The sequence below is a fragment of the Gouania willdenowi genome, chromosome 22, assembly GCF_900634775.1.
Source record: "Gouania willdenowi chromosome 22, fGouWil2.1, whole genome shotgun sequence".
NCBI lineage: Eukaryota > Metazoa > Chordata > Actinopteri > Blenniiformes > Gobiesocidae > Gouania > Gouania willdenowi.
In genome coordinates, this window is record NC_041065.1 from 34,364,635 (window position 1) to 34,430,334 (window position 65,700).

Below are 65,700 nucleotides of genomic sequence, written 5' to 3' on the forward strand. Positions count from 1 at the left end.
ATTTTTTCAAATTTTGTTATTATTCATTTTTTATTATTAAAACAACACAATCTTAAACAACTGTATTAATCAATTAGTGAAATATCAATTTTCCCAAAATCTGGTAAATTTTCCCCAAAATATTCTATGAAATTTCACCAAATTTCAAAAATCAGGGAAATGTAAGTGAAAGAGACTGATTTACTAACATATATATATATACACATATATCATTTTTAGTTGGAAGTACAAACCAGGGCACATTAATGTTTCTCCCACAGCTCAAACTAACCTGCGTTTGGCCCTGAGCTAACATTAGTTTAAGACCCCTGATCTAGTAGAACATTTGATCCATAAATGACATCATGTTTGTTATGGTTATACATCCATCATGTGTAACTGCTTGTGTTGTCGCTTTACATAAAAGTGTTGGTTAAATGAATGAAAATGTAATTAATTACACACAGTAAGTGTTTAATGAAGCTAAATAATAATAAATCAGTTGAATTAACATCTGAAGAATAAATCAGTCCCTTTTGTTGCTTCTGATCCATATTTAAATAGTGAAAGTAATAAATAACTTGTGTTCATATCAAATACTCTGACATTTTAAAAACACAACGCAGACGTTTGTTTCTCAGGAAAACGAGTCACTTGAATATTAACAGGTTGTAATATTTATATTAATGATGTTTTTATGAAGCTCAGTGACGTATCAAAAGAAACGGTTATAAATGAATGTTTTAGCTGTGGTGAAATGACATGATCCAGTACTATATTATTATTATTTATTCTGATTGTACGGTGTGATTTCACTTTATTACTACTTTGCTAATGGATCATCTTTAAGGCCAGCGTGTTGTGGAGGATTTTAGGAGAACCTAAAATAATACATTTGTATGGACTGATAATTAAACCATGTGCTCTCTAAATAAATTCTGCTCTCACTGCATGTGGACAAACCCTCGTTTTCTCTGAATATATTCCTTTAAAATCAGCCACAATAAGTCAAATACACACTTTTCATTATTTTTGTTACTAAATGATTTTATTTTACCAACATTTCAACATGTTAATCCTAATTTAAACACTTAATCTAATGCACATTAGAAAACAAAATAATAACTTTTATATGTCTGACCGACATTAAAATATAAAGTCTGGGCATTACGATTTTAAAGTTGTTGTAATTTGAGAATGTTTTATCTTAATAAAATCTTAATTTCATGAGATTAAAATCTTTTGATAAAGTGATTTCATGAGAATAAAGTGTGTGTGTTACGGAGAATGTGTAGCATTTAGTGAGATTATAGCACTACTATTACGACTTTAATGTCTAAATATTACTACTGTAATCTAATACACCTAGATATGAAACATTTAAAGGACATAAGGGAATTCTTACATATGATTGTTTTTTTACCTTAAAACCAGATTATAAAATCTCTTCATTCTAAAATATGGTTGAATGTTAAGTTTATTTCATAAATGATCAAACATTGATATTTAAAGGAATGATTGAGAAATGTGTGAAAAGAAAGATTTGGTTCTTTGTGATCAAAGATAGAACGTGTTTTCTTAATAATCTGTTTGAAAAATGTAAATTTGAGACAATATTGTCCAGATCAAGAACAAAATGAGCACAAATAAACAATCAATAACTTCTACTTTCACCCTCTGATGTTCATTCATCACATGATCAGATCTGATGAACCTGGTGTTTGTGTGACATCATCTCTGATCTTTAAACACATGAATGAGTCCAGATCATTTTCACAAACCTGTTAAATTAATATTTGTCGACCACGTTTTCATTTAAATGGTTTATAGTGCTGTGAAATAATAAAACTTATTCAAGTTGATCCTGACTCATTGTTTCACTTTACCAACACACACGTGATTGTATCTGTTCAAAGGGTCACATGATCATTTTGTGATTTATTTTTTAATGTTATATCATATTGTGCTTTTTTTGTATTTTTTTAATATATATATATTTCTTTAATTTTATATTTGCATCTTTTTCTGTCACTATTTTGTTTCTACAGTAATTTGATGTATTTTTGCTACTGTTTTATTTTTTTGTGGTTATTTTGTGTTTACGAGGGCTGTACTACATTGAAGAAAAAACTGATGGTTTGTTTATTTAACTGTAAATAAATACATATATGAAATAATGTAGTTTATTGATCACATTCTTCAGATAATACACTTTTTATTCATCTATAAAAACTGTCAGTTTTAAGGCATGAAAATGGAAATAAAATAGATATTTTAGGTCAGGCTATCATAAAGCATAAAAATGTTCTGATTGGTGGAGTCGTCTGAAGGCCACCCTCATCAGCCAATAGGAGGCAGCCTTTGTATGGATTTTTCTTGGAAAATATTGCGGCCAATACAGTGATGCACTTTGTAGTCCAGAAATGATGGTAAGTTTTTTTAATATTGACATTTGGGATTCTGGGAAATGCATTGCGTTGCCATGGTTACAGTAAACAAAAACAGAACAAGTAACATTGTCTAATCTATTTAAAATGAAACCAATTACAGTGACTCACTAATATGATTACATAACACTGTTACATATAATCGACTGATCTTGTTTTTAAACTAAATGAAATGAAGCAATATTGTGCTTTAAATGTTTAATAAAGGATCATAAGCTCATATTTGTTAGAGAAGTCATATCTTTATGACTTGTTTTCCAATGTTTCCACCTTTCATCATGGAGCAAAAAGCAGCTGCATGAAGATGAAAGGAATGTAATTACTACCACACAAATATTAAAATAACAACACGTGTTGGTTCTCACATACCTCCCATGTTTTCTATTCCATTCATCACTGATTCCAGCACCTGCAGAGAAAAACACTTTAACACTCATTAACGTCACATCTTTATTCTCACTTCCTGTTACCTTTATTCGTCCTGATGTCACTTCCTGGCTGAGCTCATAAAGCGCAGCGTCAGCTTTGTTCATGTAGTTCATCACTGTGAATCGTTCCCTGGTGATGTTCTTACGACGTAGGTTCTCCTGCGTCTCCTCGCTCAGAGGAGGAGGATACGGAACGTCCTTGTTGTACTCAGAGATCTGACCACAGAGGATCACATGACCATCCTGGTTCATCTGGAGGAGGGGGCGGAGACGGACTTCTCTGTGACACGTTCACGTTCAGTGGAAAAAGCACTTGTTACCTGTGATATAACCACGTCACTGATGGGACCGCCCACGTTGTCAAAGTAAACGTCGACGCCGTGTGGACAGTTTGTTTTAGAGCAGAACAAACGTCCTCACGCTGATAATTAATAGCTGCAGAAAAGCCCACGTCCTCCACCACACGCTTCACTTTCTCATCAGATCCACAGATACCAACCACACGCACACAGCCGTCCAACCGCCCGATCTGACAGAAGACAGAAAAAACAGCTTTAACATTTACATTTCATAAGCTCAGAGATGTTATACAGCATATTATATTTATTATATAGTTTATAAAAAACCAGTGCTTTTCAACCTTAAATCATTCATTTCTGACGACTTTTTTTTTCTCTAAAATTCATTTTTTGATCATGTTTGTTACAAATACTAATTTATTTTAACTACATTTATATTTGAGAAAATGAAAGTGTTATAAAGTAGTGTGTGGTGTTTTCATTTGAAAAAGAAGAATAACTAATAAAATTGTTAAATAAATAAAAAAAAGTCGCATTTTTCTTTAAAATGTTAAACATTACATTTCAATGTGTAATTTTTCTGTTTTTGTGTTACTAGAGATTTGAGACAACACCAAGGTTGAAAAACTCTGCTCTAAGGACACTGTTGATAATAAAAAATAAAAATGTAGTATTTTTTTCATTTTATTATTATTGGACATTTCAGGCGACCCCACATGGGGCCACAATCCCAAGGTTTGAAAACCCCTGCTCTGACAACACTGTTGCAATTAAAAGTAAATCTTTTTTTCAAAAAGAAAAATATAATTTATTTTATTATTACTAGACATTTCAGGTGACCAGATGAGGGGTCACGACCCCAAGGTTAACAAACCCTGCTAGAAGGGCACTGCTGCAATTAAAATATAAATATATACTGTATATAATAGTAGTATTTTTTTATTCTACAATTACTAGACATTTCAAGGGACCCCATTTTATTTCCAGGTAACCCCACAAGGGGTCACGACCCAAGGTTGAAAACCCCTGATCTACACTCTGTGGTTCTGTGGTTGTACCTGTCCAGCTATGGAGCCACAGGCACCGGCTGCACCGCTCACCACCATCGTCTGATTGGCTCCTTTGGTCACGTGACCCTTCTCCCTGACACCCAGCAGTGCAGTGAGCCCCGTCAGACCAACTGCGCCCAGAAAATAAGACACGTGTCCGTCCACCAACTGTGGATCCACCTGCAAACCACCTGGTTCACTTCTTCACATTACATCACAATAAACATATTTACTTTTACTGCAACTAATAAATAAATGTATGTTTTTATAATTCAGCTTAGATTAAGATGATGATGTAATGGAGGACAGGGTTCTCACAGGCATAGTTGGACATAGGGAACCCCCACACTGTGATGATGGTGAACCCCCACACTGTGATGATGGTGAACCCCCACACTGTGATGATGGTGAACCCCCACACTGTGATGATGGTGAACCCCCACAATGTGATGATGAAGTCCCAACATTACACATAACACCACATTTAAATTAGAAAAAATATACTTTGTCTTTTTTAGTTTTAATAAATTAATTTAAAAAATACTTCAGCTTTATTTCACAAACTTTGAACCTCAAAATGCAGGAAATAAGATCATTTCATAAATGGCCCATTTTTTATTTTTTACCAGTTGTTCAGTGATTATTCAATTCTGAACATTTGATTTTCTAACATTCACACATACAGTTATGAACCAATAATAATAATAAATAAAGTATATGTTCATATTTCCAGAGCGTGTGAGTCTAGAACCAAAGTAATCTGTGACTAATCATTAGTGATGTGAACAGTCTATGTTCATAGCTCTAAGCTGATCACATTACAGGGAGCTGAGACATATGCTAAATAGTTTACTGAACATGTTCCAGACCCAAACACACACTGACTATTTAGAGGAGCTGACATGTCCACCAGATATGATGTATAGCAGATCTATTTCTGTAGGAGGAGCTTATTACTATACCATATTTACCTTTATATGTGATGGAGTTACTGATATATTGGAAGAACAATGACACACACCCTCACTATATAATCCATATCTATAAAAGTATTGATCAGATCAAACTAAACATATACAGTGAGAATATTGAATATTTATGGAATAATTGGTGAAAATTGTGTGGGATGTGTTTAAAATGTGTTGAAATGAAGGACAACCCTGTGGTGAGAACCTGGAGGATAATGTTACTTTTTAAAGATTTTGCCTGGTTAAAAACACCTTGTACAGTAGTAGTTATTGTGTCTGTAATATAAATATACATGATAAACTCACCTTCTTTAAGTCTCCTCCTCCTCTCAGAACGACCTTGGTCTGCCAGGGCCAATGAAAGGAAGTCACCACGTCCCCCTCCACATAATGAGTGCAGCGGCTGCTCTCCACCACACCCACCCCTCCTCCATCCACACTCTCACACAGCCTCCATGGAGTCAGGTACTCTGCACCGGTGTCCTCATTCATTCTGCATCTCTGAGGTAAAAACAACAGCTCTGAACTGTGTTACATCTACACTCACGTTTCTGCATCACATCTTTAAATTCTACACAGATGGACAACTTTCAGCCACTACTACATTACCCATAAACCACTACTACATTACCCATAAACCACTACTACATTACCCATAAACCACTACTACGTTACCCATAAACCACTACTACGTTACCCATAAACCACTACTACATTACCCATAAACCACTAGTACATTACCCATAAACCACTACTACGTTACCCATAAACCACTACTACATTACCCATAAACCACTACTACGTTACCCATAAACCACTACTACATTACCCATAAACCACTAGTACATTACCCATAAACCACTACTACGTTACCCATAAACCACTAGTACATTACCCATAAACCACTACTACGTTACCCATAAACCACTACTACATTACCCATAAACCACTACTACATTACCCATAAACCACTACTACATTACCCATAAACCACCACTACATTACCCATAAACCACTACTACATTACCCATAAACCACAACTACATTACCCATAAACCACTACTTACATTACCCATAACCACTACTACGTTACCCATAAACCACTACTTACGTTACCCATAACCACTACTACGTTACCCATAAACCACTACTACATTACCCATAAACCACTACTTACGTTAACCCATAACCACTACTACGTTACCCATAAACCACTACTACGTTACCCATAAACCACAACTACATTACCCATAAACCACTACTACATTACCCATAAACCACAACTACATTACCCATAAACCACTACTACATTACCCATAAACCACTACTACGTTACCCATAAACCACAACTACATTACCCATAAACCACTACTACATTACCCATAAACCACTACTACATTACCCATAAACCACTACTACATTACCCATAAACCACCACTACATTACCCATAAACCACTACTACATTACCCATAAAACCACTACTTACGTTACCCTAAACCACTACTACATTACCCATAAACCACTACTACAGTACCCATAAACCACTACTACATTACCCATAAACCACTACTACATTACCCATAACCACTACTACCTTACCCATAACCACTACTACATTACCCATAAACCACTACTACGTTACCCATAAAACCACTACTACGTACCCATAAACCACTACTAGTTAACCCATAAACCACTACTACGTTACCCATAAACCACTACTACGTTACCCATAAACCAACGACTACCCATAACCACTACTACATTACCCATAAACCACTACTACATTACCCATAAACCACTACTACATTACCCATAAACCACTACTACATTACCCATAAACCACTACTACATTACCCATAAACCACAACTACATTACCCATAAACCACTACTACATTACCCATAAACCACTACTACGTTACCCATAAACCACTACTACGTTACCCATAAACCACTACTACGTTACCCATAAACCACTACTACATTACCCATAAACCACTACTACATTACCCATAAACCACTACTACATTACCCATAAACCACTACTACATTACCCATAAACCACCTACTAACATTACCCATAAAACCACCACTACATTACCCATAAACCACTAACTACATTACCCATAACCAACTACGACTACGTTACCCATAAACCACTACTACGTTACCCATAAACCACTACTACGTTACCCATAAAGCACTACTACAATTACCCATAAACCACTACTACATTACCCATAAACACTACTACGTTACCCATAACCACTACTACAGTTACCCATAAACCACTACTACATTCCCAAAACCACTACTACATTACCCATAAACCACTACTACATTACCCATAAACCACCACTACATTACCCATAAACCACTACTACATTACCCATAAACCACTACTACGTTACCCATAAACCACTACTACGTTACCCATAAACCACTACTACATTACCCATAAACCACTACTACGTTACCCATAAACCACTACTACGTTACCCATAAAGCACTACTACATTACCCATAAACCACTACTACATTACCCATAAACCACTACTACGTTACCCATAAACCACTACTACGTTACCCATAAACCACTACTACATTACCCATAAACCACTACTACATTACCCATAAACCACTACTACATTACCCATAAACCACCACTACATTACCCATAAACCACTACTACATTACCCATAACCACTACTACGTACCATACCTACTACGTTACCCATAAACCACTACTACATTACCCATAAACCACTACTACTACATTACCCATAAACCACTACTACATTACCCATAAACCACTACTACGTTACCCATAAACCACTGCACTTAAAGCAGCAGGCTCAGGCACAGCTCATATCCAGCCATATTGTGATTTCCATGAGTGGTATTTTCTCATTGTTGGTAATCCAGAACATGACCAAAAGCTGACTCAGCATAAAGTGCCCATGTATTGCCTGACGTTTTTGTTTTCTTTGTATGATTGGTTTTGGGCATGTTAACATTTACAGGCTTAAAACATTTCTAATATACCAGTGTCGTCACTGTATCAGTAGGACTGATGACAATCATCAACAGTGATGATGTCAGAATTTTACAGAGTTCCACAGTGTGGATGGGAAAATATATTATTTTGATAGTCAGAACATCATCAAGATTTCATCACCTGTTCCTTGTCCCATTTATCAAATTTCCTGAAATTTCATCCATTCATAAATGATCAAGTAATCTAGCTAACAAACAGATAAACAGAGAATAAAACACTACATTCTGCTTCTACGCTTCACACTTAACAGATGTAATAACGACAAATCTGAGAATAAAGGGGTTTGTGTGTTTTACATGTCATTTTGTGTATTTTTGGAGTCATGTCATGTGTTTGTGTATGTTTTTTATTTTGTGTGGGTTTGTTTTGGTTTTTTGGAGTCATTTTGTGTGTTTTTATTGCCGTTTCACCGTTATTGTCATTTTGTGTATTTCTGTTCTCATTTTCTCTATTTTTCTTGTCACTGTGTGGTTTTCATAATTATTTTAAGTACTTTTAATATTGTTTGTGCGTTTTTCAATAAAGGACCACACAAAGTAGTCAGATAGGATCATCAGGCAAGGTTTGCATGAATATTATGATGGAAATAAAAATAGAAATACTTGCAAATCTTATACAGGACAATATTAGAACTAAAATAAGGCAGAAAATACATTTGAATAGATTTTGAGTAGTTTTAAAGATTTTTTTAAAACACCAGTCATGGTCAGACAGTCACATGTCATTTTGACACTTTGAATAACAGAATAAAATACAAAAGTTATTTAATAAGTAACATTTGAAAGGAAAAAAAGGATAATGAAGTTATGTTTGTGTAGAGTACTGTGTTTATTGTTTTCTAAGTCTTTGGTGTATGTATGTAATGTAATCATAGATATCTGAGGTGTATTTCTACCATGTAAGGGTCCACAGAGAGATAAAGGGTCTGAACCAGAACTTCTCCATCCTTTACATCAGGTACATTTGTCTCTTCCAGGAGGAAATTCTCTGGCACTGGTTCCCCGGTTTTACCTGCTCGTTAACGTTAACGTTAGTCACGTTTATGTTGTAACATAAACTATAACTGTGTTTAAAACACTGTAAAGAGTCAAATAAATTACCTGGTCTTGAGTTGAGAACCACTCTCTGCATCTTTTTGGAGAAACAGCGACCAACGTTATTCACTTTCACAATAAAGTTCCGGAAACTACAAGTCACGTGCAATAAAAAAAGAATGACTTCCGGGAGAGTCGGGTCAAGTTTTTTTGTTTAATATTTTACTGAAATTCAAAATAACAAACAGTGCATGTTTTCAAATTACACAGTGTGTTGTAATCTGATTTGTACTGACTTATCGATTGGTGATTTATTATTTTATTTTGTGTGTGCACTTTCTTTTTCTTTTTTTTTTTTTTTACATGTGAGCACACAAAGAGTTTTGGTTTTCATAACAGGATCTGGATTCTGGTTTTACAAAAATACATAATAAAAGTAGAATTTCTTTGTACAACTCAGTTAAAAATGTTTGCATAATTGTTCATTCATTAATCATTCCTAAATGTAGATATTTTTTAACTAAACCTGCTGTTAAGATTTTCAAAAATTATTGAAAATGTGTGTTTTTTAGTGACATGGGATTTATTTTGGTTTTAGGTTTTATTTTCTGTTTAGTTCTTGTTGTGTTTTCATTAGAATATTTTGTTTATGTTGTTTGTTAATAAACATATATACATAAATTGTTTTATGTACAAAAGGTAGTAATTAATGAGGAATGTTTCAAATGTATTTACAAAAATCATGTAACAAATGTAATATTCTGAAAAGGTTAATTACGACCGTCACTTCCGGTCGTGCCCCCAGAATAAGATGACCTCACAAACATGGCGTAGATGAATTTAACCGAAAACGCAAACAACTGATAAGGTAAGACACAGGTGTGTCCACACGTCACAAACATCGTTTTTATTGTTTTTATTAGATCATTAAAGTGCTGAAGTTAACTTTTGTTTACACATTTTTCGGCATGAAGTTTTTAAGAGCTAATGTTTTGCTAACTGCGACAGCTAGGACATGTTTACGAGATAACCAAGAAATTCAGATGTTTTTATGAAGAAATAAATGCTACTAAAGGTCTCATAGTTATATTTTCTTGTTGATAGTTGGTATGCTACGCTAACACTTCTCAGACTAAACTAAATAGTTTAACATTAACAAAGTGTCTGAACGGACAACTAGACTGACCAACACGTATGGATAGAAGGAGATCTATTGATACGGTACGGTTAGCCACTAGCTTAAGAAGGCTAAGTGGGTCAACATTAATGCAGACGTTCACATCCCGTCCTTAAAGTTTAGAACCTGCTGATGTTTGTGTTATTAAGTCATAATAATAATAATGACTTCCATCTGCTACTGTATATTAGACGTGTGCGCCACTTTCTGTTCGTTGTTTTAGCGAAAAAGCCATTTACGTAATCAATTAATCGCCTCATAATATGAAGTGTAGAATGTAAAAAATCAGTTTTTCATAGCCGACATATTGTTAACATTTAGCTAATTTTTGTTTTATTTCAGACATAAATGAATATAAAACAGCATGTCTGTCTAAATATAAATGTTAAATCTAATTATACCGGTAAATGTTAAATGTAAATCGGTAACACTTTACTTGAAGTTTTATACATCAGAATCAGAATCAACTTTATTGACCAAGAGTGTATGAATACACACGAGGAATTTGTTTTGGTGACCTGTGCTCTCTCTGATAGTGTAATATTAAATAATAACACTCAACTAGAATAAATAAAAATAAATAAAAAAGTACAACATAAATATAAAAGTAGTTAGACTAATATGTGTAAACTAAATAAAATAATAATAATAATAATAATAATAACGAAATAAAATAAAAATACAATAATAATAAGATAATAGTGCAGTAGTGCATTGATGAGTAGTGAAGGTGAACATTTAATTATTATGTACATGAACATTCACAGTGACAGGTTGATCCAGGGTTGTTATGTTAGTTCCAGGTTATTTCACAGAAACAGAACCAGGTCTGACTCTCTCTGACTGTTTAGTGTTGATCACAGTGACAGCCTGGGGGAACAAACTGTTTTTATGGCGTACAGTGATCTGTAGCGTCTGCCAGAGGGGAGGAGTTTAAACAGATTGTGTGCAGGGTGGGAGGGGTCTGCAGTGATGCTACCTGCCCGTTTCCTGACCCTGGACAGGTATAAGTCTTGGATGGAGGGCAGATCAACACCAATGATCTTTTCTACAGTCCTGATTATCCTTTGTAGTCTGTGTTTGTCTAGTTTGGTTGTAGATCCAAACCAGACAGTGATGGAGGTGCACAGAACAGACTGAATGATGGAGGTGTAGAACATGATCAGCAGCTCCTGGGGCAGGTTGAACTTCCTCAGCTGTTACAGGAAGTACTTCCTCTGCTGTGCCTTTTTCCTGGTTGTGTCTATGTGGGAGGTCCACTTCAGGTCCTGTGAGATTGTAGATCCCAGGAACCTGAAGGAGTCCATGGTAGACACTTTGCTATTCAGAATGGTAAGGGGGGGGTGAGTGGGGGGGATTTCTCCTGAAGTCCACTGTCATCTCCACAGTCTTGAGTGGGGTCAGTTCCAGATGGTTCTGACTGCACCAGAGATCCAGCTGTTCCACCTCCCGTCTGAAGGCAGACTCGTCCCCATCCCTGATGAGACGATGACGGTGGTGTCGTCTGCAAACTTCAGGAGTTTCACAGAGGGGTCCCCTGAGGTGCAGTCATTGGTGTAGAGGGAGAATAGCAGTGGGGAGAGAACACACCCCTGAGGGGCGCCAGTGCTGAGTGACGGGGTGTTGGATGTGATGCTTCCCAGCCTTACTTGCTGCTTCCTGTCAGACAGGAAGTTGGTGATCCACTGACAGGTGGAGGCCGGCACTGTGAGCTGGGTGAGTTTCTGGTGAAGGATGTCCAGGATGATGGTGTTGAACGCAGAGCTGAAATCCACAAACAGGATCCTAGCGTAGGTCCTGACATTAGTATGAATAAGGTGTCAGAACTTAAGGCTGTCATTAAGTGTTGTTTATTATCCTAACGCAGTCATAATTTAGCTCACAACACTTAACGAGGCCTCGTGATTGACAGGCGCTTATATCACATGCTAGTAATTATTTTTAATCTAAAATTGTTGAAGGAAATTCCATATTTCTGCAAAATATCTATAAAATGTGAGGACAGTGACTCAGATGATGTGTTAGTTTTCAGCAGCACATGGCAGACAGGATGGAGGAGAGGATGGAAGGAATGGGGGAGGAAATGGGAGAACTGCCCCCTGAAGAAGAGGACCATGACTCAGACAGAGAAGAAGACGAGCCGTTGTTTGTGTGGATGGTAAATGACATCATGGATGATGATGATGATGAGGATGAGGAGGAGGAGGACGACGACGTAGAGGATGAGCAGCCGCTCAACACTGAAGCCTCTGAGTCGTATGAGTTGGACAGTCCAGCTGAACGCAGCGGACACATCGCAGTGGTTGATAGAAACTTCATGTACGTGTGGGGGGGCTACAAGGTACGTACACATTTAAAATCACACCAACACATTTACGTGGTTTCCTTATTTTCATACTTTTCTTTTTGTTGAAGAATCCTCAAAATCACGGCTTCTTTGATTTGTATCTGCCACGTAATGAGATCTGGGCGTACAACATGGAGTCAGGCGTGTGGTGAGAACTTCAACCCTATAACCACTCTTTAGTTACTGAAGATTAAAACACACACACATTGTTTCAGGACACGACACACAGCTGGAGGGAACCTCCACACGTCCATGTCGGGCAGCTGTGGCGCGTGTGTGGACGGCGTGCTCTATCTGTTTGGAGGACATCACGCCAGAGGAAATACAACAGGGTATGACGTGAAATGTTGTCATCATGACTCAGGCCTTTTCATATTCTCTGCTTTCTTTGTTTCTCTGTAGATCTATCGTCTGTGTCTGAGGGCTTCCATCCTAACGTGGGAGGAAATGCGAGACCTGAAAGGACTCGCTCCGACGTGCAAAGACAAACTGGGATGTTGGCTTCAAAAGAACAAGTGAGGGACATATTTACATATTCTTCATGTTACAAAACACAGCTTTTTCTGAACAATGGATGTTTTTCACTTAAAATGATCATTGAAAAATTTAGTTTTTATCAATTTAAATGAAATTCTTGACTCTATGGTTGTGTTGGAAATCACATACTAGGGCTAGTATATATATATATATATATATACTATAGTATATAGTACTATAGTCTATAATAGAAAGTATATACTATAGATATGATTCAGATAACATCAATGCAGGCAATGGGAACCCAGAGTTTTTGGGGTTATTCAGTCTTAAAATATGATGTGTAATCAATGAATCATTGGAGTTTGTCAGAATTAATACAACATAAATTAAGGTTGTGCATGCTATTTTACATAGTTAGTGGCACAAATATGTAGATAAGTTGTTTAAAATTCAACACTTGTTGGTCCACAGACTGATATTTTTCGGGGGTTACGGTTACGCTGCTCAGGGATCTCATCGAGGGACCTTTGAATACGACGAGTCTTCTTCACTTGTGGTTTGTAAAAGCGTCATTTTATCACAATCATCACGTTGTGTCACAGAAAATCTCTTCTTTTATATTTGTAATTAATGTCAGATGTTGACATTGTTGGGTTCCTTTATGGTTCCAGTGGGACAGCCCTGGGCGAGGGTGGAACAACCACATCCACATCCTGGACTTGGACACACTGACATGGAGCCAGCCAATCACCACGGTAACAAACTGAAGAAAATATCATTTTGTTGTCAGATGAACTTTTCCATTATCTCAGTTTGTAAAACCAAGGTCTGCGTCCGTAGGGCGACGCCCCGTCACCCAGAGCTGCTCACGCCTGTGCCACGCTGGGAAACAGAGGATACGTGTTTGGAGGACGATTCAAGGTCAGAGAGGACTCAGAGGGATCTGAACCCTCTCTGTGATTTCCACTAATTCTAACACTTTCACAGAACCTTCGCTTAAACGACCTGTTCTACATCGATCTGGATTCTTGGGAGTGGCATGAAATGTGAGGAACTTTGTGTTTGAAATCATAAACTTCTTTATTTTCCCCTGAGAATAAATCTGAATGATTCAGGGTGCAAAAAAAGATTCCTGTAAATTTCCACAGGAATATTTAAAAATACAAACTTTTCTTGTAAATAATTTAGTGGAATTTGGGAGTGATTTTAAATAACTATTATATCCAAATATAAATATTAGCTTCCATGCAAAATAACACCATTAAAAAAACACATTTCAACAAAATTCCAGAAATCTTCAACACTTTCCAAACTGAAAGTCAAAAATAGTTGGAGAAAATGTATTTTAGCATCATCTAAAACAAACGTGTGAAACTCAAGGCCCGGGGGCCAAATGTGGCCCTTCGGAGCATCTGATTTGGCCCGCAGCAGAAACCATGAATAAATGACCAACTATCCCCAAATTTATACAGAGTTTCAATGAAACGCCACAATATTAGGACTCACATTCCCCACACTTATGACTTTGCAGTTATTTTTTTAACTAAATTGTTCAAATAATTCCAAATCGTGCAAATTTCTTAGTTTTTCTACAAATTACATACAAATTGGTCCCAAAATCAAATAAATTGAAAGTGAAGGCACTGGGTCTGATATCTGTCACTTAGTGCTTTGATATGATTTATTTTTTATTAATTCGTTATCAGTGTCATACATATGTATTTTTATGTGGAAGTGTAAACTAGAGCACAATGATTAAATGACCTCACCTTTGATTTAAAATATCAGTTGTTTATTATTTACAATGACTCCAAACATCTGCTTAATTTCAATAAATAATCATTCAAATGAAAAGTTTCAATTTTTGAGTATTCACAGGATTGAGTTTTTTGTAATGTGTGTGTGTGTAGGAGCGTCCCCCAACAGGCCCCCGTGGGGCGGTCCTGGCACTCCTTCACTCCTGTATCAACAGAACATATTTTCCTGTTTGGAGGCTTCACCACAGAACGAGAGACGTTGAGTGAGTGCGACTCCTAAACTTCTCCAAACAAAGATCTTCTCTCACTGATGTTCCTCTTGTTCTCCAGGTGATGCCTGGTTGTACTGCGTCAGCACAAACCAATGGAAACCTTTCAAACACGGCCACTCGACCAGCCCCAGGTGTCCTTTCACTCCTACAGAATTAACGTCGCTTAAAAAACTCCAGACATAGAACTGTGTTTGGAGACGTTTAGAAACTACATCAAACATGTGAAGTCGTACAACGCGTAGCGACATATAATATTTTAGCTTCAGAAACATGTCAGCAGTTTTCTTTCTTTTTTTACATTATTTACTCATCAGATTGTAATGTTTAGAGAATGTGTCAAATGTTCACAATGTTACAGGAGAATTTCTACTTTACAAATGACTGACATGGACGATTCACACGGTATTAACGTCACAGACGTTCTCCACAATTATTACAAATGTCATGTGGTCCTTCCTTCAGTAACACTAAAGATACTTTATATTTTATTAACACGAGGAAGAACAAACTAAGACACATTCATGTTAAACTGTTTCATATTTATCCTCTGAGCTGAAACCATGACAACTTCCTGTTTTCCAGGTTGTGGCACACGGCGTGTTCTGGACTCGATGGGGAGGTGTTTGTGTTCGGCGGCTGTGCCAACAACCTTCTGTCTCACCACAGAGCGGTAAAAACTCTAGACGTTAATATCCTAAACCTAGACGCTAACAGAGCTTTACCTCCACAGGCTCACAGCAACGAGCTCCTGGTTTTCAACGTTCAGCCCAAATCTTTAGTCGGGTGAGTTTGTAAAACGCCGTCGTTAGAGGAAATGTTTTCACGTCTCACGTGGTTTTGGTGTCTCCAGCTTCTGCATGGAGGCCGTGCTGCAGCACAGGGAGCGTTTGTCTGCATACTGGGACTGTTTACCCAAACACCTGCTGCACAGCCTCAAGCAGAGAATCAGTCTCATCAACACACTGGGGTCATAGAGCAAGAAACGGACAACAATCCTCGTTCACTGCGCTGCTGCTTTGGACATGTGTAGAAAACACACGCACTGTTCTGCTGTAAAAACATAATCTACTTTTCTCTGGGATTATACACAAGTTTTCAGATACTTTAACTATTTTTCAAAAATCCATCTTTTTTGTTCTGTTTAGTTTGACGGTGAGTTTATAGTCCAAACAATTTGAATGCATTCATCAAAGCCAAACATCTATCCTGTTAAATAAATAAATATATATATCAAATTAAACATTACTAAATTATCCAGGTTCTGAGTTGTTGGATTAGAAAAAAATCTGAGTCACTTTGATGAAAGTAATGAATAAAAATTGAACATTTAACGGGCGATAACATAGACATACAATACAAGAATGAAACAAGCCTTGAAAATGTGGTGGTTTAAAACAAAGTAGTTTTAAGTAGAAGCTCTCTGATTGGTTCCTGTGATTTAAAGTTTATTTCATGCTAATGTTACGCCTTTTGTGTTTCTAATAACAAATGTTTAAATCATAACTACAGGCGTTTATGTGTAACGTACATTTTGTGGATCTCAATAGTTAAGTTTCCATAACGATCTTAGTCAGAAACCTTCATGTTTGTACATATTTTATTTATAAGTGTGTTTATGAATCTATGGAGGCTTTTAAAGCGACTAATGTTTAAGATGATACTGTACGAGTACGTCTGAGCCTCGTTGCACTGAAATGCCAGTGCGTGTTTTTCTTTTTGTAATTGTAGGATATGATGTCATCACCCTGTACAGTTTGTACAAAATAAAACAATCCCATACAAACGTTGTGTTGGCATAATCAGTGTTTGTTATTTTACGGGTTGTACGTTACAATCTCAAAAATAAACATCTTTTGTGTTTAGTTTGGAAACGATGACTCAACATTTTCGTCTCATTTCTTCTTGGCAGCGAGCAGATTAGGAGCAGAAACTTTCACTTTTCCCGGCATGTTTCGGGATAAATCAGAATCCTACAAAAAAAAAGATGAATGCAGCGTGTTGGGAAAGTAAACTTAGTGTTTTTAACCAATCAGCTGCCAGCGTTTTACCTTTACACTGCGAAACAGGTCTTTTTCCCTGGATGAGGCGTCTTTAGCTTTCATGAAGCTGAGCACTGCAGTCCTCGCAGCTGATTGGATAAAACAAGCCCTTCAGATGTTATGATCACTAGCAATAGATCAGGTCACCATAGTTACCTTTTCCTTTCTTCTGAGATCCTGGAGTCAGCTTTACTTTGTGCCTGTGAAACCAAAAATGATTTGATTTTATTACTTTTAACGTGATGAACTTATTCACAACTTAGACTTCATCAGTTTTCACATCTTGGTCTAATATTGTGCAGCGAACAAACTGACTCAAATATAAAAATACAGAATTATACACAAGGGCAACAACAATATATATAGAAAACAATGACAAAATCACAACAACAAATACAAAATAACAGAGAAATAAAATGACTAAAAAAATACAAAAAGGAAATCAAAAATATATGAAATGTACAAAAGAAATACATCAAATTAACCAAAAAACAGACTAAAGATAAAACAGAAGGTCACAAAAGTTGCACAAGATGACTAAAAATAGACAAAATGACTTTAAAATGATGAAAAACAACTAAAATATAGGATGAGTCATACATACTTGTAGTGTGAGAGTGCTGTGTAAGGAGCGCACACAGGCACCGCAAACAGCAGAACATCCTCAACATGAGGTTCACCCGTCAGTGACGTCAGCAGATTCTCTGCTTCCTGCACAAACACAAAGTAAAAGTTCTGTCTGTTCATCCATCCATCCATCCATCCATCCATCCATCCATCCAATGTTTAAATGTGCGTCCTACCTCAGCTCCAGGGTTGTCCTGATCCACGTCGTCCTCCTGAACAGAGACGACCACAGGAAGTCACTAAACGGTGCGTAGCTCAAAGCTAAGCTAATGTAATTATTAGTGATTCCTGATGAACTGGATCAAATGTTACTGATCAAAGTTTGTCTAACCTCAAATATTTACACACGGATACACGACATATACAAAATATACAGAATAACAAAAATTACAACGATATACAAAATGACAACAGAAACTCTAAAAAAAAAAAAAAAAAAGAGATTTAAAAAATGACTCTTAAAACAACAAAAATATTAGATCTGTGTGGTAACAACTGTTTATCTCTTTTATTATCACTAAATCAGTGAAAATGTAGGAAGATGTTCCAGTCTTCCTACCTTCTCCTCCACCTCCTCCTGCTTCACTCCTCCACTCTGAGATGATTCCTTCTCCATCGTCTCCAGGTGTAGTCCAGCTTTCTGCTGAGGTTTCTGAACCACGACTTTTCTCAACGTCTCTTCTTTGGCTTTTCCTTTCTTCCTCTTCTCCTCCTTTGTTGAACCTGCAGACTGGGGGGCGGAGCAACCGTCACACACACACACACACAGACTGAACTACACACAATGTGTAACAGTAAATGACTGAATAAAGGTTATTATGAATAATTGCTGGTGTTCACCCCCAGAAGCTGCATCCTCAGCTCTCTGTCCTCCTCATCCTGGTCTTTGTATTTGTCTTTGATCTTCTTCAGTTTCTTCTGTTAAGACACACGAGCAGCGATGATCAAATAACATAAATATATTCCTTTATATCATGAAATGTCTGATAATAATAAAATAAAAAATGACTCATTAACATTATTATTATTTTTGCACAATTAAAAAAGCAATACATAACAGAAATAGATTTACAGTAGCAGGAAGAGGAAGTTAAAACACTACACAACCTTATAATACTTTACTATATAAAGTTAAATACAGTATAAAATGACTAATAGTGGCTCCTCTGTATGTGTAACACACCGTATGATAAATAGTTTCGAGCGGTTGCCAGATATTTGTGATATAAAAATGAGGTCATGAGTTAAACTGTGTTAGCATTGTTAGCGCTCAGCTAGCAGGACGTGGGTGGTTTTCCACAAACCTTTTGACCTCTCTTCAGCGGCTGCTGGGACGGCCCTCCTCCACCTGTACCTGTACCTCCAGCTCCTCCCTTGGAGCCCTGATCTGCTGCTGCTCCACTGGATGAAACCTCCACCTTCTCCTCGACCTCCTGCTTCTGCTTCTTCTTTTTTTCTTCCCTGAGAAGCAACAGAAAAATGGTTTAGCAGCAGGTTTGTTTCCTACAGACGTGAACTCATCACCTTCTCTGCTTGGCCGTGACGTGTTTGTGCGTCTTTGAATCCACCTCAGCCTGAAGACGAAGGTCAAACATTGATGAGTCATGTTTCATCACCTTATCTTAGTCATGTTTGTTACCTGAGTGTTTGTTTCCTTTTGGAATCCAGGGTTATGAGAACTCCTGGGAACGTTAGATATAAACAGTTTCTGATAAACAACAGTTTGATGACATCACTATATTATTAGAATGATTCATCACCTGCTGGGCTGTAAATGTGAAAGAGAGATGTTGGTATCTGGAAAGCTAACGTCTTCATTCTCTTCCTCTTCTTCTTCTTCCTCCTCCTCAGTGACACGTGGCTCAGACACCATCTCTCCATCCTCTTTCATTTCTCCGTCTCCTGGTTTCTCCTCACCTTGGTCTTCGTTGGCGCTCTCCTCTCCTACGTCACAATATTTTACATTAACACAGTCTCGTAGTGACAGTAAAACTCTTTTTCTTACCCATCAGTTCCTCTCCGTCCTCTAACAGCTCGGCCGCTCTGGACGTCACTTCCTCCATGTCCTCCTCCACAGTCTTCACCTTACGCTCACCACGGTGTCGAAACACGCTCTGCTCGTCCACCTGAGAGAGGGAGAGAGAGAGAGGCTGTTGGCGTCTGAGAACAACATTAAACCGTTCTCTGCTCACTTTAAAGAGGAATCCAAAACCCATGATCACGTAGGACGGAGGCAGGAAGTTTTTCTTTCCTGAGGGGAAAAAAAAATACTTTAAGGACTTTTATTTTGAAAGAACAGCACACAAGCTCAATAGAAACAGTGATGTAATGCATCTGTGTGTGTGTGTGTGTGTGTGTTACCTCTGATCATGAAGCTTCCAGTGGTCAGATACTCGCCCGTTGGAGCCGTCTTTGACACCTGCACAAACATACGTTACATACACTACTGTCACATTCAGCATTAGAATATTTATAAACGTGCTCTCCGTCAGGACGTCACATGTACTTTAGTAAACGTTATTAAATCCTGAGAGAATATTTCTACACGTATAAATATTTCTCACAAAATGTGTTGCAAATGTCAAGCAGTAAAAATTCATATGAGAAAATGATAAATGTATGAATCACTTTACATTATCAACTCATTCACACACAGTGGGACTGAGCTAACATGCTAGGTGCTGGTTAACCTCTGGGAGACACTTAGGGTTCAGTGCCTTGCCCAAGGACACTTCAACACATAAACAGGTATAGACTGGGATTGAACCCTCAACCTCTCCATCAGAAGATCTTTTCTGTGATTTCAGAATATTTTCTTTGAGTTTAAATTTCAACTCTACATTTTTTCCATAATTTGTGACATGAAAGTTTATCTTAAAGTTCTGACATCATATTCTATCTTCATAAAGCTGAATCACCTGATGATGATGGACCCACCAGGCACTGGTCACTATCTTGGCGTCCCAAGCAGCGCTGTAGCACACGGCCATAGTCCCCGCCTCCGTCAGGGTGCGGGGAGGGATGGGGTTACCTGGATGAACATGAACATGTGTGGAACAAATACAGTAAAAAAAACATCATTATGTAAACGATCTGTCAGTCACTCATTCTTTACTGCTCATAGTTATGATTTCTGTCATTTTAAATCAGAAACTGTGTCAGAACTTTATTATTTATTTACATTTTTAAACCCTTTCTCACAAATATTTCCTCAAATTACATTTAAACTTTGAGTTACTAATATCTATGACTTCCATCAGGACATTTTTAAACTAAACAAAGTTTAGCACAAAAATGATTAAATTGCCATTTCATCTCCCCCAAAAAAATCATGAAATCATTAAAATAGTTTTACGTGATACGATGAAATGAGTTGAACATCCTGAGTTATAGTTGATACAAAAAGAAACATAAAGAATCAGAAGGTCTTCTGCTTTAGAGGATCCAACCATGGATAAAGTCAATATTTATGTAAAATACAATATTATTGATAATTGATCCTGTCTGTGCACTACTTCCTGTTCCACACGAGCTGATCTTTGCTGAGTTTATGCACCGTCGCTCCAGCGTCTGCGTATCAGTTGCGAAGGAACTGATGGACTTGTGACTCAGCAAATACGCTGGCGGTGGAACCTGACTCATAGATTAACTCACTCAGTGCCATTGACGAGATAACTCGTCATTTGCATTTTTTTCACGGGGATTACTAGAAAACATCCTGGTGGATGTCCCTCATCAATATCTAAGCTGTGGGGTGATGTAATGACCAACTGTGCCCTGAAGATGGCAGCAGTACACCTTCAGATGAGAGCTTAGCCACTGATGCTACCATTAGCTGGGGAGGAGAAGCGGGAATGAGTGAGATTATGACGCTACAGAGTGATATTGTGACGTATCCAGCAGCTCACAGCTCCACATACTAACAAAGAACATTTGTGGACCTGAGTGGATTATTGATTATGTTGTGATGGTGAGATAAAACCATCAACTAACCGGGCCAAACGGGTCATCACTGCGTGTCTGGAGGAGGAGTAAAAAATACCCCCAGCCTGTGAGCCAGATAGCAAAATAATAGGTGACATGTAGGAGGTAGCAGCGCCTTTAGATGAGAGATCATCCATGCTCAGCAAAGCTCAGAGGGAGAGAGGAAAAGCGTTTATGAGACAGAAAATGGCGCTACGTACAGAGTTGAGGTTCCCAGCAGCGCACACTGGACCAGAGCATGTGTGGAACTCATGGATAATGTGGCGATGGTGAGATAAAACAATAGAAAAACAGGGAAAACAGTGACACTATGTCTGGGAGGAAGAGGAAGTTGCGTGTGTGCAGACTGACGGGAGAGAAAGTTGGAGGAATGCCAAAATACAGTAAGAAATACATTCAACTCTGACCCAGATAAATAATAATAATTTTATCATCAAAAGCCTGGTCTGTGTTTTTTTATGTTTTATATTAGGAAACAATGTTCAGATGTTAGAGTTGTCACTAAAGCAAAAAATAGCTTTAAAGTCACTGACAGGGTTTTTTTTAGAAAAAGGCTTTTTTCTCTGAAACTGAAGATTTGTGTAAAACTTGCTCTATTCAACAGCTGATCACAAAAGAACGAAACGAGCCAGAAACAAATTCTTTTTTTTGCTGAAAGTAGAGGCTTCAATCTTTCAGAATCTGGTGTCAGATTTCATAAAGTCATAGTAGAAAATATTCTGTGGGTCTTTAAAATCAGTCAAAATGATCAAAAATGGCCGGCACTGAATGAGTTAAATGGAATTAGATGTTAGCAGCTGCATCGACAGGAAGTGAGACGTCACCTGATGGGTTTTTGATGACACAGCTGGTCGCTCCGTGGAGGTCAGCGTGTATGTAGACATCACCTACGATATCAGAGAAGAAGGATGAAGCTGATAAACACAAGAAGAAGAAGAAGAAGCTGTTTTAATGGAGACGTACCAGCTCTGAGGTAACGTTTGACGATCATCTCGTTCTGCTGCTGGTCTCGTCCAGCGATCACCAGGTAATTCTCTGAGCTGATGAACCATAAAAACTTCTCAAACCTGCCAAAGGAAGGAACAATCTGATCAGCTGGTCTAAGCCCCGCCCAGTGACTGCCACTGGTCCATGTGTTGGAGGACCTAGTCTCACCAGTAGACCTTCCTGGCCTTCTGAATGGTGGTCACCGTCTGGACTTCTTTCAGCGTTTGCTGCGTCTTCTTCTCAGCAGATTTCATGGCCTTTTAAAAATATAAAGTTATTAAAACGTTTCTAAACTACAGTCTAAGAATGTTTAAACTTGACCTTATCTGAAGCTTCAATGGTTTTCTGTTCTTTCTTCTCAGCGCTGCGTTTGTAGTCGTAGTATCTAAAAACAACATCATCACTAGGGATGGGTTCACAATTCACTACTTTTATAGACCATGCTACCAGACTCCTAACACCCCTCACTTTCTTCTTCTTCTTGTGTAGTTAAAATCACTCTCACTATACACTACAATATAATATAATAATACTATAATAATAATACAATATAATATAATAATACTATGATATATTAATAATACTATAATAATAATACAATAATATAATAATACTATAATAATAATACAATATAATATAATAATACTATGATATATTATTAATACTATAATAATAATACAATAATATAATATAATAACACTATAATATAATAATAATAATATAATACAAGAATAATACTATAATATAATAATATTATAATATAATATAATAACACTGTGTAGTTAAAATCACTCTCACTATACACTATAATATAATAATAATACAATAATATAATACTACTATGATATGATAATAATACTATAATATAATATAATATAACTATGATATAATAATAATAACACTATAATATAATAATAATAATACTATAATATATAATAATACCATAATATATGATAATAATAATACTATAACATAATAATAATAATCTATGGTAAACACTGCATAGATTTTCATGAGGAAGAAATTTGTGAAACAAATGTTGCTACAATACAAACAGTTGAATATTGGTTTGATATATTTGTTAGCGTGTTATTATTATTATAATTATTATTATGAGAAATAAATATTGTCAATTGGATCATTTCATTATTTACCATTTATTAATACACAAAAGTACCAAAACTTGGTATTGTTGAGTACGATACGATACACTAAATGTAAAAGTTACCCATCCCTAAACATCACTGATGTCTTTCACATGAGAAATATCTCCAGTCAAAGGAGGAAATATTTATTTTTGGCCTGTTGGCATGACAACGTCAAAAGTACTTCATAGATTTTGACAATATTTGAACAAAGATAAACATTAGGCCATGGAACATTCCATTATATTTTGGAGGGAATCAGGATCAATAAAGTGAATCAGTTGTTCTCATGTTGGTTCTTCAGTTACTCCACTAAGTTCAAATGGATATTTAATTAGTTATTAATGGGATATTAATTAGTTTGAAGCCTTTACAGTGTGAATAATCATGGTACCATGATCAGGATTATTGATCATATCTGATAGAGGATTACACAGCTTCTCTGTGTGTGACTTACTTCTTAGCGTTAGCATAAGCCGACAGACTAAGATCCACGTCCACCAACATGGGTTTGTTTCTCTGTAGCTTCTTGTTCTGTCCTTTGTTTTTATTCTTGTTCAGCTCCACCCCTTCGTTCTGCTCCTCCTCCTCCGGCAGCTCCGCCTCACTAACGTATGGGTTCCTTTAAACGAGGCGAAGCATCAACATTCAGACGGACTTTACGTGACTTTTACAGCGTCGTTGTGATGATCTCACTTTAGAAGCATGGTGATGTGGTTGGTCTGCAGCTTCAGATCCTTGATGGCAGACGCCACAGGGTCGCCCGCTGCCTGCGCCTCCTTCACGATGATGCCAATCTCAGTCCAGTCCACCTGATTGGCCAACGCACTGCGTACCACCTGCAGCGCTTGTTCCACCACGGGAAGGTTCATCTCCACCAGCTCACCTTTCACCCTGTCCACCTCCTACACACACACACACACACACACACACACACACACACACACACACACACACACACACACACACACACACACACACACACACACACACACACACACACACACACACACACACACACACACACACACACACACACACACACACACACATTAAAGTGCTAATTGTAATTAATTAATTACAGAAAAAAATAAAGCACAAAAAAAATTCCAATAATCATCAGTGGTGAAATAATCTAAAGTTTGGGTCAAAATAAAAATGAAGAATTCACATAAATAAAAATAGTTTCATATTCCAATAAAAAGTAACATTTATATTATAAATGAAAACAGATCAGATTATTTATTACATTCCCACATGTAGTTATGAACCAATAATAATAGTAAATAAAGTATATGTTCATATTTCCAGAGTGTGTGAGTCTAGAACCAAAGTAATCTGTGACTAATCATTAGTGATGTGAACAGTCTATGTTCATAGCTCTATGCTGATCACATTACAGGGAGCTGAGACATATGCTAAGTAGTTTACTGAACATGTTCCAGACCCAAACACACACTGACTATTTAGAGGAGCTGACATGTCCACCAGATATGATGTATAGCAGATCTATTTATGTAGGAGGAGCTTATTACTATACCATATTTACCTTTATATGTGATGGAGTTACTGATATATTGGAAGAACAATAAGGACACACCCCCTCACTATATTATACATATCTATAAAGTATTGATCAGATCAAACTAAACATGAATATTGAATAATTAAGGAATAATTGGTAAAAAATTTGTTGAAATGATTCTCAACCTGTGACTGATGCAGGGCCTCCAGCCTCTGCTCGTGGTCCTTCTTCACATTCTCTAACTTCTTCAGAGCCTGTTTCTCCTGCTGCAACGCCTTCATGTCAATCTTCTGACTCTCCATCTTAGAGAAGAACTCATCCACTGCCTGCATTAGAACGGCACAAATATAATATAAATATATATATATATATATATATAAAGCCCTCGCAGCAAAGAAACAAACCGTTAACGTTCAATAATTCACCTTGTCAAACGTGTCAAACCCTAAATAGGAGCTTTTCAAATGCTGGACAAAGAGAAACGGGTGGAATTCATCATATCTGAGAAGACATCATCAAAATCTTATTAGTTATAATAATAACTTAGAAAGAAGACAAAAAACAGTGAATATATTGGATCAATATTGTGATATGATGAGGGTTGAAAAAGGAACAACATTTCTGATGGATTTCCACAGAAACTTAAGCTTGGGAATTTTAGGAATTTTCAAAAATATATTTTATATGGAAATTATTTATTTAAATTACCAGCAAATATGGAATAATTTTAAATACATTTAAATTAATATTAGCATCTATGCAAAATAATACATTTAAAAATTAAAAAAAACAAAATTTCAACTGATTTATTTGTGTGTGTGTGTGTGTAGGAGGTAGACAGGGTGAAAGGTCAGCTGGTGAATCATCAAAAATGTTATTTAACTGAAAATGTCTTCTAAGACAAAAAGTCTAGTTTTGGTTTTAAAATCAATTATTTGATTGAAGAATCAATTTTTTGTTGTTTTAAAGGTTAAATATAATTTCAAAATTACATTAAAAAACACAACCCACCTCTAAAAACAACAAAAAGTCCTGTTTGTTATTAATAAAAATAAAGAAAGAACATGTGACACGTACGTGAGCAGCTCTTCTGCAGGTTTGTCAGCAGTTAAACTTGGTTTCTTCTCACTTTTCTGAATGATGTAACCCTGGATTTAACACAGCAAATATAAACAATGTCACATGATCAAACAATAATTACTTTAATATTTAACAGAATCATCCACTGTTTTTATAAATGTGGCCTCAAATCTTCTACAAGTACTTATTAGTAGATCTATGTCTAATAAAACACATTATTATTCACCAGATTTGTTTTATTAACTTTTAAAAATAGGACTATTTTACAGTTTTACAGCCTGTGTTCCTCCATGTTTAAATCATGTGATTGATGATGTCACACGCCCCACTGCCTGTAAACATCCTATTGTTAGAGTATATTAGAGTGAAACATTCAGCCTGATTTATTGATCATTTAGTAGATTTATAGATTATTTAGTAGATTTATTGATCATTTAGTAGATTTATTGATCATTTAGTAGATTTATAGATCATTTAGTAGATTTATAAATCATTTAGTAGATTTATAGATCATTTAGTAGATTTATAAATCATTTAGTAGATTTATTGATCATTTAGTAGATTTATAGATCATTTAGTAGATTTATTGATCATTTAGTAGATTTATTGATCATTTAGTAGATTTATAGATCATTTAGTAGATTTATAAATCATTTAGTAGATTTATAGATCATTTAGTAGATTTATTGATCATTTAGTAGATTTATAAATCATTTAGTAGATTTATAGATCATTTAGTAGATTTATTGATTATTTAGTAGATTTATAGATCATTTAGTAGATTTATAGATCATTTAGTAGATTTATAGATCATTTGGTAGATTTATAGATTATTTAGTAGATTTATTGATCATTTAGTAGATTTATAGATCATTTAGTAGATTTATTGATCATTTAGTAGATTTATAGATTATTTAGTAGATTTATTGATCATTTAGTAGATTTATAGATCATTTCGTAGATTTATTGATCATTTAGTAGATTTATTGATCATTTAGTAGATTTATTGATCATTTAGTAGATTTATTGATCATTTAGTAGATTTATAGATTATTTAGTAGATTTATTGATCATTTAGTAGATTTATAGATTATTTAGTAGATTTATTGATCATTTAGTAGATTTATAGATCATTTCGTAGATTATTGATCATTAGTAGATTATTGATCATTTAGTAGATTTATTGATCATTTAGTAGATTATTGATCATTTAGTAGATTTATAGATTATTTAGTAGATTTATTGATCATTTAGTAGATTTATAGATTATTTAGTAGATTTATTGATCATTTAGTAGATTTATAGATTATTTAGTAGATTTATTGATCATTTAGTAGATTTATAGATCATTTAGTAGATTTATTGATCATTTAGTAGATTTATTGATCATTTTGTAGATTTATAGATCATTTAGTAGATTTATAGATCATTTAGTAGATTTATAGATTATTTAGTAGATTTATAGATCATTTAGTAGATTTATAGATTATTTAGTAGATTTATAAATCATTTAGTAGATTTATTGATCATTTAGTAGATTTATAAATCATTTAGTAGATTTATTGATCATTTAGTAGATTTATAGATCATTTAGTAGATTTATAGATTATTTAGTAGATTTATTGATCATTTAGTAGATTTATAGATTATTTAGTAGATTTATTGATCATTTAGTAGATTTATTGATCATTTTGTAGATTTATAGATCATTTAGTAGATTTATTGATCATTTAGTAGATTTATAGATTATTTAGTAGATTTATAGATCATTTGGTAGATTTATAGATCATTTAGTAGATTTATAGATTATTTAGTAGATTTATAGATCATTTAGTAGATTTATAGATCATTTAGTAGATTTATTGATCATTTAGTAGATTTATAGATCATTTGGTAGATTTATAGATCATTTAGTAGATTTATAGATCATTTAGTAGATTTATAGATTATTTAGTAGATTTATAGATCATTTAGTAGATTTATAGATTATTTAGTAGATTTATAGATTATTTAGTAGATTTATAGATCATTTGGTAGATTTATAGATTATTTAGTAGATTTATAGATTATTTAGTAGATTTATTGATCATTTAGTAGATTTATAGATCATTTAGTAGATTTATTGATCATTTAGTAGATTTATAGATCATTTAGTAGATTTATTGATCATTTAGTAGATTTATAGATCATTTAGTAGATTTATTGATCATTTAGTAGATTTATAGATCATTTAGTAGATTTATAGATCATTTGGTAGATTTATAGATCATTTAGTAGATTTATAGATTATTTAGTAGATTTATAGATCATTTAGTAGATTTATAGATCATTTGGTAGATTTATAGATCATTTAGTAGATTTATAGATTATTTAGTAGATTTATAGATTATTTAGTAGATTTATAGATCATTTAGTAGATTTATAAATCATTTAGTAGATTTATTGATCATTTAGTAGATTTATAGATTATTTAGTAGATTTATTGATCATTTAGTAGATTTATAGATCATTTAGTAGATTTATTGATCATTTAGTAGATTTATAGATCATTTAGTAGATTTATAGATTATTTAGTAGATTTATAGATTATTTAGTAGATTTATAGATCATTTAGTAGATTTATAAATCATTTAGTAGATTTATTGATCATTTAGTAGATTTATAGATTATTTAGTAGATTTATTGATCATTTAGTAGATTTATAAATCATTTAGTAGATTTATTGATCATTTAGTAGATTTATAGATCATTTGGTAGATTTATTGATCATTTAGTAGATTTATAGATCATTTTGTAGATTTATAGATCATTTTGTAGATTTATTGATCATTTAGTAGATTTATAGATCATTTGGTAGATTTATTGATCATTTAGTAGATTTATTGATCATTTTGTAGATTTATAGATCATTTAGTAGATTTATAGATCATTTGGTAGATTTATTGATCATTTAGTAGATTTATAGATCATTTAGTAGATTTATTGATCATTTAGTAGATTTATTGATCATTTAGTAGATTTATAGATCATTTGGTAGATTTATTGATCATTTAGTAGATTTATAGATCATTTTGTAGATTTATAGATCATTTGGTAGATTTATTGATCATTTAGTAGATTTATAGATCATTTGGTAGATTTATAGATCATTTGGTAGATTTATTGATCATTTAGTAGATTTATAGATCATTTTGTAGATTTATAGATCATTTAGTAGATTTATAAATCATTTAGTAGATTTATAGATCATTTAGTAGATTTATAGATCATTTGGTAGATTTATTGATCATTTAGTAGATTTATAGATCATTTAGTAGATTTATAGATCATTTAGTAGATTTATAAATCATTTAGTAGATTTATTGATCATTTAGTAGATTTATAGATCATTTGGTAGATTTATTGATCATTTAGTAGATTTATTGATCATTTAGTAGATTTTTCAGTCAAAATAACAACTGCTGTTTTTAATTGATCTAAACATGAGGTTTAAATCGGCATCTTTAACTTTTCCTGGTTTTTTAGAGCAGGAGTTCTCAACCTTTGGGTCAGGGCCCCATTTGAGGTTGTGAGACACTGGAAGGGTATCATCAAATGCCTTCAAACAACTTGAGCCATTTTGGCTTATTTTTAACTTTCTTCTACATCACCACCAAACTCACCATATTTTAACATATTTTCATCACTTTTTCTTTCCATATTTTTGCTTCTTTTAAAGTATTTTTGCTACATTTCTGACATTTCTGACACTTCTACATCACATTTTAATGACTTTTCTGCACATTTTTTCTACTTTCCAGACATGTTCAGCACTTATAAACCATTTCTACCACTTTTACACCTAATGTCTATATGATGATCCATTATTGTCACTTTTAACCTCTTTTCACCAGATTTCATGATTATTTTTGTCAATTTAACCATATTCACCATTTGTTATGACCATTATTTACCAGTTTAAACTAATTGTTCTAATATTGACACTTTGAACTATTTTAACCACTTTTTCTGTCTGTTTTTATCCACTTTAATTTACAACTTTTAACTAATTTCTATGGTTTTTAAAATCCCATTTCACCTCCTTTTCCACCATTTTATTAGTGATTAAAACCATGATTTCCATCTTTAAGATGATTATAATAATAATAATAATAATAATAAAGGTTCCTGGATAACAGTGGATATTATTCAGATGAATAAATAAATGTGGTTATCACAGATTCATAGAACAATGGACCATCATTTTGGCTCTTAAACTTTAAAGTAGTCCCATATTTTAATAGGGAATAAAATGAATATGGTGCATAATAATGTGTTTTGTTGGGCATACAGTAGATATTCTAATAAGTACTTTAGTTCCCCTAGTTTAACCTCATTAAAACAGACTTCACTCACGTTGCCTTTGAAAGTCTCCGTTTTCTCCATGAATGTTTCTGCGATCTGCAGAGCTTCCAGGATTTTTGGTGCGACTAGAAAAGCAGCCACAGTAATATTCAGTTCACGGGCTAAATATTAAACACGTTGCTATTTTAAAGCCATGTTTTACCTTCAGCTGCATCGACCTGATGGTCCACTTTAACAGAACCAGACAGTCCAGCTTCAATCAAACTGTGTTCGATCAGAGTGGATCCATAGGCTGAAAACACAGAGAAAAAGTGTCAAACATTGTGAAAGAGGAGAAATATAAAAGGATCTGATCATTACTTACGTAGATGAGGGTTCAGAACCTTTTTCACCTGATCTCCATTTGCTGCCTTGCTGAGTATTTCAGTGAGTCTGTAGAACAACAGTAATGAGATGTTCACTGATTATCATTTAGTCCAGTGGTTCTCAACACTTTCAGACCCCGTGACCCTCAAAATAAAGACGCCACAGACCGGACACGCCCACTGTACCTGTAGGTGGTTGAACAAGTTTTAAAATGTACTTATTAGAATATCTACACTATGTCTAAGAAAACACATTCTAATCCACTATATTCATTTTATTGCCTTTTAAAAATGGGACTATTTTACAGTTTAAGAACCAAAATGATGATCCATTGTTCTATGAATCTAATCTATAGAATTATTTATTGATCTGAATAAGTGTATTATTATTTGGGCCATGGTATATAGTCATCTTAAAGATGGAAATACTTGTTTTAATCACTAATAAAATGGTTCAAAGTGACCAAAAATTGTAAAAGGTGGTGAAATGGGATTTTAAAAACCACAGAAATTGGTTAAAAGTTGTAAATTAGATAAATTATAGTAGATAAAAACAGACAGAAAAAGTGGTAAAAAGGGTTCAAAGTGTTAATATTGGAACATTAGTTTAAAAAGGTAAATAATGGGTTTTACAAATGGTTAATGTGGTTAAAATGACAAAAATAATCATGAAATCTGGTGAAAAGAGGTTAAAAGTGACACTAATGAGTCAATATATAGACATTAGGTGTAAAAGTGGTAGAAATGGTTTATAAGTGATGAACATGTCTGGAAAGTAGAAAAAATGTGTAGAAAAGACATTAAAATATGATGTAGAAGTTTGAAATAAGGTTGAGAACCAATGGTTGCAGTGTGAGTACCGCTCTAGGCTGATGAGTGGCTCAGCCAGTCTGGCGCTCTCCACAGGGTAACGCTCTCGTACTGCGATCTTTACGTCATCAGCCTCCGCCGTACGGAACCTCAACAGGTTCAGGATGATGTACTCGTGGTCTACGAGAACGATGTTCCCCTAAAACACACGCAGACACGTTTCTGAGGCTGTTTCTGAGGCTGTTTCTGAGGCGTGGTGTTATTCTTACCCTGTCGTACAGCTCTATGATCAGATGGTACGCAGCCTCATCAGAACCAAACTGGATGTCTACGATGCGGTCCATCCCCAGCTGCTTGATGTGGGTCAGTCTACGGCTCTTTAGGTGTTTACGACACTGAGGAGGAAAAGAGATGATGCTGACTGAGCTGATGATTCAGCTGCACTAAAATCATGAAGAACGTCCTTACTTTCATAGCAAAGCCTGAAGGCATCATGTTTTTGGGCCATTCAAAGTCTGTGGAGTGAATACGGACCCCAGACTCAATCAGGAGAACTGCTTTACTGTCAGGTCTGTGACCACAACACAAACAGCTTTTAGTTCCACTTTTTAAGGTTAGAGTCAGTGAAGCTTGGAGCGTTATTATTAATAAATCACAACAAAATACACAAGACGACTACACAAAGAACACAAAACATACATTACGACAAAATAAACAGACAAAATGACTGTGAAGACAAGGCAAATCTAATCATATTTTTTATGATCACAATGTGCAACAGAAAACATTTAACAAAACAACACTTAAAGGTGCAGTAGGTAACTCTTAAAAAAGTGACTTTTTGTCATAGTTGCTAAAACTGTCACTATGTAAAGACAGCATTACATTAAACAAGTCATTTGTAAAAGAAAACAAAAGAAACAGGCTCATTAAGTCCCGCCTACTGCTCCTAATACAAATTACCAGAATCCACCGCGACCGAGCAAAAAGAACCAATCAGAGCCAGGATGGTGTTTGATGGACAGTGTGACAGCTGTCGATCACAGCCCCGCCCCTTCTGCTCGGTCAAGCTCACATCTCAGAGAGCCGATACCTCCGTGTTACGGACTATGCTTGTTTGAGCCGCAACAAACGGGGGGGGGGACACACACAATGTCAACGTTTAAGCTCATATGAGCACTTTTATTTACACCAGGTGATTGGAAGTGTGTGTGATCGCAGCAGCGTGAGCCACAGCAATGCTCAGAGGTAGTGTGTCTATGGTGCTCAGTAGGGGGAGGAGCTGGAGGAAGGAGAAGCGCCAAAACACCAAACACTCCCCATCTCTGGCACAGACATCCACTAAGACTAATGCTAACGTTACTGGTTGGTGTTGTTTTATTAGAAAGTAGCAGACGATATCTTTATGAAGTCACATGACAGTCTTATCGGTTTTGTTGTGTGGTTTACACACCAGCCCCCTCTGGGGGAGGGGCTTTGGAGGCATAGAGCAGCGGAGAGGGAGGGGCCTGAAAGTTGTACTTGTTCAAATGTAATGCTAAGTCCTGTCTCTCCTGCAAGTTACCTACTGCACCTTTAATGACTCAACACAAAAAAACACACAAAACAATTACAAACATAAACCAAATGTAAAGAAAATATACAAACTTTAATAAAAAACACACTAAAAAATGCAAAAACACAAAACAACAAATGCACAAAATATGAAAGATGTATAAAATGACAAAAACACAGCACGACAAAAAAAAATACAAAACAAGAATAAAAATAAAAAATAAAATACACAAAATAACAAGGCACAGTAAATGTATTTGTTTAGTGTATTTCATACACAAGGCAATTCAATGTGCTTTACAGAAATGTTTTCATTAATAATTGGAAGAAAAACCCACAAAATGTCTCAGATAATATACAAAATTACAGAAAAATACACAAAAGTACAGAAATGACAATTAAAATATTCGAAAAATACTCCAACAACTACAAAAAAACCACATTAATAACAAAATAATATACAAAACAACCACAAAAATAAACAAAATGACTCTAAAACACACACACACTTATTTTTCCCTGTATTAATGCTCAGGTTGGTCATTATTCTAATATTGATATGATGCGTTATTTAAATTCTAAGATTATTCTGCACTAATAAACTTGTAACTGTAAAATAAATGTCTAATGTTGACTAACTTTCCTCAGATAATTATAGAACTATTAATAAAGACACGTTGGGCCAAATTTTAAACCAAAAATGTTTTTTAATCGGATCTTACTTTTGTAGTCTGATGAGATACGTCTTTGTATCGATGTCGTATACATTGTTCACCCTCATTCCGATGTAGCTGTAAAATAATGTGAATAGTTTAAAACAGTAGAACATCTGTAAATAAAGCACATTAGCACAAATAGCGATAATAAAAAGACTCACTTTGCATTAATCTCAGCAATAACTGCCCGGATGTCGAGTGTAGTGAACCGAGTTTTCATGGCGACTTCAATTCAGACAAAAAAGACGTAAAAATGAGATAAAATAAAGCACTTTAAAGAGCTACATTTACAGACACATGCAGGAAACCGTCGAGCATGCGCGCTAGGCGCCAGGTTGCCAGATACAGCTGGAAAATATCCGCTAAAATCATTTGAAGCTCGGGTAATAACATTAAATGACGCTAAATTCACAAAGATACTTTTTATTGATAATCTCATATTCATTGTGAGAATGATGAGCATTTGTTTACACAAATATTTTTTGTCTGTCATAACAGGTGTCACGGCAAATTTGCGGTTGACCTCATTTGGAGACATGATTTATTGCTCTGGTTGAATGATGGAGTCAAACATTGATGATTTTATAAAAAAGATTTATTATAAAATTAAATAAAAAGGAGTAAAAAAGAAGCTTCCATCCTGAAAGAATGAAAGGCAAAAGGCTCGTGGCAGAGCAAAAAGGCAAGACCCACTCTAACTAACAGTTTCACAGCTTAAGCTTTTATACAGATTACAGAAAAAGTTCCACCCTGAGGTGAGGGGAAGGAGGGAGTCAGATGCCCAACAGTGGAAACATTTGAGGATGATGAAGACGTGTATATTATGAGGAAGATTGGGCGCCACTCTTATCTATCCTTGATAGTGTGTGTGTTCGTGTGTTTGGCCTTCAGCAGAGACTGTGTTACACTGAGTACAATACGATCTGTACTGTTTAATCTAACATGACTCAGCTGTTCAAAAGTGCGAAGAGTAATGGAGTCATCATGTATTAAAACATGACAAATTGTACACATGAACACACATTTGACGATATTATGATGAATATAAAAATTGCCATTACACAGGATTAGATTTCTGCTCAGGATTCTTGATTTCCATCAGATTCAATTTGGTTTAAAAAGTTAAAAAAAAATAAAAAATGTACTACTCAATTTTAATTTCGACAAGTTGCTATAATTCCGAATTTTTTAAACAAAGCCACTTTTTTATTTTATTTTTTATAAGCTATTAGTTAATTAACTAATTATTTCTTGATTGTCAATGTTGTGTATTGTGTTTTGATGAGTATTTGTATATTTTGTAATGAAGTAGTTATTTTGTCAATTATTAAATATTTTTTGTTAATTATTTTGTTATTGTATTTATTATTATTATTATTAATAATAATAATAATTATTATTATTATTATTATTATTATTATTATTATTTCCTTGTAAATACATATATCTATCTTCCTTTTATTTTTCTCTGTATCTTGCGCCAGAAACAGTTGTCTCTTAATTTTGTCGTACCTTGTGTATGATGACAATAAAAAGCATTCTATCCTATTTTATTTTATTCTATCCAATTATGAATATTGTCATCATCAGACACCTTCTTTCTTTTTATAAAATAGTTCATTAAAAAGTTTTTTTTACCCTGCAATTGGAGATGTTTTATTAAGTAAAGTTTGTTCAGTATTACAATTTTAACTGCATGACTGAAAAGTGAAATAATCTTAATTTTATTTGCATAAAATAAGGACAGAGGGTCGTAAAAAAAATATCCTTACTACAATAAAACTTTATTGTGTTATGTTTGTTTATAATTTAAAGAATATTCTGTCATTTTTTATGTAATTAATCCGGAAATCTGTTTAATCTGGCAACGCTGTGTGTGCAGTCAATCGAGTGTACGGAAACCCAGGAGGGACAAAAATAATCTTGTTCACGCCTTTTGTCACAGTGTATCCTAAAGTGAGAGTATATTACATATGAGAGTAAATAGACCCTCTGATATCAGGACACGGTATGAATGTAGTTAAGTAGGGACTCGTTTATTCTCGGACTTGTTTTAAAGCATCTTTAGGCTCATGGTTTGTATTTCCGCTGCATTTGTGCATCAATGATGCACTACTCAAACTGGCTGATTGACGTGAAAAACAGGGCAAGCGTTAGAAATGCGTGTAAAACGCCACCAAACACGGACTGGAGCAACAGGACAAATGTCACGGAAGCGCGGAAGCAGAAAGAAAAAACCTCCGCGCTGCCGGTTTCCGCTCACCTGTGGAAAAAAGGTAAAATATAAAATGTACGGTAGGGACAAAAACGCGGGGCCTGTGGATGAAAATCGTGTTTCTCTGCTATAAAGACGTGTTTGTGTGTGTTGTGAGTGTGTCGGTGGTGCTACGGACTGATGTGAGGAAGTAGATCTTCATCCTTAGGTCAGAGGCAGGGCCAACGCGTGCTCCGTTACCAAGGCGACGGTCAGCCACCAGGGCTGCTAGCGGGGCTAAGCTAAGCTAACACGTCCTCGCAGCGCCAGAAAAACACTAATATTAGACTTAATAGTGATGCATGTCGTCTGAAAACGTCTGGTATGGATACAGTGTGTTCTGTTAAAGGATAAAGATCAAAGGAATGTTCTGTAAGTGTAATAGAAAAAGGGGGGCTAATGGGGGGTTCTGATGTATTATACAAGATTGAAAATGTATTTATTAAATGCAGAATTTTTGCCGCTGTTATTACCAAATGTTACCGGTAATGCAGCCGGAAGTCGTAGTTAACACGGTTTCCTGTTTATTTATAACTGTTTATTTATAATTCTGTGATTTGTTCACTTGTTAAACAAACACCTTCATATAAAGTTTTTACGTTTTAAACGTTTGTTAAAGTAGAATAAACTCTAACAACTTCTTTTATTACATTTTTATTTAGATGTATTATCTGTCCGTCATTCAATATTTGACTTATTCACCCATAATAGTGTTTTATTAAAAATAACTTATAAAAATAATAATAATATAGGCTAAGAATTAGAATAAAATAGTGATGATAATTATTATGTTATAATTATATTAAGATAATTGAATAATGATAAACATGATTAAAATGTAATTATAGATAGATACCATCATGAACATGTAAGAAATAATTTAAAACAAATATTAAAATATAAATATATTATAATTAACATGTGTGCCATACATTTTACCAAGATCTTCTTTTAGCACTTGATTGTCTGTTCTTGAGTTTATATTTGTTCTTGTTTTGTCTTAAATCTGAGTAGGTAATTTTAGAAAATAAATAACCTCTTATTTTTCCTATTTTAATCTCTGTTGTGTAATTGTGTTCTATCTTCTGTCAGGTTACAAAACAATCAAGAAAATAGGAGAGGGAACATTTTCAGAGGTGGTAAAGACCCAGAGTTTAACAGATGGGAAGTTTTACGCCTGTAAAACCATGAAGCAGACGATAAACAGGTCAGTGTGGGTCACACAGTGTTATTACAGTCAGCCTGCCTTGCTCACTTCTCAGTCAATACACTGCTTTCAATCTTTTTGTTTCGGTTGCTAAACCTCATCAAAGTGTCTCCGCTTTGTTTGTTTGTAGCGTGGAGCAGGCCAACAATCTGCGGGAAGTGCAAGCGATGAAGAGACTCAGCCCGCACGCCAACATTGTCCAGCTGCACGAGCTCATTTTGTGAGTGTAACGTGTTTCTAATGTCATTTAAAAAGTAGGAACAATTAGTTTATAGCAACGGCAAATAATGGGCACGACAAATCATGAATAAGCATGAATTATGGTGAAAAGGGTGATGAAATGAGATTTGAAAAAATACAGAAATTGATAAAAAATTGCAAATTAGTTTGGCTAAAAATGGACAGAAAAAGTGGTTAAGTGTCAATATTCGAACAATTTGTTTAAACTGGCAAATAATGGTCATAACAAATGGTGAATGTGGTTAAATTGACTAAAATAATCATTAAATCTGGTGAAAAGAGGTTAAAAATGACAATAATAGGTCAACATATGTGGCCGTGGGCGACCGTGGCTCAGGTGGTAGTGGGTCGTCCTCTGATCGAGAGGTTGGGGGTTCGATCCCAGTACCTGACTATGTGTCGAAGTGTCCTTGGGCAAGACACTGAACCCTAAGTTGCTCCCAGTGGTCGACTAGCGCCTTGCATGGTAGTCCTGTCCCACTGGTGTGTGAATGTGAGAGTGATTGTGTGAATGAGCTGATATGTAAAGAGCTTTGAGACTGTTTCAGTGGTGATAAAGCTCTATATAAATCATGTCTATTTAACATTTACCATTAGGTGTAAAAGTGGTAGAAATGGTTTATAAGTGATGAACATGTCTGGAAAGTGGAAAAAATGTGTAGAAAAGTCATTAAAATGTGATGTAGAAGCGTCAGAAATGGGAGAAATGTAGCAAAAATACATTAAAAGAAGCAAAAATATGGAAAGAAAAAAGTGATGAAAATAGATTAAAATATGGTGAGTTTGGTGGAGATGTAGAAAAAAGGATAAAAATATGCAAAAATGGACTCATGGGTCCTCAGGTTGAGAAGCCCTAGTCGTTACCATGTCCACTTTTATTTTAAACCTCATACGATGTTTCAGTGACAAAGAAACAGGAACCGTGTCTTTGATATGTGAGCTGATGGAGATGAACATCTACGAGTTCATCCAGGGTGAGGAAACATCACTTCTTCATGAACCTTCTGTAAAGCTAGCAGCGTGAAGCTTGTTTACTGTTGTTTCCAGGGAGACAAACACCTCTTCCTGACTCTACAGTGAAGCAGTACATGTACCAGCTCTGCAAGTCGCTCCAGCATCTTCACAGGTCACATGTTCTACAACACAGAACATAAGTGGTCTCACTGGTTTCTGATGGTTTGTGTCTGTTTTACAGCTGTGGGATCTTTCACAGAGACGTGAAGCCAGAAAACATCCTCATCAAAGTGAGAACAGTTCCTACTTAACAAAGTCGTCCATTTTATTCAATATCTAAGTGTGTTTGTCATGTTTGTCGTGCAGCAAAATGTTCTGAAACTTGCCGACTTCGGCTCATGTCGAAGCGTTTACTCCAAACCGCCGCACACAGAGTACATCTCCACGCGCTGGTACCGCGCCCCAGAATGTCTCCTCACCGACGGCTACTACAGCCTTAAGATGGACATCTGGAGCGCTGGGTGTGTCTTCTTTGAAATAATGAGGTACAGTCGTGTCCGTAACGTTTAAGTGGGTTTGAAAAATGAGGAGTTTAAAAACAAGTATTTAAAAAAAACATTTTCTGTTTCAATATTATGGGATAATATGAGTAAAATCACTTTGTAGTGTAAGAGGTTGTGTGTGTGTTTCAGCCTGAATCCTCTGTTCCCCGGAGTCAACGAGTTGGACCAAATCTCAAAGATCCATGACGTGTTGGGGACACCAGATCAAAGTCTTCTCCTCAAATTCAAGCAGTAGGTGTTGATTCCCTGAGGACAGTAGGGCCTGTACTATGAATATGGATTTCCTCTTATCGCGATAACTTCCGGGACTTATTTTGTGTGTCCTGTACTACGACGCTGGATAACGTCTTATGGGGCTAAATCACCATGGTAACTTAGGCTGAACGACTAATCTGGTCAGGAGTAGATTTTGTTCTGGCTAAGATTTTAGTGAGTATGAAAGCCCCGCCTCCTGATCAATCAGTTCTCTTGGAAAACGACCTAATAGTGTCCTCAGAATGATCCATCATTTCTTCAGCTTGTCGTCATAAGGCACAGACGAGGGTCCGTTTATTCTCCCATGAATTAATATTGTATAATCTCACTCATTTAAGCATTAATAATCATCAATTCCTGCTTTTTCTGCAGAATCATGGATTTTGATTCTTCATATTTTTACATAATGATTCCTCTATTGTGACATACTGTATGTCTGCATGGTTTCTCTGTGATTGTGCTTGATCAGACACTGCAATCTCCGCCCCTTTCTCTGGAGCGCACACGTAGCAGGCTACATATTTACAGTATATCCTGCTTCGTAGTACAGGGGCTGTGACAGAGAATGTTTGGTTAGGTGACGCTAACAGGCAGATATTCCAGATATACTGTACTCATGTTGTAGTACAGCCACTAGATGTAGAGCTGTTCTTGTTGTGTGTTTGGAACTGGAATAATAATTCTTCTTCCTGGTTTGGTGGCAGATCGAGAGCGATGCATTTCAACTTCCCTCCGAGGAAAGGCAACGGGATTTCCCGTTTGATCCCACACTGTTCGGCGCCTGCGCTCTCACTTCTCTACCAGATGTTGGCCTACGACCCAGACGAACGCATCAGTGCAGAAACTGCTCTGAGACACACTTTCTTCAGAGAAATCAGGCAAATACCCACATGAACCAAGCCGTCAACGAATGATGTTCTTGATGATGTGTTTGTTTTTTCTAGAATGGCAGAAAAGAAAGCCGAGAGCCTTCCTAGAGTTTCTAGGACTTTGGGTGTCGGAAGGACTTTGATGCAGAACTCAGTGGAGCACATCTGGCGACCGACCAGGATTGGCAAACAGCTCAGAGGACGACACGCCAGACAAACGCCTTTAATGAGTGTGAGTTTGAACTGCAGGTTGTTCACACCTTCAGTGACTCTGACGACTAGATTACGTTCAAAATCAATGTATATGATGCAACATCTCTTCAAACGACGCGACTCACGTAATTCTAGCGACTCATTCGCACAATCTGAGTCGCTGGAAGTTGAACATTTTGTACTTTTCAAGCGACTTTGAGTGATGCTACGTTGCAACATCCAATCGGTGATGAGTTTCTCCCCACGTCACTTCACTGTGTAGATGATGAGAGTAAAAACTATGTTCAAGCAACTTATCACGGGCGATTTAAGCAACTATAGTCGCTGAAGTTGCGTTCACCGAACAAACGGCTAATAGAAACATTTTCAAAATCAATGTAAATGACGCAATATCCTTTCAAATGATGTGACTCACTTAATTATGTACGTTTTCTTTTATCTTTGTTTAGTGTTTATTCTTTTCATTTATAATATTTTTCGAGCCTGTGTGACATAAATAATTGAGTGTACCTTAGAGTTGTGTTCACACCGAACACAACTTCAGTGACTATAGTTGCTTAAATCACCCGTAATGAGTCGTTTGAACATAGTTGCGTGTTTTACTCTGTTCATCAAACCCAGTGACGTGACGTAGAGATGACTCATTGTGGACATAGTGTCACTGGAAGTTGCTTGAAAAGTTCAGACTTAGACTCAGTCTGGAATGAGTTGCTGGAATTACGTGATTGAGTCCCTGGAAGTCTGAGCTTCACGGCATGGGGAGAAACTCGTTGGCGATTGGTTGTCGCTACACAGATCGTGAGATTGAATCGCGCCAGTCGCATCGCTTAAAGGAGGTTGTGTCATTTATATTGATTTTTAATGTAATCTCGTGGCCAGAGTTCCATAGGTCACGTTGTGTGTGAACACCAACTTTTAGAAGCAAAGCAGTTAAAACTCATCTACGTCTCCTCTTCAGCTGAACTCAAAGCACGTAGCAGAGCCGCTCATTAGGAAGAACATCCCTCACTACCCAGCAGAGCTGCCTAAGCTCAACCTCACCATCCCCGGCCCACGGAAGTCCTTACCTGCTTTAAGCGTCACTCATCAAGGCGCGCTGCCAGCTATTAGCTCTAAGAAGTGCCACACACAGCTGCTGGCCAAGGTACCACGTGTTCATTCAACTCAACAACTTCTCAGTCACAGCTTTCAAATGTCACCCATGGGCTGCATTTCCTCTCTCCACAGCCTCGTCATGAGTCAAACCGTACAGATTTTAAAAGCTACTGTATGCCATCGCTGGACGGGAAACATGGAGGCTACTGATGAACAACAACAACAACTAGAAACACAAGTTCTACATTTCAAAGCAACTCAAGATTGAAGAGACTTGAATATGGTGAAGGGAACGTCCTGATGCAGTTACACAATAATCATATTTACTTATTATTATAGTATTTGATGCTGTGAGAAAAACAAAGTACAGAACATAAGCAATAGGATTTTCTCCTAAACATGAAATAATCATTTATATCAGCTTCACCTGTAGACAGTGTTTCACTTCCTGAGTCACAAATATCTGTTTCATTATAAACAGAACAATGTTGATGTGTAATATTATATTACAGAGTCTAAAGGACTCTTAGTTTAATCTCACACATTCAAACATAAGTCAACACAAATTAAAATTATTCCATTCATTAAAGGAAAAATAATATTAATCAAACCAGCCCAGCCAGAATGAACAAATCTGTGATAAATGAGTTTTAACTCAACATCACTGTGAATGAATTTGTAGTCGTTTTAATTCTTTTTCTAACTCAAATGTAAAATCAGACTTTATATGACAGACATGAGTCACTATGTTTAATTCTGTAAAATAGTGACTGAAATAGTACACGCACAAAACACAACAGAAAAATATACAAGAAATTACACACAAAATACTACAAAAGTAAACATGAATAACAGAAAAATAAACTAAATGACTCAAACACACAAAACAACAGAAAAACACAAAATTGCAGAAAAATATACTAAAATACAAGAAATTACTCAAAAATACACAGAATGACAGAAAAATGAACTAAAAACACCAGAAATGAAAAAGTCGCCCGTGCATCTTTATGAGGATGTTCTTTGGACATAATCTTAATCACTTTGTAAACCTCTCTTTAGATTAGGGCAGAATGATGAGTCATGTTTCATTTCGCTGACCTCATGTTCCCAGACAGGGTAATAAATGTGACCAGGCTGGTGTCAATTAGTAAAAAATATCTATAATATTCAAAATGAGTTAGAATGTTTGAAAACAAATAATCTCAGATTGTTGATTGAGGTTCTAATAATAAGGTAATTTATTATATCTCAGTGAAAATAACAATTATTAATGGGATTTAATATCCTGTCTGTGCCAAGTCAAAGTACAGTTGAGATGAATATAAAAACCAGAGTTAAAGATTGTCAGAGGCAACACACACACAGTTCAAAGTAATAAAACTGTAATAAAGTCCCTCCTGTGATAGTTAGTTGACCTTTAGGAACGACCAGTCTTCCTGCTCTGAGGTGATCAGCTGATGCATGATGTCATAGACACAGGAATGTTTTCTATGTAGCAGTAACTGTTGGTTAGAATGTAAACGTGGACTAATTTAATCCATGTTGTCACTGATCTGTATAACACGTGAAATACAAAATATTACACATTTGGGATTTGTTTTGTTCTGTGTGATCGTCACTGTTGCCTTGTTAATGGTTGAAACTCATTTTAGTTCAGAACTCAAACAAAAACACAGCAGTTTAAGCTAAAGTCGTTCATTGACTTTTGGTGGAAAAAAGAGCAAATTCATCATTAATGATCCTGGTTTGCATTTCCACATATAAATTAGATTTTAGAGTTATATTCATTTAAGATTAAAAAGTGAGAGCCATCATGTGATATAGGAACTGTAAAACTGAGCTCTGCCAATATTGTGGATTTTAATTGAATTATTACCTGGAGAGGCTGAAATATCTGTTATAGTTGGTCATTTACAAAATGTTTCACATTCTTTTATCATTTTTACTTTCTCGAGCAGGAGGCATTTTGCTGCTCTAAACTTGGACCGGATTTGGCCCCCGGGCCTCGAGTTTGACACATGGTGTAGAGTTTGCATGTTTTTCAATCTTCATATACAGTATAGATGCTTGAGATTAAAATTAACATTGTTATAATTTTATTATATGGTTTAAATAAAAACTATTTCCTAAATTAGGAAAACTACTACTTTAAATAAATAACAGCACAATGACTTAAAGCTTCTTATTTCACCACATTTTGAGGGTCTTTGGTCTCGTCTCAGACTCTAGAGCAGGGGTTCTCAACCTTGGGGTCAGGATCCCATTTGGGGTCTCGAGACACTGGGACTGGGTCACCAGATGCCTTCAAAAAAAAACAATTTGAGCCCATTTTTGCCTTTTTTCTGTAACTCCACTAAACTCACCATATTTTCATCACTTTTTCTTTCCCTTTTTTTGATCCTTTTAATGTATTTTTGCTACATTTCTCCATTTCTGACACTTCTACATCACATTTTAATGACTTTTCTACACATTTTTCCACTTTCCAGACATGTTCATCACTTATAAACTCTTTCTACCACTTTTACACCTAATGTCACATATGTTGACCCATTATTGTCACTTTTAACCTTTTTTCATCATATTTCATGATTATTTTTTCCAAATTTAACCACATTCACCATATTTCATGCCCATTATTTGTCAGTTTAAATTAATTGTTCCTCCTTTTTAAATTACATTACCACATCTCCATTTCTGCCACTTTTAGGCCAATATTGACACTTTTTCAGTTTTTCACTCTAATTTGCAACTTTGAACTAAATATTTTCTAATACCTGCAAAAACTGGGACATCAGTCGATATACTACAACTTTAGGCTTCAATCACCTGTCAATGAAAGATATTTGCATGTTGTGTAAGACTATTTACATGGGTGCACAAAAAAGAACAGAACACAATGTATTCAAGATTATTTTTAATATTATTAATATGTATCGGCTTTAGAAATATAACTATCAATGACAAAACTCCCACAGGAGTAAATTGTAGTTTGCTCTGGCCCCAAATTAAAATCAAATAATTACAATATACACATTATAGTACAGAGCACATTGAAATAATATTTAAAATCAATGCTCAATAGATAAAAGCTTCTTTAATAGTTTTAAAACTTTTTTCCCTTCTGTATAAGAGATTCTGAGCACACGCCAACACACAAAACCTTTTTCTTTTAATAGACTTTTTAAGTGCAAACCTTGTTTTCTTTTTAAGAAATTATGATTGCAGCATCCAGTTTTAGAGATTAGGAGGTTAAAGGCAGTCCTTTACCCTCTAGATTGGTTCCATTAGGAGTAGCTTTATATATATATATATTTAAAAAATAAAGGGGGGGGGGGGGGGGGGGGAGGCAAAACAAAATAAAAATCAGTGCAACATTAAAAGCAAAAGTTCTCGTGAAAGGACAGAAGTGTGTGAATATGGATGAACAAAGCACTAAAATGTGTTAAAACTCTGTTCTGTCCAATTCAACCTCCAAAATAAAATCAGAAAAGCAAGAACGAGGCCTTTTAATCAAGAATAAAAAAAAAAGAACTTGCGATACTTGCAGAGTGAAAAGCAGCATCAGTTCTTTAGCAGCAAAAATATTGTAGCTATGCTAATGTTCCACTGGTTACTTTGGGGACAATAATAATAAACTCTGGGAAAATAAAGGAGATTTGTGTTGAAACGTCCACAAAGTCATGCAACAAAATCCTCACTTTTAAAGTCCTCCTAATTATCTGCAATAGTCGGCTGAGCACGGCAAAGTGCATGCTGGGTAATACAGTGTGAGACTCAAGGCACTTCCTCTGTACATGAAGTGGATAAAAACAATTATGACCCCAAAAATACCTTTACTCTCCCTTAAACAGTGTGCTGACACGCTGTGGTGGCTGAAGTTAGCGAGTAAATCATGGACTATTGAAGAGACACAAACCCTGAGGACAGAAGTCCTTTTTCGTGGGAGTTCTTCAACAATCTGTTATAATACGCTAACTTCAGCCACCAGAGCGTGTCAGTGCACTGTTCAAGGGAGAGTAAAGGTCCCTTAGGAGAGCCCTTCTTCTCTGCTTCATTGTCTACTATTAATTGTTCTGAGATGGAACCATTTTTTTTTTTTTTTTTAGAACCAGGACATCTAGAAAAAACCTGGAGAATTGGGTGGGGTGGGTTGGGGGGGGGGGGGTCCAGTTTAACAGAAGCCACAAGTCGAAGGTCAAAGGTCAAAGCAAAGCAAACATCATCTTATCGTATGGTTATTATAGTCACAGTGCAATGCTGCAAAACACAACTAATGTCTTCTTTAGGAGCCAAAAAACTTTCAGAATAAAACTAAATCATTACAATGAATAAGAAAAGGTCACATCATCATATCGTTGTGAGACTAAAAAACTTTATATAATTCATTCACTTTAAAAATCCAATCTTTTAGAATAAAAACCATAGATTTAAAATGGGTTTGTTTTTTTACTGATTTAAAGCCAAAACAGAAATAGACAAAAAACAAACTGTTTGTGTGATATTTAATATTTAGGAGGAGCTACAATTGCTCAAACTTACCCACCTTCAAAATAAAGTTACGCCTCTAAACAGCGTTCTATGGTAAAGGCTTATAGTGGACGGTGGCGTGTTGAGAAACTTTATTGTTGTAAATGTTAAACCTTTCATATAAATGTAAAAACTATTTAAATAACTCAGAGAAAAAATGAAAAATGTATAAGAACGCTCTAACCCTCCCCAACTGTAAGAATAAAACCTTTCAAATTAAATCAAACTACAAAGAGGATGTGACGAGGACGTCCCCTAAACACACTATTATATTATTATAGACGTCTTTGGAGAGCGTAATTATAAAATAAATAAAGTATTTATGTATGAAGACAACATTCTAGTGACGTCCCACTACTCAACAACATCCTGGAAAGGTACAGGAAATACTCACTGTACAAAAAACATTACATTTTAGTTCTACAATTAATAAATAAATAACAGATCTGATGGCATATATTAAATATTTAGTGTCCAGTCAACAAAAACAACTTAATGGAGCTACTGTATGTCAGCACAGTAAACATAATTACTTTTGAGGAATTATGTCACATATGAAATGGGTAACGAAGACTTATTATTTGCAAATCCAACATTTTTTTACCAAAGAAATTAAAGCCACCAGTGCAGATAAATATTATACAAATATTTGTTAATGTCTATGCTTCAAAAACCATAAAGCTATGATTGGTCAACTCTACAAAAGCCTGATATTAATGAACAAGAACTCAACTCACTATATTAAACAACGCTGGAAAAAAGCAAATATAACTATTTATGAAGAAAATTGGCTCTAAATATGTAAGAATCCGTACATTAATAAACATTCTGTGTTTAGGCAGAACTTTGGTGGAAGAATTTGATACGTTTCTTTGTCATTTTAAATAAATCAAATTGAGTGGTTGACAGGTTTGCTGATGAAGGGGGTGTGGGAGGAGTCTGTGTGGGAGGAGTCTGAGGACCATGTTCATATTTTCTGGTCCTGTCCACACCTGGAAACCTTCTGAAGTTGATCTGATCACAGAAACCTTGGACATAAAGTTGTTTTTTTTCTTCACCTCTATGTACCTGAAGAACATCTTCCTCCTTAAAATATTCATAACAAGTCAAAAAGCTATGACTAAGTGCTGGTTCCAGAGGAACCCCCCCCCCCACCTTAAGACTCTATATAAACAAACTCCATCTGCAGCATTAAGAAAATGACTTTCACATTAAAGCTTCAAAACAATAAAGGAGAAGAATTCTGGAAAAATGGGAATGTCACAAAAACAACAGTGGGTTAGAGTTATTATTATTATTATTATTATTATTATAATTATTACTAACCTTTGTGTTTATTTTATCTTTGTATTTATTCGTGTGCCTTTTTGTACAACCCAGTCTGGTTTGTTTAATATTATGTTACATATTACAAAATAAAAGTTAACAAAAAATCTAAATTATGGAAAAAATTAGGTTTTATAATTTATTTTTTTTAAGTTGTAGCCAAGTTAAAACCTCTTTGATTGATAAGAGCAAATCATTGAACTGATCAATGACCAATACTAAAGTGTTGGTGATAAATCTCTTGCATCATGGAGAATTTCCCTGTAAATATATAAATATCACACAAATAAAACAAGATTTCACCGTTTTCTTAATTACATTTTAAATTAGAAAAAAACATCTGGTTTGTTTTTTCTATGTTTGGGTTTTAAATCAGTAAAATACAATAATCACATTGTTTTTTATTTGGTTTTGAAACGTAAAAACCAAAGACAAACAGGAATACACTAGTTATTAAGATATTAAAAGGAGATTAAAGTGATTTCCTGGGTGGAAGGTGGATCTTTTACCTCTAAGATGAAGATAAACTGCATCCAGGAAGACAATCGTTTAGTGATTAAAACTATTCCACAGGAGAGTTGAAGTCAACTGAAGGTTTCACGTGTCGCAAACCTTTGGTGTTGAAAAGGAAGGAAAAATGATTCTCTTTAAAGTTACTTTATGTATAAAAATAGCAAAAGCGCTTATAGTGTTTAACATTTTATAGTTAAAACTCAGATCAAGGGATTCTCCTGTTTTTACAAATGTGACTTAAAACCTTCAAAATGTACTCAGAAGATTTATGCCTAATACAACATTATTCATTTTATTTACTTTTTAAAATGGAACTACTTTACAGTGTTAGAGCCTGTGTTCTGCTTTTGGTCGCTCTAAAAAACCAGGGGCGAGTTCCCACTCTGCATTTTGGTAGCAGAGAAGAAGAGCTCTCCTAAAGGACCTTTACTCTCCCTTCAACAGTGCAGATTTTTAACGACACAAACCTTGTCCGTAATTATTTGCCAACTTCAGCCACCAGAGCAAGTCAGCGCACTGTTTAAGGGACAGAAAAAAGGTCCCTTATGAGAGCTCTTCTTCTCTGCTTCATTGTTTTCTACGAAACCAGAGTGGGAACTGTCGCCCCCTGTGGTCACAGATTATTTTATGGGTCACAGCTGCACATAGACATCTTTAACTTTTCCTGATTATTTGGAGCAGTTTTACCTCAGTTTATTTTTTAACATTATAGATTTATTTTATTTTTTTTACATGCACAAATTTTTTTTCTCATCCATCAATAATAATTTGTGGCACAACCCGTTAAAATACACCAAAGGGTGAAGTTCAAATTCTAAAAGGAGCATACCATTAGAATAAAAAGAATAAAAAGATTAATGTTGGACAAGAAAGTGTTTAGAAGAGATACAAATTAATAATGTATAACATTAGCTAAGGGCACTTGTGAGAAGAAATAAAGAGTAAGGGGTACATGGGGCAATAAAGTTTGAGAAACACTGATTTAAAACAAAAACTAAAAGCAACAGTTTTTATTTGGTCTGAAAAAGCAGCTAAATGATCTAAAATGAAATTAAATGAATATGGAAAAAATAATGTTAATAGTTTAATTAGGCATATATCTTCTAATTGGGACATTTCAAAGGTTTTAGGCCACATTTGTAAAAACAGTGGAGGATCCCTTTAAGTCTTGTTTTTTTCTTAGTGGAACAAAAAGGAAAAAACATGCAAATAAAAGATTCAAATGAACCAGAACTGACGTGCCCTAAACACGTCTGTCATTGCACGCAGATTATTTATTATTAGCTCTACTGCCGTTACACAGTGTGGGATGGTTGTTGGGAACCAATGAACACACCTCAGAAGGATTTACATCCTTCATCTCACAACCATCATATTTCTGATCATCTTTCCACGTCGTGACCAAAGTCTGATATGTTATTCGCCTGCTGCAAGGAGACTATAAAAAGCTAGAAATGCTATTCCAAATATCCAGTTTATTGTGTGCCTTTAGAAAAAAAATATGGTTTAAGTGCTAGAAACGGGACAGACGCTGCATCGCTTCCTACGTTAAAAAGAACTTACCACTTTGCCCGGACGGCCCCATGTGCAAATAAACCCCTCCTGACACGCAGTCACTAAGCAGTCCTCCAGAAATATGAGCACAGTCAGCCTCTCGTGTGCAATCTTTTTACAGATAAGAGGCTCCAGGAGGGGCACGTCCTCCATGCGGGGGCACAGGAGCGTGCCCAGAGTCTTGGCGGGGTCACTCTTGGTTTTGGTCAGCAGGTTGAGCTTGTCGCTGCTCTTGCTGCTGATGTGACCCATGCTGTGGTTGCGCTTGTGGTCCTTCTCATGGTGACGCTCCTTACGATCGTGAAGCGACAGCGTTGCGAACTTGCTGACGCCCGTGGCGATGGCGCTGTCCATGATCCCACTGGTGATTCCGCCACCGCCTGTCTTGTTACTGTGGTTTCCCGTGGTGGCGGCGGCGGCGTTAGCGGCCGAGTGCGGCAGACTATTGGAGCGCGGCAACATCGTGGAGACAGAGTTCAATGTAAAAGTGTTGGCACCACTATTGTTTCCGTTCGTTGTGTTATTTGACGCATTTGCAATTATCGTAGTGCCAGCGGGAGGACTGGTGGCATTCATGACGTTGGTGTGCGTCCGTGTCCGAGAAAGAGGAAGATGAGGAAAAAGGATGTCCTCTGTGAGGTCCCATAAGCACAGCTGTGTGTCCTGACCCACGGAACCAAAGCGGTAGGTCACGCTAACGGGCCGGCTGTCTGTGGAGTTACGCTTGGACAGTCGCGACTGCGTGCTGTTGGCGCGGTCCCGCCCGAAGTGGATCATCTGGTCCTGGAAGTCCTCGTCGCTCCCGCTGAACTCCATGGGCTCGCTCTCCTCCACGCTGGTGGTGTAGTGGTCGAACGCCACTACGCTCACCCACGACTTGTGGCCGTGGCCGCGGGCGATGACTCGACAGTCCAAGAATGACCAAACCGTCACCAGGTCATCCTCTCCACCCGCGACGATGTACTTCCCATCGGGGCTCCAGCAGACGCACAACAAGCCTCCGAAGTAGCTCTTCATGGTGCCGTGGAGCTCCACCGCGTCAAAGTTGAACACCCGCAGGAAACCGTCTTGGCTGACGCAGGCGAGGAACTTCCCATCGGGAGAGAAGGCAAACTCGTTTAGGGCCCCGTCCCCGACCGTCCATTTCAGCAGTGGGTTACGAGTGGATTTGCTTTTGCAGGTGTGCACGGAGTAGTTTTCTCCTTGTTTGAGCAGCTGGTAGTGCGGCGCCGTGGTGCCACAGGTGTGCTCTACGTTGTACAGGTACATACTTCCACTGGCATGAGAGACTAGGAACAGACTCTCAGAACCTGGAACCCACTTCACACACGTCACTCTGGACTTATCGATTAATCTCTAGACAAAAGGAAAATAAATATTTTAGTACAATATAACATTTAAACTCCACACAATAAAACATTCTTCAATGTTTCATCCAGATGTCTAGGTTTGTTAGTCTAGACCAGGGGTTCTCAACCTTGAGGTCGCAAGACACTGGGAGGGGGTCGCCAGATGCCTTCAAATAACCAAGTTCTTTTTTTTTTTTTTTACAATTTGAGCCTATTTTTGCTCAATATTACAATTTTTCTCCAATGACGCCATATTTTTTAACCTATTTTCATCACTTTCTTGTCATATTTTTGCTCCTTTTAATCCTTTTTGCAACATTGCTCCCATTTCTGACACTTTATCACATGTATTTATTTTGTATGACTACAAACAATAAATCCTTACGGGACATTTTGTACGATCATAAACGGAAACGATATATGCTTTGCTATTTGTATAGATATTCAATATTGTATGGTGCATTTATTTTGTGAGACCATAAACAGAAAGTAAGATACATACTTTATTTGGATTAGGTTTGGGCGGTAATACCGTATGCCGTGGGGTCATAAAAATAGCAATGGATCAGTTTCAATACCGTCATTAAAAAAAAAGCTATTTAATTATATAGGAGATAAGGACTAAATATCAAATATCATTTATTTTAGTACCTAAACATGGTTCTATGTCCAGTACTCCACTCGTGCTGAATGGGTTGTCGTTACATGACAGCGCGCTCAAAGTTCCCATATCATGCTATTTTTCACCATCATCTCCATCCATTTATTCTAAGAACTAATATTTAAGGTTTATTTTCACAAACTCACCTGTTTTCCAGAGTTTTATCCTCTGAAAAGTCACTTTCTGACCAACTCTACAAACAGGCTGATTTATGTCCTACTTATGCATATTAATGAGTGGGCGTGTCTATAGACTGGACACTGACTTCCTCCTCCCCTCACGGTGACGTAGGGCCAGAGGACGGCCCACCCTCCTCCCACCCACTCTGTAGCTGAGCTCATGCTGCTTTATAAACATGAGAGAATCAATAAAAAAACCCTTTGGACATGTGTATGAAGCCCTAATAGCACTTTATCATGTTTAAAGCACAGAAAAGTTTATTAGGCGTAACAAGGGGCTTTTAAGCACGCCTTCAAGCGTCCTTCACCATCTGTAGAGCCGAGGCAGTAGCTCTTCCTTCCCGCTGTGAGACGACTGCAGCGGAGGCTTCCTCAATTTCCCAGGGCAAAATTAAAGAGGTTAACCTCTCTCTCCCTTTCACTCGGCGCACACGCGCGCCCACCCACCCACAGACGCGCCCGCCCACCCACCCACAGACGCGCCCACCCACCTTTTCTTTTTAAAAGTGCAACTGAAAATGTATTTTGTGCCTTAACAATTGGACTTTAAAACAGATATCATATCAAAGAAATAATATAAATAAACAATGGCTTTCATTCTCTTTCCTCTCTGTGAAATAAAGAACATTTCACATGTTCTTTATTAAAACACGGTGGTGCGTCCTGAATTTCAAATTTTAACCAGACAGCACCCTTCGCTGTTAGAAAAAAATAATGTTGTTTGTTGAACTTCTTCCTGCTTCTTTTGTGCCCAATTGTTTTAGGTTTGTTATTATGTAAATTAAATTTATAATAAGCCATTCAAATGAATAAGGAAATGAAATGAACATTTCAATGACTTCTTCACATTTTTTCCACTTTCTAGACATGTTTAGCACTTATTAACCCTTTCACTACTTTTACACCTAATGTCACATATATTGATCCATTATTGTCACTTTTAACCTCTTTTCACCAGATTTCATCATTATTTTTTGTCAATTTAACCACATTGATGATTTCTCATGCCCATTTTTTTGCCAGTTTGAACTAATTGTTCCAATATTGACACTTTGAACCCTTTTTCTGTCTGTTTTTATCCACTCTGATTTGTAATTTTTAACTAATTTCTGTGGTTTTTAAAATCACATTTTACCTCCTTTTCCACCATTTTTATTCACTTTGAACCATTTTATTAGTGATTAAAACCATGATTTCCATCTTTAAGATGATTATAATAATAATAATAAACGTTCCTGGATAACAGTGGATATTATTCAGATGAATAAATAAATGTGGTTATCACAGATTCATAGAACAATAGACCATCATTTTACTGACTTTATGGATGGACCCATCTCAACATGACTTTATTGTGGGGTCGTGGGCTGAAAAGGTTGAGAACCACTGGTCTCTAGACTCTAGACTTACCTCCTCGTTGAAGAGCTTACTCGTCTCCTTCTTGATGGGGTCGATGAGCTGAACTTGTCCAGCAGAGAAACCCACCAGCAGAGAGACGCTCTCCGCTGTGGCCGTGAGGTGGTTAAAGTCATGACACGTAGGCTGCGTTCCTTTGTAAATGCGCTTATCGATGGGTTTGCTCAAGTCAGCAGCCTGAGAAGAAAAAAATGTGAGTTCAGTGCAACTATGAATCCTTTATACGGAAAAAACAGACAAACTTTTGGGAAAAGCCCACAACGAGGGAGTCAAATTTAATGTGGCCCCCAAAGTAAAGAAACACACAAAACAAAAAAAATACATTAAAAAATACAAAGCGTTACAACACTGCAGGAAAATACAGTAATAATTAGGGGTGTAAATCACCAGCTTCATCACAATATGATGCAATGTCGATATGTTTGGATGACAATACGATGTTTGCTGATATCAAGTCTGTCACGATACGATTTTGATTCACAAGCCTGTGATCGATATATCATATTCCCATCTCACACAATCATTTACATGTTTATCAACTCCCTAAAAACAACAGAAATATGATTTGACCATTTCATTTCTAAGGTCTTTCAGGTATCAGACATTAAATAAACAGTATAAACACCATTCTGTAAAATTTAACAAAGTGTTAGACTTTGAATTGTGTGAGTGATAAAAAAAAAAAAAAAAGTATCTAGTAGTTTTACAGTTGATTTCACTGTAACCAGATGGAAAAAAGTGTTACTGGCACGTTATTAATATTATTATTTTAACGTTGACATGTTAAAGATGCCACACTGTTATATAACGAAGTATAAAAACATATTTTAAGAGGCATATGATGAATTTGTGTAAAACAAAAATAACCAGATAGTTTATTTGTTTGATTTGGTTTTAAAACAGAAAAACCAAAGAACGAAGGGTACACAGATAATAATGCTATATTTATGGTTTTGATACAATGTTTTCTTCTTTAATATTAAATAAATATCTCAAGTGGACTTCCAGACACTTGTTATTCAGTAGTTTATTTAAATGAACAGACGCTGTTTGTTGTGGGGAGTTATTATAAATAAACCTATTTATGAGCACTGACCAAATACTGAAAGTATCAGATCTCAGTTTGTGTGTCTGTGTGTTAAACCTCTAGATAAACAACCTTCTTCAACCTAATTATCGTCTTAAAATCAGCATCGCTACTATAGCTCATTATTATTTAATTTTCTGATATATAGTTTATCATTTTTATCTTTTTCCTCACGTGGCTTTTTCTCCTCGACTCCTCGCTTTGCAGAGCAACAATGTAAACAAAGCCGGTTCTGTGCTTCTGTTGGGATACTAACGCGTCTTCTTCGTTGGTGTTTTATAGCGGTTGGCTCCACATTCAGGAAGTGGCAGTGGGTCATTACTGGCCGGTGGCTGCATAGTAATGTGTGCAAATTTGAGTGGCAGCAGGGGATGCGAGGCTTTGTTGTCACGTGGCATTTGCTACGTTATGTCACCATCCCCGCGCAGGAAATGGTGGCATGGACGTACAGACGTGCTATATGAATTTCAAAATAAAGGCGTATCTTAAAAATTACGATGTTTATCGATGTTTTAATTGTGCATCGATGTAACTGGATTGTTAATTAATCTGTGTTGTTACACCACCAGTAATAATACTCCAAAACTACTACAAAAAAATACAAAATAACAGTAATACACAAAATCACTCCAAATAACACAAGACAACAAAATTACACAAACTGACTAAAAAAATATACAAAATTCCAGAAAATGACAACATAAATACACATTATGACTACAAAAAACATACATTTTACAGGAAAAATACACGAGAAATCACAAGACAATAATGTAGCTCGTCAATCAAGCTAATTGTGACAGAAGATGCCCACCTGTGGTCTACGGTGAAGATCAGCAGCGTGAGCAGCAAAGCACCATTTGTTAATGATTTACAGTAAAAACTATTATTGGCAGAATGGAAAGCTTTTGGAATATGATGAGTCAGCGGTTTCACTGCTCATTTAACCTGAACAGATCTTGGTTGAACTTCATTGACTGTGATATTATATTATTTTTATGTTAAAAAGCCAAATAGAAGTGTCAGGTAAACTTAATGTGCATTTTTTTCCTTCTTTTTTTAAACAATGTTTTTTATTTATTTTCAATAAGGACATACAAAACACATGGACACATACCACACTAGTTGCACAATGACATGCAAGCAGACCTCGCTGCATACACACACGGAAAGAATTAAGTAAAAAAATAGAATAAAAAATTGACAATAATAGTAAATAAATACAAAATCAATAAACATTTTTTTTTCAACAGCCTTACAGATAAATCTAATCTATTGGTGCTTGAGAAAGTCTATTAACTCACTCAGTGCCATTGACGAGATAACTCGTCATTTGCATTTTTTTCACGGGGATTACTAGAAAACATCCTGGTGGATGTCCCTCATCAATATCTAAGCTGTGGGGTGATGTAATGACCAACTGTGCCCTGAAGATGGCAGCAGTACACCTTCAGATGAGAGATTAGCCACTGATGCTACCATTAGCTGGGGAGGAGAAGCGGGAATGAGTGAGATTATGACGCTACAGAGTGATATTGTGACGTATCCAGCACCTCACAGCTCCACATACTAACAAAGAACATTTGTGGACCTGAGTGGATTATTGATTATGTTGTGATGGTGAGATAAAACCATCAACTAACCGGGCCAAACGGGTCATCACTGCGTGTCTGGAGGAGGAGTAAAAAATACCCCCAGCCTGTGAGCCAGATAGCAAAATAATAGGTGACATGTAGGAGGTAGCAGCGCCTTTAGATGAGAGATCATCCATGCTCAGCAAAGCTCAGAGGGAGAGAGGAAAAGCGTTTATGAGACAGAAAATGGCGCTACGTACAGAGTTGAGGTTCCCAGCAGCGCACACTGGACCAGAGCATGTGTGGAACTCATGGATAATGTGGCGATGGTGAGATAAAACAATAGAAAAACAGGGAAAACAGTGACACTATGTCTGGGAGGAAGAGGAAGTTGCGTGTGTGCAGACTGACGGGAGAGAAAGTTGGAGGAATGCCAAAATACAGTAAGAAATACATTCAACTCTGACCCAGATAAATAATAATAATTTTATCATCAAAAGCCTGGTCTGTGTTTTTTTATGTTTTATATTAGGAAACAATGTTCAGATGTTAGAGTTGTCACTAAAGCAAAAAATAGCTTTAAAGTCACTGACAGGGTTTTTTTTAGAAAAAGGCTTTTTTCTCTGAAACTGAAGATTTGTGTAAAACTTGCTCTATTCAGATTTCAGATAGTCAGAAAATATTCTGTGGGTCTTTAAAAATCAGTCAAAATGCTCAAAAACGGCTGGCACTGAATGATTAAACTTACTTTTTCTGATTTGTCTCCAGTCCCAGTAGTTGATCAGTTTAAATATCTATGGCTAGACTCCTCACTGTCATTTAAAACTCATATACAAACTATTACAAACAAAATTTCTTATCGCTTAAAATTGCTTTATCAGTCAGTTAATTGTTTTAGTTACTCAGTTAGAAAAAGGATAATTTTACAATTGATTCTTATTGATTACAGTGATATTATTTATCAAAACACCACTGCCACGATTCTCCAACCACTTAATATCACTGACAATAGTCTGTGTAGATTTATCCTCCACTGTCCCTTTAGAACCCACCACTGACAAATGTATGAACATATGTCATGATTCTCTCTGGAATCTAGACGACAGCTTCACTGGTTATTATTTATATTTAAATGTATTCATTTAAGTTTTCCTGATTATTTAAAACTATATATAATTCCTTTCAGATCTTCATACAGTTTGCATCATGCTGATCAACCATATCTTGTCGTCTCTAGAGTCAAAAAAGAAGTCGGTAAATTTTCATTCAAATATAAAGCTCCATTTGACTGGAACATTCTCCCATTATTGATCTGCTCTATAACCAATGTCTATGTTTAAAATGCTCTGATCCTCCATCTCCAGAATATCTGTCAGTGTTTTTGATCATAGGCTATGTAACCTAAACCTTTTTATTTATTTAATCTAATGAAAGTTTTTACTATCTTTAGATAGCTACTATTAATATCACTATTATTACTTATTTATTTTTGTATAAAATATTTACTGTTTTGATCAACTGTTAAATATTTACTGTGTGTGTGTGTGTGTTTATCTATATTTTGTTGTATTTATTATTTTTGAAATATTGAATTCTTGTATTGTCTGCCCTGCTGTATCTGTCATTTTATGTAAGTTGAGGACCCCCTCGAAAACCAGATGTTCCATCTCAAGGGGCTTATCCTCCAATAAATAGATAAATAAAAAAGTTAAGGGTCCCCACATCTCTTCAAATTCTTGCACTTTACCCCTAATGCAAGGGTCTACAACCTGTGACTCTGGGGCTTAATGTGGCTCTTTGACTTATTTACAATAGCTTTAAAAAAAAAATCTATTGAAATTGTTTTGTTTTTTTACAGGCTATTAATTACAAATTAAATCAAGTTTCATAACAATTTATTAACCTAAAATAAATCACGTTGTACAATGACTCAGCACATTCCTACAACATCTACAGACCATCAACTTTCCTCCACCTGTGACTAACCTTAAGTTTTAAATCCCTGGTAAGAAACTAAACCAACAAAAACACTATTTCTGGAAGAAAATACAGATTTTAATTGTGTGGGAACAGATTAATTTAACCACCAATGTACAGGTTAAATATGTATGTTTTATGAAATGAGTAATTAGCATGTGTTGATCACATGATCATGTGTTATTATATTCATGTTACTTTTTGTAGACTTTCATATACATTAACTATAAAAATCTACTTAATAAACATTGTGTTCATGTAAACTGAGATGTGTAAGAATTTGAAGATGAAGATACTGTTTTATTTATTGATGTTATTTATTTTATTTTAAACTGTTTTTAAGTTTCCATTTACATGATCAATATAAATCACATTAAATCAAACATTATTCTATATAATTATAACTGTATATAATGTAATCCACTGTATTGTCTTCATAGAGAAGGTATTTATGGCTCCAGGAGGACTTTAATCCAGGTGAGATGAGGTTCAATGGTTCCTTGTAGAGTAAAGGTTACAGACCCCTGACCAGGGGAAGAGGGTTAGGAGACCCCACTATCAGAGCTGGACCCTCTGAATTTAATTCATGGGGTGAAACAATGCAGATGATGAGTTGGTTATGTTACTGTTCAATTAATTCATGTACAGCATTTCTGTAAAATAAAAAAACAGAATAAATGTAACATGTTGTTATGATTTAATGTTTTTTTTTTTTTAAATTGTTATGTCTTCTTTTAAAATTATATTAAAAAAATTATTTATAGTAATAATATAATTATTTCAGCAACTGTTTGTTGCAGAAAAACTTAATATTGACACTAAGACCTGAAAACATTTTGCAAATATCTTAAGTCATTGTCAATCTTTACTTCATACTGTACGCCAGTTAAGTCAACTATTCATCAGCATGCATGGCTATGCTGTACACCCGCCCGTTCAAAAAAAGGGTGCGACCAAATTCTGTGCTGGTGCGACTAACTGAAAAAGTTATTGTAGAGTCCTGACAAAGGGCCACAGATTTATTATTAGTCAGATTTAACACTTTTATGTAAAGATGAAACGCATCACATGTCACATTTTACATCATATGACAATGCTTTGCAGCTTCGGGTCTTGCGTAGCTCTTTTTGTGAACAGCAGTTATGTCGTGAAGGAAATCTGAGACGTCATTTAACTTTTCCGATCAGTTTTTGGTCTTTTCTGAGCTTTTAGTACTAGTACTAACATCTATGATCTGATCATCTGAACAAGACGTTGGTAGAAATTACAGTGGGAAAGATACTTAGGTTTGTGGCGTAGCTGGGCTGCAGAAGTCAACGGGCAGTACGCTAAATGGGCGGGGCGTGTTACCAGGGATCCTCCCGCCGGAACCTACTGCACAGACTGACTCCAAATGACGTCAAATTTGCAAGATGGCAGCGCCCCTAAGCGCCACATTTTGGCTTCAAGAACGTTGAGTGGGAGGAGCTGCAGTGCACGCCCACTGGCCCTAACCCAAGCTATCCCCTAAAAAAGCCACTCTACAGAACTCACTCACACATGCTGTCTTACAGTCAAAAAAGACTTAAGTGACTTATATTGTGCAGCTGTTTGTTAGTAAATGTGCTTGTGTGGTATTTAGTGGCAGCAATACTTCGTTTGGAAAAATAAAAAGTATCAAGATTTACACTGTGTACCCCTATTGTGAGAAAAAATATGAGTTGTGATCACTATCGCCCAGCACTAGTAATGATACACTGAGGTGTGTTAGTCACAGGTGTGGAAAAGCTGAACACGGCTCACATTATAGTGATATCTTTACATTTAACAGAAACGTAGTGTAACATGTGAAACCACCCCGAGTCAAAGGCCTGCACAGGGGACGAAGTTTAGCCATTGGCTCGATAGCGTTAGCTTCCCGGTAGTTCTCATTAGCTTGGAGCTAACTAGCTTAGCACGCAGCTAATTAGAAAGTTAGGCGCCTGTCAGGGTGACTTCAGCCCGCATCGAGGGACCCGAGCCCGGACCAAGTCTGGCTCAGCCCGGGCTGTGAACGTCCAATCTCAGCCTTTACCTTCCTGACGCCTTTGTAGATGTAGAAGTAAAGCTCACGGCCCACATTGAAGCAGATCCTGTCGCCGTTGCCCGACTGGTCGTTGACGTTGACGAAGGAGACCTTGACGGGGTTGGAGCCCTGCGAGTTGAAAGGCACCCGGTTGGGACGGCTGTATTCAGAGTGAGTGAGCAGTTTGTAGACGCCTTCCCGTGTGGTGAACTGGGTTTTAATCTCGTTCATCTCCTTCCCTCCTCCCTCCGTCGCCATCTTTGATATTAACATTCATGCCTTTCCCTCAGGCCGGATATGACGCAGGGGTTAGAATGTCACAGGCTCCCTTACCGGCTCTAGATTACCCCCTACCGGCTCACCCAGGAACTACACGCACCAGGACTGAGACTCGTTAAAATAAAAACACAAAAATCCCTTAAAATGTTAAAAACAAACAAAAAAGGCGTTAAACAGAACCATTCATTCTGTAAACACTTGAAACCTGAAAACCACTAAATGTTTTCCTGCTGTTTGTATTTAAAATAATTCATTATATAATTTTTCTTTGGGTTTTTTTCTTAGTTGTGTCGTTTTCTTATTTCTCTTTCCTTTTATTCTTAGTTACTGTGTGTTATTTTATTTCTCTAATCTGCTATCTGTATAGATGTGCATTTTTCTATCAATAATTTCATATGACATATGGTGCACTTTATTCTAATTGCTAATTTGTGGTGCACAAAATAAGGGGAAAATCCTTTAAAATGTAAAAAAAATAATAATTATAATAATTATTATTATTGAAGTACCATTGAATCGTCACCTTTAAAAGCCCTTATTCAGAGGCAGGAGTGGACTGAGACAAAAACAGCCCATTATGTACTTTATCAGAGGACATCATGTAATAACTGTTATTAAGTCAGTTACGCTCAATTTTAAATATTATTCCCCCAGAAAACCTTTAAACCTTTTAAACTTTTTAATCCCTTTCACCATTTTATAACTTCCTTTGTCCCATTTTTGCTCCTTTTCAAAAAGTTCTGAAAGTTTTTTCAGACTTTAACTTCCTTTTCCCAATAAATATCCTTTTTCCCTGTTTTTTGTCCAGTTTTGCAAGTTATTTTTTGATACTATTATCCAACCTATATCTTTAATTTTTTTGCCTACTTTTCATCCAAATACGTTAACTTTTGCTTGTTTCCCTTTTTCTTACATTTTGCCTCTTTTTTTTCCACATTCTTGCTTTTTGTTACTATTGTTTGCCACATTTTTCTACTTTTTTCCATTACATACAACTTGGTTCCTTTTTATTATTTTTTTGTTGACTTTTGACTGTTTTTGGTCAGTTTTAGTCACTTTTAGCTCTTTTTTTGCCACATTTTTGCCACTTTTGGTTGTTCATTTACCTTCAGGATCTACAGCATGGATACAGTAAAGTGATCTGAATCATCCTCTACTACTGCTCTCACTTTATCTCTTTATTCCTGTTCTTACTGGTGTTATTTTATATTTCTTTTTAAACACATGTGCATAATGTCTGCTCGTTACTTCCTTTTCCTCTTCACGCCGTCTTTAATCCACATGTGAACGTGATTATCACTCGCTCTGTGAAACGTTTAGTTTCAGCCTGTGTTGCTTCATAAACTCTTCCTGTAATAATATCACGTAGTTTTTTCATGGCACATTTTTCCACTATTTGATCTCTGATGTTATTTTCCAGTTCATCAAAAATCAAAGGGTTTTGGTCAAAGTATTAAAGTTTACAGTTTCATCTGAACATTGAACTCTTTCCCTAAACTTTCCTCCATGGAGTGAAATAAACGTCCAGAACGACAACAGTTTAATAAATGTACATTTATTTCTGGGTAAATGTATGTGTTTCTATAGAATGTAGCAGTGGTTCTTCATAGATTCATAGTTAGAGAAAACTGTAAACGTTCCTTCACAGGTTGTAAATGAGATGCTCTGAGGTTCTGGTGAGGGTATCTGAGGGTATCTGAGGGTATCTGAGGGTATCTGAGGGTATCTGGGGGTATCTGGGGGTATCTGAGGGTATCTGAGGGTATCTGAGGGTATCTGGGGTATCTGGGGGTATCTGGGGGTATCTGAGGGTATCTGAGGGTATCTGGGGTATCTGAGGGTATCTGAGGGTATCTGAGGGTATCTGGGGTATCTGAGGGTATCTGAGGGTATCTGAGGGTATCTGGGGGTATCTGGGGGTATCTGAGGGTATCTGGGGTATCTGGGGTATCTGGGGGTATCTGAGGGTATCTGAGGGTATCTGGGGTATCTGAGGGTATCTGAGGGTATCTGAGGGTATCTGGGGGTATCTGAGGGTATCTGAGGGTATCTGGGGGTATCTGAGGGTATCTGAGGGTATCTGGGGGTATCTGAGGGTATCTGAGGGTATCTGGGGGTATCTGGGGGTATCTGAGGGTATCTGAGGGTATCTGGGGTATCTGAGGGTATCTGGGGTATCTGAGGGTATCTGAGGGTATCTGAGGGTATCTGGGGGTATCTGAGGGTATCTGGGGTATCTGAGGGTATCTGAGGGTATCTGAGGGTATCTGGGGGTATCTGGGGTATCTGAGGGTATCTGAGGGTATCTGGGGGTATCTGAGGGTATCTGGGGGTATCTGAGGGTATCTGAGGGTATCTGAGGGTATCTGGGGGTATCTGGGGTATCTGGGGGTATCTGGGGTATCTGAGGGTATCTGGGGTATCTGAGGGTATCTGAGGGTATCTGAGGGTATCTGAGGGTATCTGAGGGTATCTGGGGGTATCTGAGGGTATCTGAGGGTATCTGAGGGTATCTGGGGGTATCTGGGGTATCTGGGGGTATCTGGGGTATCTGAGGGTATCTGGGGGTATCTGAGGGTATCTGAGGGTATCTGAGGGTATCTGAGGGTATCTGAGGGTATCTGGGGGTATCTGAGGGTATCTGAGGCAGATTCTTGCTGCTACAAGACAATCGACATAATTTTGCTGTTTTAGTCTCACTTTTCTTCATGGACGTAAAATCTTTGTCTCCTCGTTGTTTAAGCTTTAGTTCACGTTTAAGTTGTGTTTCATAATATTTAGTGAGATGTCTCACTATGGGATACAACATTTATTTTAATCTACCAAATCCTGATTGGCTGGTGAAGCACGTCCGTCCATTAGGGGGAGATAATAATTGCCATAACATATTGTAATTAAAACAAATAATCAAAATATCAATTCATCCTTGGGTAGGCACTGCCTGCCTTGCCTACCCTGACTGTACGTCACTGGTTGCTGTTATTAGGGCCAACACAACAATCTCCGTTTTTATTCAGCGTCCAATCAGGGCTCAGTTCTTTGTTCAGAGATAGCTACCAAACTAAAATCTCCTCACCATTGGTTCTTCTGTCATGGAGATCATCAACAGTAGTTTGACCTCTGGTATAGGCTCCTCCTCCTTTTGTAACAAAGCTCCAATCTTAGTAAATTATCACCCAATTTCCATCAACCCCTGGTGTCCAAAATCTTAGAGTTGCAACCTTTTTAAGATGAAAATATCACTTTAGACCTGTTTTATCAGGTTATAAAGCATAATATTGAACTTTTAAAGGCTTTTAATGACATTTTAGTGCTTTTAGACCTGATACTGTACAATTCTTATAAATGAAGAGATTGTGTGGACGTTGGAATGGTTTAAGTCCTACCTGTCGGTAACTCCTCCCACTTGGAGAGATTTTTAAGAAGCGTGGCATGTCTTACCATTCACACGCCTATTGCCAAGCATGACCACACCCACGTTGGACTGTCTATGTGACGTCACGGCGTGGTTCGCCCAGAATTGTTTTTAATTGAAAGGGAAAAACAGAAATCACAGTATTTGGATCAATCATCACTGACTTGAGATCATTAAAAAATAATTAGCATCTCAAAGTCACCATAGACAGCAAATATGAATTTTAATGCATGTTTCCTTGTGTCACAACCTGAATAAATTAGTTTTATCTTAAATGTAAAAAACCTAAACATGAAAATCAGTGAAATATCACCATTAATACTGTTAACCTGATATGTTGGTTTTATTTATTCAGTTCACTTTTATCTTCTGTTATGTTACATGTCAACTGCAGTCTTCCTCAGAGGCATCTGCTGATCACTTTGACAACTTACAAGGACACATCACTAATAAATACATAAATTAAACCATATTATAATTCTATTTGATGCTGCACATGACATGTACATAATATTATAGATGTGTAACACTTCACTATCAGTGTTTCTCAAACGGGGGTACGTGTCATTTCTGAAAAATTAGAATTAATTTGTCAATTTCGATAATTATTTTTTTCAAATTAAAACAATCTTAAAATGTATTTCTATACTTTCACTTTGTGAAATATAAATGTAGTTCAACTAAAATCTAGTAATAAATCTATTCTAGAAATAAATGTCTAGGGTCACCAGGAAATTGTTGATATCAAAATGGCATCAATCCAAAAAAGCTTGAAAACTAAAAAATGATTTATTCATTTATTTAGAAAACAAGTTTAAAATGTGTTATTTATTCCATCATTGTGATCTATAGATGTTTGTAAACAGTTTTATAAGTTAAATGTAGACATAAGAGGAAATGAACCACTACTTTCTCTGATGATTAGTTTTTTATGTTTTTAAACATGTACACGATGAAGAAGTGATGACATCAGCATTTATTTGGACAGAAACCCTGACTTTATCCTGGTGTGGAGGCAACATCTGGACCTACATGATCATCCACACATGGTCTCTTCATCTCCATCATATCTTCAGCAGTGACGTCCAGTTTCCTCTTATTGACACACCTGAGGTCACGTGGGCGTGTCTTTTTAATATTACTGTCGTCCAATAGGATTACAGGAGACGCTGAAGGCTTCACGTCCACCATCTGTGGGTGGAGATCAATTACAATTGTCATTAGAATTTCAAAAAGCTTTTGCAGTTGTAATTGAATTGCAATTGAGTTCAGACGACTGACTTTGTAATTGTTTTTGGGATGAAAATTCTATAAACTGTTCTTTGACTTCCACATACAGTATGTAGTGAATTATTAAAATGTTTAACATTTCTAATGTTTATGGAAATAGAAAAAAGCTCAACGTTCATAAATATTAAAACCAATATATTCATTGATTAGGAAGCTTGACAAAGTCATCAATAGATGAGAAACTAATTAGATGATAAATATTTATTAGTGCAGATGATTTAAAACATTCAGTTCTGACATTTGAAGATATAAATGTAATTGAAAAATGTAATTGAGTCCAACCCTCGGGTCCATGTGATCTGATTCACTGCCACATTTCATCTGGACGTCGTGATGCTTCGTTTGTTTGAGGGCAACAGACGTGGGCTGATGAAAGGTCA

General features: G+C 36.1%; 5 protein-coding genes across 7 annotated transcripts; 2 read left to right on the plus strand and 3 right to left on the minus strand.

Moving 5' to 3' along the window:
- Nucleotides 1–2,177: 2,177 nt before the first annotated feature.
- Nucleotides 2,178–9,421, minus strand: ptgr2 (prostaglandin reductase 2). The gene is given in 9 exon segments (XM_028438829.1): nt 2,178–2,720; nt 2,796–2,835; nt 2,897–3,106; nt 3,175–3,245; nt 3,248–3,383; nt 4,212–4,382; nt 5,477–5,671; nt 9,126–9,241; nt 9,331–9,421. Coding segments are annotated over 9 exon segments (1,029 nt in total). The 5' UTR covers nt 9,362–9,421; the 3' UTR covers nt 2,178–2,661.
- Nucleotides 9,422–10,037: 616 nt separating this feature from the next.
- klhdc2 (kelch domain containing 2) lies at nt 10,038–17,085 on the plus strand. The gene is made up of 14 exons (XM_028437612.1): nt 10,038–10,132; nt 12,467–12,782; nt 12,857–12,936; nt 13,004–13,127; nt 13,191–13,303; nt 13,740–13,824; nt 13,940–14,023; nt 14,109–14,189; nt 14,256–14,314; nt 15,179–15,288; nt 15,356–15,428; nt 15,880–15,967; nt 16,028–16,080; nt 16,148–17,085. Exons 2-14 carry the CDS (start codon nt 12,480–12,482, stop codon nt 16,269–16,271), a joined length of 1,377 nt encoding a protein of 458 aa, XP_028293413.1. The 5' UTR covers nt 10,038–10,132; nt 12,467–12,479; the 3' UTR covers nt 16,272–17,085.
- nemf (nuclear export mediator factor) lies at nt 16,881–34,797 on the minus strand. Of its 2 annotated transcripts, none has more exons than XM_028437609.1 (32): nt 34,635–34,797; nt 34,480–34,548; nt 32,672–32,774; nt 32,473–32,598; nt 32,254–32,402; nt 31,393–31,460; nt 31,231–31,320; nt 31,080–31,153; nt 26,682–26,752; nt 26,030–26,105; nt 25,790–25,930; nt 24,776–24,984; nt 24,537–24,701; nt 23,256–23,319; nt 23,103–23,191; nt 22,911–23,014; nt 22,772–22,834; nt 20,882–20,994; nt 20,325–20,382; nt 20,156–20,214; nt 19,969–20,089; nt 19,724–19,907; nt 19,603–19,645; nt 19,488–19,537; nt 19,268–19,424; nt 18,804–18,881; nt 18,523–18,693; nt 18,140–18,175; nt 17,941–18,047; nt 17,493–17,536; nt 17,346–17,425; nt 16,881–17,267 (listed from the first exon to the last, which is right to left on the minus strand). In XM_028437609.1, the coding sequence occupies exons 1-32, from the start codon at nt 34,691–34,693 to the stop codon at nt 17,190–17,192; spliced, it is 3,099 nt and encodes a 1,032-aa protein (XP_028293410.1). In that variant the 5' UTR covers nt 34,694–34,797; the 3' UTR covers nt 16,881–17,189. The 2 variants fall into 2 exon arrangements, with proteins under 2 accessions (XP_028293410.1, XP_028293411.1); XM_028437610.1 differs by having other exon boundaries at nt 32,672–32,718; nt 34,635–34,776.
- Nucleotides 34,798–36,374: 1,577 nt separating this feature from the next.
- mok (MOK protein kinase) lies at nt 36,375–43,722 on the plus strand. Of its 2 annotated transcripts, none has more exons than XM_028437630.1 (12): nt 36,375–36,749; nt 37,820–37,934; nt 38,065–38,154; nt 39,078–39,148; nt 39,222–39,300; nt 39,370–39,418; nt 39,495–39,673; nt 39,821–39,922; nt 40,651–40,824; nt 40,891–41,047; nt 41,987–42,172; nt 42,256–43,722. In XM_028437630.1, exons 1-12 carry the CDS (start codon nt 36,578–36,580, stop codon nt 42,331–42,333), a joined length of 1,452 nt encoding a protein of 483 aa, XP_028293431.1. In that variant the 5' UTR covers nt 36,375–36,577; the 3' UTR covers nt 42,334–43,722. The 2 variants fall into 2 exon arrangements, with proteins under 2 accessions (XP_028293431.1, XP_028293432.1); XM_028437631.1 differs by lacking the exon at nt 36,375–36,749 and adding an exon at nt 36,758–37,099.
- A 1,306-nt stretch (nt 43,723–45,028) lies between these two features.
- On the minus strand, nt 45,029–60,618 carry wdr20a (WD repeat domain 20a). The gene is made up of 3 exons (XM_028437629.1): nt 60,346–60,618; nt 53,649–53,831; nt 45,029–51,405 (listed from the first exon to the last, which is right to left on the minus strand). Exons 1-3 carry the CDS (start codon nt 60,607–60,609, stop codon nt 50,044–50,046), a joined length of 1,809 nt encoding a protein of 602 aa, XP_028293430.1. The 5' UTR covers nt 60,610–60,618; the 3' UTR covers nt 45,029–50,043.
- Nucleotides 60,619–65,700: the final 5,082 nt, after the last annotated feature.

What these genes read in the sequence shown, in the direction of transcription:
- klhdc2 (XM_028437612.1), top strand. Translation starts at nt 12,480, where the DNA reads ATGGCAGACAGGATGGAGGAGAGGATGGAAGGAATGGGGGAGGAAATG. An exon ending in AACATGGAGTCAGGCGTGTG is followed by an intron (nt 12,937 to 13,003) that starts GTGAGAACTTCA and finishes ACATTGTTTCAG; the next exon opens with GACACGACACACAGCTGGAG. An exon ending in GAAATACAACAGGGTATGAC is followed by an intron (nt 13,128 to 13,190) that starts GTGAAATGTTGT and finishes GTTTCTCTGTAG; the next exon opens with ATCTATCGTCTGTGTCTGAG.
- mok (XM_028437630.1), top strand. Translation starts at nt 36,578, where the DNA reads ATGATGCACTACTCAAACTGGCTGATTGACGTGAAAAACAGGGCAAGC. An exon ending in TCGCTCCAGCATCTTCACAG is followed by an intron (nt 39,301 to 39,369) that starts GTCACATGTTCT and finishes TCTGTTTTACAG; the next exon opens with CTGTGGGATCTTTCACAGAG. An exon ending in CAGAAAACATCCTCATCAAA is followed by an intron (nt 39,419 to 39,494) that starts GTGAGAACAGTT and finishes TTTGTCGTGCAG; the next exon opens with CAAAATGTTCTGAAACTTGC.
- wdr20a (XM_028437629.1), bottom strand. Translation starts at nt 60,609, where the DNA reads ATGTTAATATCAAAGATGGCGACGGAGGGAGGAGGGAAGGAGATGAAC. An exon ending in TCTACAAAGGCGTCAGGAAG is followed by an intron (nt 53,832 to 60,345) that starts GTAAAGGCTGAG and finishes TTTTCTTCTCAG; the next exon opens with GCTGCTGACTTGAGCAAACC. An exon ending in GTAAGCTCTTCAACGAGGAG is followed by an intron (nt 51,406 to 53,648) that starts GTAAGTCTAGAG and finishes CCTTTTGTCTAG; the next exon opens with AGATTAATCGATAAGTCCAG.
- nemf (XM_028437609.1), bottom strand. Translation starts at nt 34,693, where the DNA reads ATGAAAACTCGGTTCACTACACTCGACATCCGGGCAGTTATTGCTGAG. An exon ending in CAAACGTTACCTCAGAGCTG is followed by an intron (nt 22,835 to 22,910) that starts GTACGTCTCCAT and finishes CTGATATCGTAG; the next exon opens with GTGATGTCTACATACACGCT. An exon ending in CGCTGAAGAGAGGTCAAAAG is followed by an intron (nt 18,882 to 19,267) that starts GTTTGTGGAAAA and finishes GTGTCTTAACAG; the next exon opens with AAGAAACTGAAGAAGATCAA.